Source organism: Cibotium barometz, chromosome 17 (assembly GCF_041138505.1).
Source record: "Cibotium barometz isolate CiBa-2024 chromosome 17, ASM4113850v1, whole genome shotgun sequence".
NCBI classification, from domain to species: domain Eukaryota; kingdom Viridiplantae; phylum Streptophyta; class Polypodiopsida; order Cyatheales; family Cibotiaceae; genus Cibotium; species Cibotium barometz.
Window position 1 is genome coordinate 20676789 of NC_141062.1, and position 72089 is coordinate 20748877.

At 40.9% G+C, this 72089-nt stretch overlaps 5 protein-coding genes across 5 annotated transcripts; all 5 read right to left on the minus strand.

The window, feature by feature from the left end:
- Positions 1-9304: 9304 nt before the first annotated feature.
- LOC147629764 (microbial Terpene synthase-like protein 13) lies at positions 9305-10096 on the minus strand. The gene has a single exon (XM_086810979.1). The coding sequence runs from the start codon at positions 10094-10096 to the stop codon at positions 9305-9307; it is 792 nt and encodes a 263-aa protein (XP_086667105.1).
- A 7855-nt stretch (positions 10097-17951) lies between these two features.
- LOC147629765 (microbial Terpene synthase-like protein 13) lies at positions 17952-19061 on the minus strand. The gene has a single exon (XM_086810980.1). The coding sequence runs from the start codon at positions 19059-19061 to the stop codon at positions 17952-17954; it is 1110 nt and encodes a 369-aa protein (XP_086667106.1).
- Positions 19062-26911: 7850 nt separating this feature from the next.
- Positions 26912-28021, minus strand: LOC147629766 (microbial Terpene synthase-like protein 13). The gene has a single exon (XM_086810981.1). It carries the CDS (start codon positions 28019-28021, stop codon positions 26912-26914), a length of 1110 nt encoding a protein of 369 aa, XP_086667107.1.
- A 7848-nt stretch (positions 28022-35869) lies between these two features.
- LOC147629767 (microbial Terpene synthase-like protein 13) lies at positions 35870-36979 on the minus strand. The gene has a single exon (XM_086810982.1). It carries the CDS (start codon positions 36977-36979, stop codon positions 35870-35872), a length of 1110 nt encoding a protein of 369 aa, XP_086667108.1.
- A 7849-nt stretch (positions 36980-44828) lies between these two features.
- LOC147629768 (microbial Terpene synthase-like protein 13) lies at positions 44829-45938 on the minus strand. The gene has a single exon (XM_086810984.1). The coding sequence runs from the start codon at positions 45936-45938 to the stop codon at positions 44829-44831; it is 1110 nt and encodes a 369-aa protein (XP_086667110.1).
- Between the last annotated feature and the right edge of the window lie 26151 nt (positions 45939-72089).

Genomic DNA, 72089 nt, shown 5'->3' on the forward strand with positions numbered 1-72089 from the left:
TCCAGGAATGAAGCGTCTATCCATTTTCATCAACTTCCATACTAGAATGACCTTTTAGTGAACCATCTTCTTGACCCAATGCACATTTTCAAGAATATAGCCGAGGTGCTTCGAAAAACCATCACAGGAGCAAAGGAGAGCAAGGCACAACGAGATGATTTAAAAGAGGTTCAATTCATGCACCACTTATGGGCCCAAAATAGAGCAGATGGAAAGGTGAAGCTACCAAAAGCACCTTGGGTCATGACAAAGGATAAGCAACGGTGTGTAAAGAAGTGCATTCGTGTGTTTTCGTACCCCTATAGGATGCATGTATTTCTTGAAGGGAGCATTTACAAAGGACAATGAGCTTAGTGGCTTGAAGAGTCATGATTGGCACATATTCTTGCAATTCATCTTCCTATAGCCATCAAGGATTGCCTCAACGATGACATTAGAGCAACAATTTACAAAATTGGTGCAGTGGTACGTTGGATATCAAGGAAAGAGATTAGTAGAGACACATTGGCTGAGAAATACTTTCCAACAAGTATTTTAACCATTCAATTGCACTTGCTAGTTCATGTGGTTGATGAAATTGTTGTGGCTGGGGTTGTCCATAGCCGATGGATGTTTTTGTTAGAGAGATTTATGAAGAAACTTAAAGGATTTGTTCGTCAAAGAGCTCGTCCCTGAAGGTACTATGGCAGTGGGATGTCTTGTTCAAGAATCATTTGTATATATAACTCAATTTCTTAGTACATCTGATCCCGATATGCCAAGATTATGGACACAAGAAGAAGATGATTGACTAGTTGGGGAAGAACCACAAGGGAAAGGCCTTGTGAGCAACCTATCTTCATTAATCCATCTCTCATTACATACATCCTCTCACGACGACGGCCAATGGTAGAACCAAAGAAAGAAATTCAGCAGATACCTAGCCATTTGATCAAGGTTTGTGAGCAAAACAACAAAGATCCAAAAAAGAGGAAATAGCATCCTTATATATCTTAATTTTAAGTGAGGAGAAGAAAACTTTAGGGTCAACAACAAAAATGCATTTTGGATAAAATCCTTGCTTTATTAGCTTTAGCGAGTGCAGCTTTAGTTAAAACATGCCTTGCATTAGCCCACCCATTGCTAAAATTGATAAGGGGACGTCTCATTATTAATCAGAGCAGCTTACTGCAAAGCCAAATAGATCTGAGAAGAATCATTCAGTTGAATAGGCAACTTCTTTTTCTTAAGATGGAGGAGAGGCCACCTGCTCTGCCAATGTTTGTTATAATTGGTTTGTATGGATGTGTGATTCTTGGGTTGCTTATGCCTGGCAAACATGTGTGTAGTGATGGTTAGAATACTTATGGAATATTTGTTTACCAATTTACTATTAGCTATTTTATAGGTGAAGATAATTTAGAAGATTGAGGAGGATACACATAATTTTATTTGTTGACACACATTTTTGTAAGCAAGCTTTGTATCTACATGTGCTAACTTGTGCACATTTTGATTTATGTTGAAAGTTTAAATTTATAACCTTAGACTTGAACTTTAATACTTTTCTAAAGTGTGATATGCTTTAACCCTAACCTTAATTTATGGACACTCTATTTTGAGCTTAAGAGAGTGCTGTGCAAGTAAAAGTATCTTTTTGTATTTTTGGAGGCTATGGGCTACTTTGGAATGAAAAAAAATATGTAAATACTCATGTGAGGGGAGAGACCACACACAAGAGGGGAAAATTGCACCTAATGTTGAGTTGTTTTCATGAGCTAAGTATTTTACATGTAACTTGTGGTTTTTGATGAGGTGATTAGGTTGAATAACATATTTTCTTACAAGTCTCTATTTTCCTAGAAGTCCTAGAAGTGTCCGTGTCAGTGGTATCAAAGCCATGGGTCTCGGAAGATGGAGGCAAGAATTAAAAATTTGAAAGCATAAATCAAAGGTTTCAAGAGTTGCAGGCTTTTATCTAAAGGGCAAAGACCATAAGGTAAAGGAAATGGTAAACCACTCTACATAACCATAAAACCATCCTTTTTCTTGAAAAGTGATTTTCAAATTTTCTAAATCTCTTGTTAATCTGTCTGCACAACTAAAATCAGCATACTGGCTCTACTTTCAGATTGCTAAACCACTACCTATGACAGAATTCCATAATGGATAGTGGATACTTGCCCATAAATCAATTTGGAGGAAAAAGCGATTAACTATAAATTTCTTGATTAAAAATTTAGTTAAGTGGAAAATTCAAGATTTTAAAGGATAATAAAGACTTTGAAATTTTTTTCCTTCTCCTTTCCATCCATGGGCGGCAAATCAAAAGCGCTAGTAGATTCTTTCTCCTTTCTCATAGTCGCATGCAGACCGCGGGTATTACACTCATGAAGAAACCTTTCAAAAACAAGTTTAAGCTTTAAGCTTTGAAAGCTTTAAAGCTTATCAAATTATAAGATTTTAAATGCTTATAACATTGAAAAGCTTAAGTGACTTATAAGCTAAAAAACTTCATTAGGGAAAATTTGGACTCAAATTGGGCTCTTTAAGAATTTGTACTCTCTCTCTACAAAACGGGTGCATGGTGAAATTTTTACAAATCAAGTCATAAGTGATCGGAATTTGGATATTTGAAATCTACTCTTCGAGCATGATGGGCAACATCATCACCAAATTTGGGGACTTATTGAATATGCTAAATTGCCCATCATGCATACATACAAAAGCCCTAAGAACCTAATGCATACATACAAAATCAAAAAGAGAGGAAAGAAAGAAAAGAATTTACCTCTTTTTGATGAAGTTGAAAGAGAGGATTAGAAGACCTACAAAAAAAAACAAAAAGTTGAGAAAAGAATTAGTAATACAAAACCCTAAAAGTGTGAATATCATGGATACACAAGGAGGTTTATCCTTTAACACACACACACCAAGTTAACAACCAAGAGGAGAGGGGAGGAGAGGGGAGGGTAGGGGAGGGAGGGGAGGGAGGGCAAAGAAGGAGGTGGAGAAGTGCTTGGGAGAGAGTAAGAACCTGCAAAACAAATGAGAAAGCAAAAAAACAAGAAAATTACCTATACTTACACACATAGACATTTTACATCACATGTACATGTGTTAAATTTGTAGCAATGTGATGAACTATGGTGGATCAAATTCTAGAATCAACATCACTAACAAAGAGATTAGATGATAATTAAGATGTGATGAGCAATTAATTGATAGCTTAATGTAGGCATGGATAATCAAAAACCGGCAAATTCTCATTATGCCAATGCCTCAATTTATAGAGTTTACATCCAAGCATCCAATCCCACTGATTTCTCCTTGATTCACTCCACCTCTTTTGCTTGATTCTCTCCAGCTCTCCCAGAATATCTCCACACCATCTAAATCTCCTCATGCTACCCTTTATTCTCTCCCATTAGTAGATACTTCTCACCTTTTCATAGCTTCTCTCACATTGACAGTTTCTCTTTTACAGCCTCTTAGCAAGGGCTTGTTCCCGCACACACCCTATTCACTTGTATATTTCAACACCTCCCCTCAAGTGAATACTATTAGCACACCTGGACCCTATACCAAGTTTCTCTCTTACTTGATAGTCTGCTGACAACCAGTGCCTCAAGTCCCTAAACTCATAGTCCTTGACACACACACTCTCTCTCTCTATGTGTCCAAGGCTACTACAAGTGCCCGTGACCTTGACTAAAGTGCTCACACATACATCTACCGCATGGCCTACATCATCGATGGCTTAGAGGTGGTTTTACTCTATTGGGGCAGGTTACATTTGGTTGTGGGGTTTCTCTCTCTCTCTTTCTCTCTCAGAAAAGATGATCTGACTCCACTTCCTTAGGAGCCTCCATGAAGTTTGCGAATGTTGTTCCTTCTCCACTGGGTTTGCTGTAGCAGTCTCTTGCCATGTGTCCTGGCTTGCGACAGTTGTTGCAACAAGTAAAGATCCTTCCTCCTACTCTGCCTCTTCCTCGTCCTCGAGAGAATCCTCCTTGGGTGAAGAATGCTGTTTCCTCTCCTGCTGTTGAGTCCAGCCATTTCTTCTCTTTGCCTCTGGTCTCTTGCTCTAGTAGAGCTCCTTCTATCTCGTTTAGCTTCAATTCAGGTACATTCTTTAGTGTTGCTACAATTTTTTCATATTCACCTTTGTCCACACTCTTCAGAGGCTAGTGCCTCATCATCTTCTACCTTTTTGCCAATAGCTGCCAGTTGTTGCTTAATGCTTTTATATCTTTTCAAGTGTGTGATTAAAGGTTCACTTTCCTTCATATCCAATTTGTAGAATTGCATTAACAGATTTATCTTTGAATTTTTAGCTTGTGTGCCAAATAATTTATTTTCATCCCATGCATCTTTCGCGCATTGTATCCCTGTGATGTGATGAATGATTTCATCATTTAAATTGAGTGCGATAAGTCCCAATGCTTTTTCATTCCTGCTCTTCCACTCATTTTTCCCTCTCACCTCTGGGCATTCATCTCTTCCCTCAACTAGCCCCCATAGATTTTTCCTCATGAGTAGATACATGGTTTTTGTCTGCCATGTGTAAAACTGCTCTCCATTAAATTTGGCTATCTCTTGTGCTGTACTCATGATGATGTGAAGGGGGTCTTACCTCTTGATGCAATTTCAAGATTCAAGGGCAGTGTTTACCCTTTTAAAACTCAATCTGGTGTTTAGGTGATGATTATAACACAGATTTATCACCAGAAATTACATTAAACCAAGGGTAACAAATCTGTACAGAATGGTTAGAGTATCAAACCATCTCTGAATTACAATATGAAGTTATAGGGATCTGTATCAGATACCTAATGGTTAATTTAAACCCTTAATTGCACCAAAATATAGTGATTAGTACTGATTAATCACTAATTAGCAAACTAATTCTCTATCTTGTGTGCAAAAAACAGAGTATGCAGGGAGTCCAGATCTGAGGCCTTAGAGTTCAAATGAGCTCAAATCCTTTCAAAGACATAATTAGCAATTAGTTTAGTACTTATTAATCACTAATTAGCAAACTAATCCTCTATTTTGTGTGCAAAAAATAGAGTATGCGGGGAGTCTAGATCTGAGGCCTTAGAGTTCAAATGAGCTCAAATCCTTTCAAGGACATAATTAGCAATTAGTCTAGTAGAGGATTAAGCCAAGAAACATAAGATTTGACCAAATATTGAATGCTTAATCTCTGTTTTACCGAAGTCACTTGCAGATTTGATGAAGAGCTTGGATCTCATTGTAGACAAATCAAAATTTGTCTTCACCAGCTTGTAGAGCACCCTTGAAAACCCCTAGGGCCAAGAGGAATTAGATCCATTTCATCTAGTACAGAATAAATCTCAGTTTTGCTTCAAAAAAGTGGCGCTTGCAAAATCGTGAATTTCTGTAGCTTCCGTAGGCAGTTCTGTGATTCGTCTTGATTGGCTTATGTGTGGGGAGTGTAGATATGTTTGGCTAAAAGGATTTGGGCTAATGTTATGTGTGAAGGGAGAGAGAGATCCTCCACCAGCTAAGGGTACAGAGGCTACTTGAAAAAGAGGTAAAAAATCTAATTATCTACTAATCCTAATTAGCCAAGTAATTAGCAAGATAATGGGCTCATAAACTTGATGGATTCTAGGCTAGGCTCTAATATCATGTTAAATTTGCAGCAATGTGATGAGCTATGGTGGCCTGATATTTCGATAATCTTTTTGACGCTTATTTCGACAATCGTTACTTTTCATTCAAATTCAAAATCTTTCCAGATCTTGCGTCCCCCGACATTTCAAATTGCCTATCACCGACTACCACACCCTCCACAATTACTTGAGGGAGGATTCCCCTCCAAAAATAAGCATTCGTTCCTATTTTGCAAATCAATATGGAAACCATGGATGACGCCACACCCTAAAATTTTATTGATTTAGAGGAGAAGACACTTTGCCCATGTACTCGCTGCAAATACCAAGTGGCTCGACGTCCACAAATTTGCAATGATCATACAAAAAAATGGAGAATATTTTTGGTGGAGCGATTGGAACATCTAATTAGTGGCAATGCACGCTTCAACAATGACGAACCAGTGGATATCCGGCCTGAACAATGGAGACCAACAAGAGTAGCGGCAAACGAGGTGATCCAACAACCCGAGGAACTTGAGGCGGATTCGGAGCAAATACTAGAACATGACATGGATGACGTGATAAATGCCTTACACGATGGAACAGAAGCTCAATGTTTGGAACACGAAGGGGCAGAAGAAAACACACGACGTGTGGAATACGCTTCCTAAGAAGAGAAACAGCTACACAGGCTTGCTCGTCTTCCACTATATCGTGGAGCACATGTGCCTATTTTACACGTTTGCCTATCCATATTGAACTTGCAATCGATTTTTGGATGGTCTGATACGAGCGTATCAAAATTTTTTGCGTAAGTGATGATATCATATGCAATTAGTGAGTTATGTACCTTTATATGCATTTTCTTAGCCTGACTATTTTGTGTAACAGCTTATTGAAACATCAAATATTTCCAGAAGATAATGAGATGCCAGTGGACCGTAGTCGAGCAAAAGCAATGTTGCATGCGATTTGCATGGACTACAACACACACCATGCTTGTCCAAATGATTGTATTCTTTATCGACAAGAATATAACAACGCATTACGATGTCCACATTATGGTACATCGAGATATAGACAAAATGTGCAAGGAGAAAGGGTACCAGCAAAAGTTTTACGACACTTTCCCATGATCCCTCGGATTAAAACAATGTTCAAGTGTAAATCATTGCAGGATTGATAACTTGGCACTGTAAACACTAGGTCCACGGATGGTGTTATGCATGTGCCAATAGATTCCCTACATGGAAGCACATTGAAGAGAAGTGGGTAGCCTTTCAGGAGGAGGCTCGCCATATTCGACTCGGACTAGCCATGGATGAAGTGAATCCATTTGGTCTATGAAGTTCATCATGGAGTACATGGCCTGTTTGTCTAGTTAACTATAATCTTCCACCATGGCTAGCGATAAAAAAGGACATCTTTTATTGTCTTTGATAGTTCCTGGAAAGTACAAGGTGAAGAACATGGATGTGTATTTAGTCCCTTTAGTTGAGGAGCTTCGTGTTCTATGGGAGGGCATTGAAGTTCATGATATTTCCAAGAGGTTTGGACAACGTGCACTAACATTGAGAGGAATACTTATGTGGACTATGCATGATTGGCCTGGCTATGGAGAGTGCTCAAGTAATACTGTAGCTTGTTAACATATTATGTTAAGTCACAATTATCATCCAAACTTACCTGCTATACAATCTTTTTTGATGTTCTATAGGGCTTTCAGTGTCAGGGTATAATGGATGTCTATTATGCGGGCCGCAACTTGAGGCTCGATACTCAAAATCTATGAAGAAGATAGTATACGAGGGCCACAAGAAGTATCTCCCAGTGGACCATCCTTTGCATGAGGGATTTATAGGGAGGTCTCCTTGCATATGGTAGAGCAGTGATTGGAGGACCTTATGAGAGCTGGATCCAACCTATACACCTCCAGGAATGAAGCGTCTATCCATTTTCATCAACTTCCATACTAGAATGACCTTTTAGTAAACCATCTTCTTGACCCAATGCACATTTTCAAGAATATAGTCGAGATGCTTCGAAAAACCATCACAGGAGCAAAGGAGAGCAAGGCATAACGAGATGATTTACAAGAGGTTCAATTCATGCACCACTTATGGGCCCAAAATAGAGCAGATGGAAAGGTGAAGCTACCAAAAGCACCTTGGGTCATGACAAAGGATGAGCAACGGTGTGTAAAGAAGTGCATTCGTGAGTTTCGTACCCCTATAGGATGCATGTATTTCTTGAAGGGAGCATTTACAAAGGACAATGAGCTTAGTGGCTTGAAGAGTCATGATTGGCACATATTCTTGCAATTCATCTTCCTATAGCCATCAAGGATTGCCTCAACGATGACATTAGAGCAACAATTTACAAAATTGGTGGAGTGGTACGTTGGATATCAAGGAAAGAGATTAGTAGAGACACATTGGCTGAGAAATACTTTCCAACAAGTATTTTAACCATTCAATTGCACTTGCTAGTTCATGTGGTTGATGAAATTGTTGTGGCTGGGGTTGTCCATAGCCGATGGATGTTTTTGTTAGAGAGATTTATGAAGAAACTTAAAGGATTTGTTTGTCAAAGAGCTCGTCCCTGAAGGTAGTATGGCAGTGGGATGTCTTGTTCAAGAATCATTTGTATATATAACTCAATTTCTTAGTACGTCTGATCCCGATATGCCAAGATTATGGACACAAGAAGAAGATGATTGACTAGTTGGGGAAGAACCACAAGGGAAGGGCCTTGTGAGCAACCTATCTTCATTAATTCATGTGCTATGTTACATGTACTTTGAATTACCCCCTAGGCACCACACCGCCCTTTAAAAATTTGAATAGCTAACCCTCTAGAAGTGAAAAAGAAAACTCAAAAGAAAGCCCATCCTAGCAAGGGGACTTTTCCCTACCCATGGATGCTCTTCAGAGCAACAGAACACTTCTCCTTAGTAGAAGCTCTCTCTACCCAACTAACCTCCTCCTGGCTAACTATACAAGGAACAAATCCAAGCAACCTATCTTCATTAATCCATCTCTCATTACATACATCCTCTCACGACGACGGCCAATGGTAGAACCAAAGAAAGAAATTCAGCAGATACCTAGCCATTTGATCAAGGTTTGTGAGCAAAACAACAAAGATCCAAAAAAGAGGAAATAGCATCCTTATATATCTTAATTTTAAGTGAGGAGAAGAAAACTTTAGGGTCAACAACAAAAATGCATTTTGGATAAAATCCTTGCTTTATTAGCTTTAGCGAGTGCAGCTTTAGTTAAAACATGCCTTGCATTAGCCCACCCATTGCTAAAATTGATAAGGGGACGTCTCATTATTAATCAGAGCAGCTTACTGCAAAGCCAAATGGATCTGAGAAGAATCATTCAGTTGAATAGGCAACTTCTTTTTCTTAAGATGGAGGAGAGGCCACCTGCTCTGCAGCAGCGGAAGCACGACGCCTTGTGGGGAGCAGGTGTGCGAGTAGCGGGCTGTCTGGTAAGACCATTCCACGTTGCCTGCCATTAATAGTCCCAGCCCCCGCAGGTAGGCTTCCACTCCAGGCTTCTCTACGAGGCTTGACTTCTGGGCCTCGGCCATCAGCTGCGCACTCAGCTTGTCCACCTCCTCCACCATGCGCACAGCCTCCCACACCGCGTCCGCAAAAGTGAACCCTGGCGCGGCCTCGCGTGCCCGGAAGATCACAGATGGCAGGTTGAAGTAGTCCCATGGCTCACCTCAGCTTCAAAAGAGAACAGATCATTGTACAGCGCGACATGATCCACCACTGCGTCGTGCAGCTGCAGCAGCAGCTCGCTTTCTAGCGTCTCCTCGTCCAGCTCGATGTGGAGGCCGTATTCCAGCAGGATGAGGCATGACAGAACTAACGAAGCGGGCCGGCGTATCACTTTGACGTACTCGTCGACACCTGGAACGCGCCCAGTGCTCCGGAATCGAGCTTGGATCATGTTGGCATCAACGTAGCGTCTGGTGGCCTGCAGGAAGCGAGACTGCATTTTGAGAGGCATGTCTCTGGAGATGTCCTTCCAGATGTCATGCAGGGCAGCAAGCCCTTTTTGGATATTGCGGGTTTCCGAGACTGCTTCTACGGTGCTGTCCGCAGCAGCTGAGAGGTGAAGATCGAGGGTTTGGCCAGCAAAGCATGCGAGGATGAGGTTGCGGCGTGGTTGCCAGACATGATCAGTGGCACAGCCACGAATAGAGAGATTGTCATCATCGGTGTCAGTGAGGAAGAACCAGCTCACCAACTTGGTGATCGGAACTAACCGCTGCGCTGCGCATTGGGCATAGCTGACGCTGCAGAAGAAAGGAAGCAAGCAGTCACGAAGGAACTGGGCAGCTTCAGGGGAAGCGGGCGCCGCAGTGGCCAGGATCCAGGGGTCGCACTCCGCTTTGATGATCTCGTACTCGGGATGCAGCATGGGCTGGAAAGAGCAGGCAGGGACCCAGTCGTATGTTTCGCTAGGCTCCATAGAGAATGAATGCTATGAAGTGGAACTTGAACTGGTGATATTTTGAGAGGCTACAGAAGATGATGATGATGTGTAGAGAGGCGAGTAAATTATGTGTGTGAGAAGGCTACCGATGATGCCCTTCTTTTTAATAAGCGGTCGGGTCGATCACCATCAATAATTAGGTCGGCTCACGACTCCTTTTTCACATCATCGTGTCTCTTCTCTCTCGAAAGTCTGTCTTTTTTTAAGGAATTTTCGAAGAAAATTCACTGACTCCCATTCTAATTAGGTGGGCTCACGACGACTCCTTTTCCACATCATCGTGTCTCTTCTCTCGAAAGTCTATGTTTTTTAGAATTTTCGAAGAAAATTCACTGACTCAACGTTTTTTTTCTTTTCTTTTTTCCAAGGAAACTTCTAAACACAGAGTGCTGAGAAGCCTGAGATTCTTACTTGCATCATATGGCCACCCCGTGCGAATTACAATGTGCTGAATTGTTGTTAACACTCTGGTTTCCAAGGAATGGGTTGTCTTCTTGGACAACATGATTTGGATTTCTCTTTTGTGCCATGTAAGCTCAATGGAGGTATAAAATATTTACTTGGCTTATCAAGTCTTATATTTGAGCCACAAAATAATCGACTCAAGGCCCATTTATGATTTTTTTTAAAAAAAATACTTAAAATTTCCTTGAAACTACTTGAGAGCGCTTGTGGAGGAAGCATTTGCCTATCGTAAAAGTTTTGGAAAAAAAAACATTTTTAAACTTACTAAAATAGTATAAAAATATATTAATAACCTTATCTTCAAGGAGACTTGTATAAAACGCGCGTCTTTTATTGATAAAAGGTACATGGCTTATATTCATATAGTTAGTTTTTTTAATTGCATTTGTAGAGCTCAAAATACTATTTAAGGTATTTTGAACGTAAACTTTTAAAATTATAACTTTCTTACAAATAATCACGACGATGAAGAACTATGTTTTTAAAATTTTTTACACTTGATACATATTTTTTCCACTAATATCTTATGTTGAGAGTATTTCCTCGCTAGGAATTTCTTTGAGACAATATCATAGAAAAGAAATGAATTTTTTCTAAAACTCTTAAAAAGCTACAAAAGTAATCTTACAAGACTAATATAAATTTGAGTTTGAGTATCTTTTATGTATACATTAATCCTTAGTAGTACTCATTTCTTGCCCAAATCATGGACTAAATATTTTTGCTACTATGAAATGCCCTTGTTTGGTATTAGGGTCCCTAGGACTAGACGACTCTTAGGAAATGAGCTAGTTTAATTAATTAGGACTTTTTGGGTAATTAGAGCCTAGTTATGAAAAAAGGGTTAGGACAAGATGTTCACGTTCTTTTTTTCCACTGGTGGATAAGCTTAGGTGATTATCCTTTTTTTATTGCATTTTAGAGAGAAAGAAAGAGAGGGTGCTTCAAATTTGCTTCTTTGTGTAGAGTTTCTAGAGAGAAATAATAGTTTGAAGATTGCGTTGCTTCTAAATTAACCAGAAGAAGAAGAAGAACTGACAAAATTCTCATCACATCAAGCACCACATAAGATAGAGAAGCTTGATAACTGCATAGTGAGAATGCGAGAAGAGGAGGAAACAAGTGAGAGAAAGACAAAGGAAACAAGTGAGAGAAAGAGAAAGGAAAGTGGTAATTTAATAGTGTCTCCTCCATAACAAATACACCAGTTGTTCCAGCCAACTATAGTACCCTCACTACAACATTTCACGACTCCTTCTCCACATCATCATCGTGTCTCTTCTCTCGAAAGTCAATGTGTTTTAGAATTTTCAAAGAAAATTCATTGACTCAACGTTTTTTTTTTTGGGAATTTTCAAGGAAACTTAGAAGCCTCTAAACACATAGTACAGTTTGCTATGCTGAGAAGCCTGAGACTCTTGCTTGCGAATTACAATCAACGCTGAATTATTTTTAACACTTTGGTTTCCAAGGAATTGGGTGTCTTCTTGGACACTTGCTCAAGTCTCTCTCTCTTCTTAATTCTAAAGAGAGGAGTGCAAACAATAATCCATCTACAAGCAATTGAAATTCATTGTCATTTTAACGTGAAAAATTCCCCTTGTGGCCTCCCCTCTCTCTCCTCTCACACTCAGCTTTGTAATGTCAATTGTTACGTTCAAACAATTTCCTCGGTAAGAAATCCAAAATAGCCAGCCCACACTAAAAGGATAGATTCAATAAAGGCGACACTTTTGAAAGATTTTTTTAAAGTAGGCTATATACTTAGTCGAGTGTATGCATTAGTCACCGTTGTAATGCCATTTCGGGACACAATATGTCCTAATATCTTGGCCGGGCTTACCATGAATTGCATTTCTCAAAGTTTAGACATATGCAATAAAGGTGGCACTTTTGAAAGATTTATTTTCAAGTGAGCTATATGCTTAACGCACTTAGTTCAGTGTATGCACAAGGCATCCATGAAGATTTCAAGAAAAACCCTAAGGTATTCCTTGAAAGCATGACACATCAATCTTTGAAAAGTTACATGAGCATTAGTCAAGCCAAAAGGCATAACCTTGTAAGCAAATGCTTCCCACTCAATGGTGAATGATGTCTTGTGCCAATCTACAGGGTGTATTGAGACATGGCTATCGCAGGAAAAAGCATCTAAAAAGCTATATTCTGCCTTACCTACTACTCATTTGAGCACATGATCTATGAGAGGGAGAGGGTAGATGCATTGACCTTTCTCAAGTTCTCGCAAAGAAAAAGTTTGCCATTCTTTTTGGGTACAACTACAATGGGAGACACCGATTCAGTATGCTCAATTTCAATAATCAAATTTGTATCTATGAGCTTATTAAGCTCCCCTTTGATCTTTTCTATGAAGGTTTGGCTATACACATAAGGCCCTTTGTTTGGACACTCCCTTCACATCCTTGTGTTACGTAGCTCATAGCAGCTATAGGAGGCTCGAGCCCATCCACAGGAGCGTGGACGGCAAGCGAGCTAGGGTTCAGGAGTGAGGGCGCATGGGATAGAGATCCATGGGCAGCTGGGCATGTGTGGGCAGGAAGACCCTTATACATTCTCGACAATGGGGATGCTATCCCCATTCTCTCTCAAGCTGGATGGTGATCCATAGCCTCATCTCCTCCTCCACAAGTGTCGTTTCCACACCAGTTACGTGAGTATAACATTGGTATCAGAGCGAGGTACCAACCCGCGTGAACAGGGGTTGGACCCACCTTAATCATTTGGGGTCCAATCATTGGAAGGACCTTATCTTTTTTTGTTTGTGGAGCAGCACGACAAGGGGGAGAGGAATGATGGAAGCTTGAGTGGAGGAGGAGGAGGAAGGAGGGAGCACGCTCATGCACCTCAACCGCTGCCACCATCTTATCTCTCTCTTACCTGCTCTTAACTGCAACCATACTCAGGGGATAAAAAGGGCACCATACTCTGTCTCTCTCGTTTGCTCTCTACAGCACAATCTACGCGGGAGAGGTGCAGACCTCTTAGGTAGCACCAAGGCTGGCCGGCATACTAAAGAGGGCTGCGTGCGACAACAGCGGGCAAGGCAAGGCGGGCAAGGACAAAAGCAGCTATGCCAAACTCAATAAATGGCAACAACGTCGACGTCAACAAAAATGACGCATACCCCCAGCCAGCGCGAGGATAGTAAACTCATTCATTTGCTTGCTATGGAGGGGCTGCACAGTCGTCAGCCACGAGTCGACGGCCACCCGCAGCTATAATAGCCAGATTCTCTCCATCTTGCACCGCGTTGGTGTTGCACCTCCCCACAATAGTGCGTCGTGCGGGGGTGCTCCTTTTCCTCGATATCGACATCGATCGCGTGACCGCACCATAGTGCGCAGGTCGTCCCTTTGAGTACTCTCGCTACAGAACCTAGGAGCTTGCCCCAACGACACCGCAAAGCTTCACCATGGATTTTGCCAAGTTCAATAGCCTGCACACTCTACGGGATTGGGTGACTACTTTCCATCAACTTGCACTATTTTTATTTATTATTTATCATTCTTTTCTGCATTTATTTCACTATCTACACAAAATATAAATAAAAAGAACAAGACCTAGTAAAATCTAGATTCCAATCATGAGCGAGGGTAGGTCACCAACTGTGTGGTGGTTTAGAGGGTTTCTTTGGGATGCTTTCCTTCGTTTCAGGCCTACCAGGGCCGAACTTGACTGCATGAGTCAAGCTATCTCTTCCCGCTGGATTGAGATAGGATTATTGCCTTTGAGCTTGCGAGAGCCCAAATAGACTCCTGTGTTGACATAGCTCACGACATTGCCTTGTCCGAAGATGACCCCGTAGGTCCATCCTAGCGATGGACGACACTTAATTTGGGGGCCATCAGCCCTCAAAGGCCAATGATGATGAGTATGACCACTCCACCAACAATCTCTTTGACGAGGAGAAATACGGAGTGTATCCTCTGAAACTGATGACATTGATGAGGAAAAGATTGACATCTCTAGGGGGTCCCTTGCTAGGTTATTTGCCTATGCACTAGCCAAAGGACAATTTTACTAGCCTAGTTTGTTCAAGGACATCCAAGGTCAATAAGCATGAGCGCCTCAAGGTTGGAGGTTTACTACAACCATTGGATATTCCTAGAGGGAAATGGGAGAGTATTTCCATGGATTTCATCACTCGTCCAACGCGAATGAATCAAGGAAATGATTCGGTTTGGGTAGTGGTTGACAGATTGACCAAGATGGTCAAGTTTATAGCTATTAAGAAGACGGTCAAAACACCTGAGTTAGCTAGTTTGTTTATCGAGCATCTCTACAAACTAGATGGCCTGCCCATAGATATAGTCTCTGATTAAGATAGGAAATTCAATATCCACTTTCGGAGTGAATTCTTCAAAAGTTTAGAAACTACTCTGAGTATGAGTACGACACACCATCCGTAGTTGTCAGACAGAAAAGAGTAACCAAGTGTTCGAAGATATGCTTCGAGCATATGTTAGCAAAAGCCAATCCAATTATGAGGAGTATCTGTCGCATTTAGAGTTTGCTTATAACAGTTCAAAACATTCGGCGTCTAGATTTAGTCCATTCATGTTGATGCATGGTTTCCAGCTGCTGATGCAGTCTCCTATAGCCGTAGGGCTATAGAAGGAGAAGCTACAATCTATCAAGGAGTTCCTTGAAGATATACAAGATATGTTGCACAGATATATATATAATATCTCGTAATAGTCTCTCTCTCTCTCTCTCTCTCTCTCTCTCTCTCTCTCACACACACACACACACACACTCAGTCATTCTCTCTTTAACTCTCTCAAACTCTCCTATGCTCTCTAACTCTCTCTATTTCTCTTAAACTAGCCAAAACTCTCTCTCTCTCTCTCTCTCTAGGGTTAGCTATTCAAATTTTTAAAGGGCGGTGTGGTGCCTAGGGGGTAATTCAAAGTACATGTAACATAGCACATGAATTAATGAAGATAGGTTGCTCACAAGGCCCTTCCCTTGTGGTTCTTCCCCAACTAGTCAATCATCTTCTTCTTGTGTCCATAATCTTGGCATATCGGGATCAGACGTACTAAGAAATTGAGTTATATATACAAATGATTCTTGAACAAGACATCCCACTGCCATACTACCTTCAGGGACGAGCTCTTTGATGAACAAATCCTTTAAGTTTCTTCATAAATCTCTCTAACAAAAACATCCATCGGCTATGGACAACCCCAGCCACAACAATTTCATCAACCACATGAACTAGCAAGTGCAATTGAATGGTTAAAATACTTGTTGGAAAGTATTTCTCAGCCAATGTGTCTCTACTAATCTCTTTCCTTGATATCCAACGTACCACTGCACCAATTTTGTAAATTGTTGCTCTAATGTCATCGTTGAGGCAATCCTTGATGGCTATAGGAAGATGAATTGCAAGAATATGTGCCAATCATGACTCTTCAAGCCACTAAGCTCATTGTCCTTTGTAAATGCTCCCTTCAAGAAATACATGCATCCTATAGGGGTACGAAACTCACGAATGCACTTCTTTACACACCGTTGCTCATCCTTTGTCATGACCCAAGGTGCTTTTGGTAGCTTCACCTTTCCATCTGCTCTATTTTGGGCCCATAAGTGGTGCATGAATTGAACCTCTTGTAAATCATCTCGTTGTGCCTTGCTCTCCTTTGCTCCTGTGATGGTTTTTCGAAGCACCTCGGCTATATTCTTGAAAATGTGCATTGGGTCAAGAAGATGGTTCACTAAAAGGTAATTCTAGTATGGAAGTTGATGAAAATGGATAGACGCTTCATTCCTGGAGGTGTATAGGTTGGATCCAGCTCTCATAAGGTCCTCCAATCACTGCTCTACCATATGCAAGGAGACCTCCCTATAAATCCCTCATGCAAAGGATGGTCCACTGGGAGATACTTCTTGTGGCCCTCGCATACTATCTTCTTCATAGATTTTGAGTATCGAGCCTCAAGTTGCGGCCCGCATAATGGACATCCATTATACCCTGACACTGAAATTCCTATAGAACATCAAAAAAGATTGTATAGCAGGTAAGTTTGGATGATAATTGTGACTTAATATGTTAACAAGCTACAGTATTACTTGAGCACTCTCCATAGCCAGGCCAATCATGCATAGTCCACATAAGTATTCCTCTCAATGTTAGTGCACGTTGTCCAAACCTCTTGGAAATATCATGAACTTCAATGCCCTCCCATAGAACACGAAGCTCCTCAACTAAAGGGACTAAATACACATCCATGTTCTTCACCTTGTACTTTCCAGGAACTATCAAAGACAATAAAAGATGTCCTTTTTTTATCGCTAGCCATGGTGGAAGATTATAGTTAACTAGACAAACAGGCCATGTACTCCATGATGAACTTCATAGACCAAATGGATTCACTTCATCCATGGCTAGTCCGAGTCGAATATGGCGAGCCTCCTCCTGAAAGGCTACCCACTTCTCTTCAATGTGCTTCCATGCAGGGGAATCTATTGGCACATGCATAACACCATCCGTGGACCTAGTGTTTACAGTGCCAAGTTATCAATCCTGCAATGGATTTACACTTGAACATTGTTTTAATCCGAGGGATCATGGGAAAGTGTCGTAAAACTTTTGCTGGTACCCTTTCTCCTTGCACATTTTGTCTATATCTCGATGTACCATAATGTGGACATTGTAATGCGTTGTTATATTCTTGTCGATAAAGAATACAATCATTTGGACAAGCATGGTGTGTGTTGTAGTCCATGCAAATCGCGTGCAACATTGCTTTTGCTCGACTACGGTCCACTGGCATCTCATTATCTTCTGGAAATATTTGATGTTTCAATAAGAAGTGAAAAAGAAAACTCAAAAGAAAGCCCATCCTAGCAAGGGGACTTTTCCCTACCCATGGATGCTCTTCAGAGCAACAGAACACTTCTCCTTAGTAGAAGATCTCTCTACCCAACTAACCTCCTCCTGGCTAACTATACAAGGAACAAATCCAAGCAACCTATCTTCATTAATCCATCTCTCATTACATACATCCTCTCACGACGACGGCCAATGGTAGAACCAAAGAAAGAAATTCAGCAGATACCTAGCCATTTGATCAAGGTTTGTGAGCAAAACAACAAAGATCCAAAAAAGAGGAAATAGCATCCTTATATATCTTAATTTTAATTGAGGAGAAGAAAACTTTAGAGTCAACAACAGAAATGCATTTTTGGATAAAATCCTTGCTTTATTAGCTTTAGCGAGTGCAGCTTTAGTTAAAACATGCCTTGCATTAGCCCACCCATTGCTAAAATTGATAAGGGGACGTCTCATTATTAATGAGAGCAGCTTACTACAAAGCCAAATAGATCTAAGAAGAATCATTCAGTTGAATAGGCAACTTCTTTTTCTTAAGATGGAGGAGAGGCCACCTGCTCTGCAGCACAGCGGAAGCACGACGCCTTGTGGGGAGCAGGTGTGCGAGTAGCGGGCTGTCTGGTAAGACCATTTCACGTTGCCTGCCATTAATAGTCCCAGCCCCCGCAGGTAGGCTTCCACTCCAGGCTTCTCTACGAGGCTTGACTTCTGGGCCTCGGCCATCAGCTGCGCACTCAGCTTGTCCACCTCCTCCACCATGCGCACAGCCTCCCACACCGCGTCCGCAAAAGTGAACCCTGGCGCAGCCTCGCGTGCCCGGAAGATCACAGATGGCAGGTTGAAGTAGTCCCCATGGCTCACCTCAGCTTCAAAAGAGAACAGATCATTGTACAGCGCTACATGATCCACCACTGCGTCGTGCAGCTGCAGCAGCAGCTCGCTTTCTAGCGTCTCCTCGTCCAGCTCGATGTGGAGGCCGTATTCCAGCAGGATGAGGCATGACGGAACTAACGAAGCGGGCCGGCGTATCACTTTGACGTACTCGTCGACACCTGGAACGCGCCCAGTGCTCCGGAATCGAGCTTGGATCATGTTGGCATCAACGTAGCGTCTGGTGGCCTGAAGGAAGCGAGACTGCATTTTGAGAGGCATGTCTCTGGAGATGTCCTTCCAGATGTCATGCAGGGCAGCAAGCCCTTTTTGGATATTGCGGGTTTCCGAGACTGCTTCTACGGTGCTGTCCGCAGCAGCTGAGAGGTGAAGATCGAGGGTTTGGCCAGCAAAGCATGCGAGGATGAGGTTGCGGCGTGGTTGCCAGACATGATCAGTGGCACAGCCACGAATAGAGAGATTGTCATCATCGGTGTCAGTGAGGAAGAACCAGCTCACCAACTTGGTGATCGGAACTAACCGCTGCGCTGCGCATTGGGCATAGCTGACGCTGCAGAAGAAAGGAAGCAAGCAGTCACGAAGGAACTGGGCAGCTTCAGGGGAAGCGGGCGCCGCAGTGGCCAGGATCCAGGGGTCGCACTCCGCTTTGATGATCTCGTACTCGGGATGCAGCATGGGCTGGAAAGAGCAGGCAGGGACCCAGTCGTATGTTTCGCTAGGCTCCATAGAGAATGAATGCTATGAAGTGGAACTTGAACTGGTGATATTTTGAGAGGCTACAGAAGATGATGATGATGTGTAGAGAGGCGAGTAAATTATGTGTGTGAGAAGGCTACCGATGATGCCCTTCTTTTTAATAAGCGGTCGGGTCGATCACCATCAATAATTAGGTCGGCTCACGACTCCTTTTTCACATCATCGTGTCTCTTCTCTCTCGAAAGTCTGTCTTTTTTTAAGGAATTTTCGAAGAAAATTCACTGACTCCCATTCTAATTAGGTGGGCTCACGACGACTCCTTTTCCACATCATCGTGTCTCTTCTCTCGAAAGTCTATGTTTTTTAGAATTTTCGAAGAAAATTCACTGACTCAACGTTTTTTTTCTTTTCTTTTTTCCAAGGAAACTTCTAAACACAGAGTGCTGAGAAGCCTGAGATTCTTACTTGCATCATATGGCCACCCCGTGCGAATTACAATGTGCTGAATTGTTGTTAACACTCTGGTTTCCAAGGAATGGGTTGTCTTCTTGGACAACATGATTTGGATTTCTCTTTTGTGCCATGTAAGCTCAATGGAGGTATAAAATATTTACTTGGCTTATCAAGTCTTATATTTGAGCCACAAAATAATCGACTCAAGGCCCATTTATGATTTTTTTTTAAAAAAATACTTAAAATTTCCTTGAAACTACTTGAGAGCGCTTGTGGAGGAAGCATTTGCCTATCGTAAAAGTTTTGGAAAAAAAAACATTTTTAAACTTACTAAAATAGTATAAAAATATATTAATAACCTTATCTTCAAGGAGACTTGTATAAAACGCGCGTCTTTTATTGATAAAAGGTACATGGCTTATATTCATATAGTTAGTTTTTTTAATTGCATTTGTAGAGCTCAAAATACTATTTAAGGTATTTTGAACGTAAACTTTTAAAATTATAACTTTCTTACAAATAATCACGACGATGAAGAACTATGTTTTTAAAATTTTTTACACTTGATACATATTTTTTCCACTAATATCTTATGTTGAGAGTATTTCCTCGCTAGGAATTTCTTTGAGACAATATCATAGAAAAGAAATGAATTTTTTCTAAAACTCTTAAAAAGCTACAAAAGTAATCTTACAAGACTAATATAAATTTGAGTTTGAGTATCTTTTATGTATACATTAATCCTTAGTAGTACTCATTTCTTGCCCAAATCATGGACTAAATATTTTTGCTACTATGAAATGCCCTTGTTTGGTATTAGGGTCCCTAGGACTAGACGACTCTTAGGAAATGAGCTAGTTTAATTAATTAGGACTTTTTGGGTAATTAGAGCCTAGTTATGAAAAAAGGGTTAGGACAAGATGTTCACGTTCTTTTTTTCCACTGGTGGATAAGCTTAGGTGATTATCCTTTTTTTATTGCATTTTAGAGAGAAAGAAAGAGAGGGTGCTTCAAATTTGCTTCTTTGTGTAGAGTTTCTAGAGAGAAATAATAGTTTGAAGATTGCGTTGCTTCTAAATTAACCAGAAGAAGAAGAAGAACTGACAAAATTCTCATCACATCAAGCACCACATAAGATAGAGAAGCTTGATAACTGCATAGTGAGAATGCGAGAAGAGGAGGAAACAAGTGAGAGAAAGACAAAGGAAACAAGTGAGAGAAAGAGAAAGGAAAGTGGTAATTTAATAGTGTCTCCTCCATAACAAATACACCAGTTGTTCCAGCCAACTATAGTACCCTCACTACAACATTTCACGACTCCTTCTCCACATCATCATCGTGTCTCTTCTCTCGAAAGTCAATGTGTTTTAGAATTTTCAAAGAAAATTCATTGACTCAACGTTTTTTTTTTTGGGAATTTTCAAGGAAACTTAGAAGCCTCTAAACACATAGTACAGTTTGCTATGCTGAGAAGCCTGAGACTCTTGCTTGCGAATTACAATCAACGCTGAATTATTTTTAACACTTTGGTTTCCAAGGAATTGGGTGTCTTCTTGGACACTTGCTCAAGTCTCTCTCTCTTCTTAATTCTAAAGAGAGGAGTGCAAACAATAATCCATCTACAAGCAATTGAAATTCATTGTCATTTTAACGTGAAAAATTCCCCTTGTGGCCTCCCCTCTCTCTCCTCTCACACTCAGCTTTGTAATGTCAATTGTTACGTTCAAACAATTTCCTCGGTAAGAAATCCAAAATAGCCAGCCCACACTAAAAGGATAGATTCAATAAAGGCGACACTTTTGAAAGATTTTTTTAAAGTAGGCTATATACTTAGTCGAGTGTATGCATTAGTCACCGTTGTAATGCCATTTCGGGACACAATATGTCCTAATATCTTGGCCGGGCTTACCATGAATTTGCATTTCTCAAAGTTTAGACATATGCAATAAAGGTGGCACTTTTGAAAGATTTATTTTCAAGTGAGCTATATGCTTAACGCACTTAGTTCAGTGTATGCACAAGGCATCCATGAAGATTTCAAGAAAAACCCTAAGGTATTCCTTGAAAGCATGACACATCAATCTTTGAAAAGTTACATGAGCATTAGTCAAGCCAAAAGGCATAACCTTGTAAGCAAATGCTTCCCACTCAATGGTGAATGATGTCTTGTGCCAATCTACAGGGTGTATTGAGACATGGCTATCGCAGGAAAAAGCATCTAAAAAGCTATATTCTGCCTTACCTACTACTCATTTGAGCACATGATCTATGAGAGGGAGAGGGTAGATGCATTGACCTTTCTCAAGTTCTCGCAAAGAAAAAGTTTGCCATTCTTTTTGGGTACAACTACAATGGGAGACACCGATTCAGTATGCTCAATTTCAATAATCAAATTTGTATCTATGAGCTTATTAAGCTCCCCTTTGATCTTTTCTATGAAGGTTTGGCTATACACATAAGGCCCTTTGTTTGGACACTCCCTTCACATCCTTGTGTTACGTAGCTCATAGCAGCTATAGGAGGCTCGAGCCCATCCACAGGAGCGTGGACGGCAAGCGAGCTAGGGTTCAGGAGTGAGGGCGCATGGGATAGAGATCCATGGGCAGCTGGGCATGTGTGGGCAGGAAGACCCTTATACATTCTCGACAATGGGGATGCTATCCCCATTCTCTCTCAAGCTGGATGGTGATCCATAGCCTCATCTCCTCCTCCACAAGTGTCGTTTCCACACCAGTTACGTGAGTATAACATTGGTATCAGAGCGAGGTACCAACCCGCGTGAACAGGGGTTGGACCCACCTTAATCATTTGGGGTCCAATCATTGGAAGGACCTTATCTTTTTTTGTTTGTGGAGCAGCACGACAAGGGGGAGAGGAATGATGGAAGCTTGAGTGGAGGAGGAGGAGGAAGGAGGGAGCACGCTCATGCACCTCAACCGCTGCCACCATCTTATCTCTCTCTTACCTGCTCTTAACTGCAACCATACTCAGGGGATAAAAAGGGCACCATACTCTGTCTCTCTCGTTTGCTCTCTACAGCACAATCTACGCGGGAGAGGTGCAGACCTCTTAGGTAGCACCAAGGCTGGCCGGCATACTAAAGAGGGCTGCGTGCGACAACAGCGGGCAAGGCAAGGCGGGCAAGGACAAAAGCAGCTATGCCAAACTCAATAAATGGCAACAACGTCGACGTCAACAAAAATGACGCATACCCCCAGCCAGCGCGAGGATAGTAAACTCATTCATTTGCTTGCTATGGAGGGGCTGCACAGTCGTCAGCCACGAGTCGACGGCCACCCGCAGCTATAATAGCCAGATTCTCTCCATCTTGCACCGCGTTGGTGTTGCACCTCCCCACAATAGTGCGTCGTGCCGGGGTGCTCCTTTTCCTCGATATCGACATCGATCGCGTGACCGCACCATAGTGCGCAGGTCGTCCCTTTGAGTACTCTCGCTACAGAACCTAGGAGCTTGCCCCAACGACACCGCAAAGCTTCACCATGGATTTTGCCAAGTTCAATAGCCTGCACACTCTACGGGATTGGGTGACTACTTTCCATCAACTTGCACTATTTTTATTTATTATTTATCATTCTTTTCTGCATTTATTTCACTATCTACACAAAATATAAATAAAAAGAACAAGACCTAGTAAAATCTAGATTCCAATCATGAGCGAGGGTAGGTCACCAACTGTGTGGTGGTTTAGAGGGTTTCTTTGGGATGCTTTCCTTCGTTTCAGGCCTACCAGGGCCGAACTTGACTGCATGAGTCAAGCTATCTCTTCCCGCTGGATTGAGATAGGATTATTGCCTTTGAGCTTGCGAGAGCCCAAATAGACTCCTGTGTTGACATAGCTCACGACATTGCCTTGTCCGAAGATGACCCCGTAGGTCCATCCTAGCGATGGACGACACTTAATTTGGGGGCCATCAGCCCTCAAAGGCCAATGATGATGAGTATGACCACTCCACCAACAATCTCTTTGACGAGGAGAAATACGGAGTGTATCCTCTGAAACTGATGACATTGATGAGGAAAAGATTGACATCTCTAGGGGGTCCCTTGCTAGGTTATTTGCCTATGCACTAGCCAAAGGACAATTTTACTAGCCTAGTTTGTTCAAGGACATCCAAGGTCAATAAGCATGAGCGCCTCAAGGTTGGAGGTTTACTACAACCATTGGATATTCCTAGAGGGAAATGGGAGAGTATTTCCATGGATTTCATCACTCGTCCAACGCGAATGAATCAAGGAAATGATTCGGTTTGGGTAGTGGTTGACAGATTGACCAAGATGGTCAAGTTTATAGCTATTAAGAAGACGGTCAAAACACCTGAGTTAGCTAGTTTGTTTATCGAGCATCTCTACAAACTAGATGGCCTGCCCATAGATATAGTCTCTGATTAAGATAGGAAATTCAATATCCACTTTCGGAGTGAATTCTTCAAAAGTTTAGAAACTACTCTGAGTATGAGTACGACACACCATCCGTAGTTGTCAGACAGAAAAGAGTAACCAAGTGTTCGAAGATATGCTTCGAGCATATGTTAGCAAAAGCCAATCCAATTATGAGGAGTATCTGTCGCATTTAGAGTTTGCTTATAACAGTTCAAAACATTCGGCGTCTAGATTTAGTCCATTCATGTTGATGCATGGTTTCCAGCTGCTGATGTAGTCTCCTATAGCCGTAGGGCTATAGAAGGAGAAGCTACAATCTATCAAGGAGTTCCTTGAAGATATACAAGATATGTTGCACAGATATATATATAATATCTCGTAATAGTCTCTCTCTCTCTCTCTCTCTCTCTCTCTCTCTCTCACACACACACACACACTCAGTCATTCTCTCTTTAACTCTCTCAAACTCTCCTATGCTCTCTAACTCTCTCTATTTCTCTTAAACTAGCCAAAACTCTCTCTCTCTCTCTCTCTCTAGGGTTAGCTATTCAAATTTTTAAAGGGCGGTGTGGTGCCTAGGGGGTAATTCAAAGTACATGTAACATAGCACATGAATTAATGAAGATAGGTTGCTCACAAGGCCCTTCCCTTGTGGTTCTTCCCCAACTAGTCAATCATCTTCTTCTTGTGTCCATAATCTTGGCATATCGGGATCAGACGTACTAAGAAATTGAGTTATATATACAAATGATTCTTGAACAAGACATCCCACTGCCATACTACCTTCAGGGACGAGCTCTTTGATGAACAAATCCTTTAAGTTTCTTCATAAATCTCTCTAACAAAAACATCCATCGGCTATGGACAACCCCAGCCACAACAATTTCATCAACCACATGAACTAGCAAGTGCAATTGAATGGTTAAAATACTTGTTGGAAAGTATTTCTCAGCCAATGTGTCTCTACTAATCTCTTTCCTTGATATCCAACGTACCACTGCACCAATTTTGTAAATTGTTGCTCTAATGTCATCGTTGAGGCAATCCTTGATGGCTATAGGAAGATGAATTGCAAGAATATGTGCCAATCATGACTCTTCAAGCCACTAAGCTCATTGTCCTTTGTAAATGCTCCCTTCAAGAAATACATGCATCCTATAGGGGTACGAAACTCACGAATGCACTTCTTTACACACCGTTGCTCATCCTTTGTCATGACCCAAGGTGCTTTTGGTAGCTTCACCTTTCCATCTGCTCTATTTTGGGCCCATAAGTGGTGCATGAATTGAACCTCTTGTAAATCATCTCGTTGTGCCTTGCTCTCCTTTGCTCCTGTGATGGTTTTTCGAAGCACCTCGGCTATATTCTTGAAAATGTGCATTGGGTCAAGAAGATGGTTCACTAAAAGGTAATTCTAGTATGGAAGTTGATGAAAATGGATAGACGCTTCATTCCTGGAGGTGTATAGGTTGGATCCAGCTCTCATAAGGTCCTCCAATCACTGCTCTACCATATGCAAGGAGACCTCCCTATAAATCCCTCATGCAAAGGATGGTCCACTGGGAGATACTTCTTGTGGCCCTCGCATACTATCTTCTTCATAGATTTTGAGTATCGAGCCTCAAGTTGCGGCCCGCATAATGGACATCCATTATACCCTGACACTGAAAGCCCTATAGAACATCAAAAAAGATTGTATAGCAGGTAAGTTTGGATGATAATTGTGACTTAATATGTTAACAAGCTACAGTATTACTTGAGCACTCTCCATAGCCAGGCCAATCATGCATAGTCCACATAAGTATTCCTCTCAATGTTAGTGCACGTTGTCCAAACCTCTTGGAAATATCATGAACTTCAATGCCCTCCCATAGAACACGAAGCTCCTCAACTAAAGGGACTAAATACACATCCATGTTCTTCACCTTGTACTTTCCAGGAACTATCAAAGACGATAAAAGATGTCCTTTTTTTATCGCTAGCCATGGTGGAAGATTATAGTTAACTAGACAAACAGGCCATGTACTCCATGATGAACTTCATAGACCAAATGGATTCACTTCATCCATGGCTAGTCCGAGTCGAATATGGCGAGCCTCCTCCTGAAAGGCTACCCACTTCTCTTCAATGTGCTTCCATGCAGGGGAATCTATTGGCACATGCATAACACCATCCGTGGACCTAGTGTTTACAGTGCCAAGTTATCAATCCTGCAATGGATTTACACTTGAACATTGTTTTAATCCGAGGGATCATGGGAAAGTGTCGTAGAACTTTTGCTGGTACCCTTTCTCCTTGCACATTTTGTCTATATCTCGATGTACCATAATGAGGACATTGTAATGCGTTGTTATATTCTTGTCGATAAAGAATACAATCATTTGGACAAGCATGGTGTGTGTTGTAGTCCATGCAAATCGCGTGCAACATTGCTTTTGCTCGACTACGGTCCACTGGCATCTCATTATCTTCTGGAAATATTTGATGTTTCAATAAGAAGTGAAAAAGAAAACTCAAAAGAAAGCCCATCCTAGCAAGGGGACTTTTCCCTACCCATGGATGCTCTTCAGAGCAACAGAACACTTCTCCTTAGTAGAAGATCTCTCTACCCAACTAACCTCCTCCTGGCTAACTATACAAGGAACAAATCCAAGCAACCTATCTTCATTAATCCATCTCTCATTACATACATCCTCTCACGACGACGGCCAATGGTAGAACCAAAGAAAGAAATTCAGCAGATACCTAGCCATTTGATCAAGGTTTGTGAGCAAAACAACAAAGATCCAAAAAAGAGGAAATAGCATCCTTATATATCTTAATTTTAAGTGAGGAGAAGAAAACTTTAGAGTCAACAACAGAAATGCATTTTTGGATAAAATCCTTGCTTTATTAGCTTTAGCGAGTGCAGCTTTAGTTAAAACATGCCTTGCATTAGCCCACCCATTGCTAAAATTGATAAGGGGACGTCTCATTATTAATCAGAGCAGCTTACTGCAAAGCCAAATAGATCTGAGAAGAATCATTCAGTTGAATAGGCAACTTCTTTTTCTTAAGATGGAGGAGAGGCCACCTGCTCTGCAGCACAGCGGAAGCACGACGCCTTGTGGGGAGCAGGTGTGCGAGTAGCGGGCTGTCTGGTAAGACCATTTCACGTTGCCTGCCATTAATAGTCCCAGCCCCCGCAGGTAGGCTTCCACTCCAGGCTTCTCTACGAGGCTTGACTTCTGGGCCTCGGCCATCAGCTGCGCACTCAGCTTGTCCACCTCCTCCACCATGCGCACAGCCTCCCACACCGCGTCCGCAAAAGTGAACCCTGGCGCGGCCTCGCGTGCCCGGAAGATCACAGATGGCAGGTTGAAGTAGTCCCCATGGCTCACCTCAGCTTCAAAAGAGAACAGATCATTGTACAGCGCTACATGATCCACCACTGCGTCGTGCAGCTGCAGCAGCAGCTCGCTTTCTAGCGTCTCCTCGTCCAGCTCGATGTGGAGGCCGTATTCCAACAGGATGAGGCATGACGGAACTAACGAAGCGGGCCGGCGTATCACTTTGACGTACTCGTCGACACCTGGAACGCGCCCAGTGCTCCGGAATCGAGCTTGGATCATGTTGGCATCAACGTAGCGTCTGGTGGCCTGCAGGAAGCGAGACTGCATTTTGAGAGGCATGTCTCTGGAGATGTCCTTCCAGATGTCATGCAGGGCAGCAAGCCCTTTTTGGATATTGCGGGTTTCCGAGACTGCTTCTACGGTGCTGTCCGCAGCAGCTGAGAGGTGAAGATCGAGGGTTTGGCCAGCAAAGCATGCGAGGATGAGGTTGCGGCGTGGTTGCCAGACATGATCAGTGGCACAGCCACGAATAGAGAGATTGTCATCATCGGTGTCAGTGAGGAAGAACCAGCTCACCAACTTGGTGATCGGAACTAACCGCTGCGCTGCGCATTGGGCATAGCTGACGCTGCAGAAGAAAGGAAGCAAGCAGTCACGAAGGAACTGGGCAGCTTCAGGGGAAGCGGGCGCCGCAGTGGCCAGGATCCAGGGGTCGCACTCCGCTTTGATGATCTCGTACTCGGGATGCAGCATGGGCTGGAAAGAGCAGGCAGGGACCCAGTCGTATGTTTCGCTAGGCTCCATAGAGAATGAATGCTATGAAGTGGAACTTGAACTGGTGATATTTTGAGAGGCTACAGAAGATGATGATGATGTGTAGAGAGGCGAGTAAATTATGTGTGTGAGAAGGCTACCGATGATGCCCTTCTTTTTAATAAGCGGTCGGGTCGATCACCATCAATAATTAGGTCGGCTCACGACTCCTTTTTCACATCATCGTGTCTCTTCTCTCTCGAAAGTCTGTCTTTTTTTAAGGAATTTTCGAAGAAAATTCACTGACTCCCATTCTAATTAGGTGGGCTCACGACTCCTCCTCCACATCATCGTGTCTCTTCTCTCGAAAGTCTATGTTTTTTAGAATTTTCGAAGAAAATTCACTGACTCAACGTTTTTTTTCTTTTCTTTTTTCCAAGGAAACTTCTAAACACAGAGTGCTGAGAAGCCTGAGATTCTTACTTGCATCATATGGCCACCCCGTGCGAATTACAATGTGCTGAATTGTTGTTAACACTCTGGTTTCCAAGGAATGGGTTGTCTTCTTGGACAACATGATTTGGATTTCTCTTTTGTGCCATGTAAGCTCAATGGAGGTATAAAATATTTACTTGGCTTATCAAGTCTTATATTTGAGCCACAAAATAATCGACTCAAGGCCCATTTATGATTTTTTTTTAAAAAAATACTTAAAATTTCCTTGAAACTACTTGAGAGCGCTTGTGGAGGAAGCATTTGCCTATCGTAAAAGTTTTGGAAAAAAAAACATTTTTAAACTTACTAAAATAGTATAAAAATATATTAATAACCTTATCTTCAAGGAGACTTGTATAAAACGCGCGTCTTTTATTGATAAAAGGTACATGGCTTATATTCATATAGTTAGTTTTTTTAATTGCATTTGTAGAGCTCAAAATACTATTTAAGGTATTTTGAACGTAAACTTTTAAAATTATAACTTTCGTACAAATAATCACGACGATGAAGAACTATGTTTTTAAAATTTTTTACACTTGATACATATTTTTTCCACTAATATCTTATGTTGAGAGTATTTCCTCGCTAGGAATTTCTTTGAGACAATATCATAGAAAAGAAATGAATTTTTTCTAAAACTCTTAAAAAGCTACAAAAGTAATCTTACAAGACTAATATAAATTTGAGTTTGAGTATCTTTTATGTATACATTAATCCTTAGTAGTACTCATTTCTTGCCCAAATCATGGACTAAATATTTTTGCTACTATGAAATGCCCTTGTTTGGTATTAGGGTCCCTAGGACTAGACGACTCTTAGGAAATGAGCTAGTTTAATTAATTAGGACTTTTTGGGTAATTAGAGCCTAGTTATGAAAAAAGGGTTAGGACAAGATGTTCACGTTCTTTTTTTCCACTGGTGGATAAGCTTAGGTGATTATCCTTTTTTTATTGCATTTTAGAGAGAAAGAAAGAGAGGGTGCTTCAAATTTGCTTCTTTGTGTAGAGTTTCTAGAGAGAAATAATAGTTTGAAGATTGCGTTGCTTCTAAATTAACCAGAAGAAGAAGAAGAACTGACAAAATTCTCATCACATCAAGCACCACATAAGATAGAGAAGCTTGATAACTGCATAGTGAGAATGCGAGACGAGGAGGAAACAAGTGAGAGAAAGACAAAGGAAACAAGTGAGAGAAAGAGAAAGGAAAGTGGTAATTTAATAGTGTCTCCTCCATAACAAATACACCAGTTGTTCCAGCCAACTATAGTACCCTCACTACAACATTTCACGACTCCTTCTCCACATCATCATCGTGTCTCTTCTCTCGAAAGTCAATGTGTTTTAGAATTTTCAAAGAAAATTCATTGACTCAACGTTTTTTTTTTTGGGAATTTTCAAGGAAACTTAGAAGCCTCTAAACACATAGTACAGTTTGCTATGCTGAGAAGCCTGAGACTCTTGCTTGCGAATTACAATCAACGCTGAATTATTTTTAACACTTTGGTTTCCAAGGAATTGGGTGTCTTCTTGGACACTTGCTCAAGTCTCTCTCTCTTCTTAATTCTAAAGAGAGGAGTGCAAACAATAATCCATCTACAAGCAATTGAAATTCATTGTCATTTTAACGTGAAAAATTCCCCTTGTGGCCTCCCCTCTCTCTCCTCTCACACTCAGCTTTGTAATGTCAATTGTTACGTTCAAACAATTTCCTCGGTAAGAAATCCAAAATAGCCAGCCCACACTAAAAGGATAGATTCAATAAAGGCGACACTTTTGAAAGATTTTTTTAAAGTAGGCTATATACTTAGTCGAGTGTATGCATTAGTCACCGTTGTAATGCCATTTCGGGACACAATATGTCCTAATATCTTGGCCGGACTTACCATGAATTTGCATTTCTCAAAGTTTAGACATATGCAATAAAGGTGGCACTTTTGAAAGATTTTTTTTCAAGTGACTATATGCTTAACGCACTTAGTTCAGTGTATGCACAAGGCATCCATGAAGATTTCAAGAAAAACCCTAAGGTATTCCTTGAAAGCATGACACATCAATCTTTGAAAAGTTACATGAGCATTAGTCAAGCCAAAAGGCATAACCTTGTAAGCAAATGCTTCCCACTCAATGGTGAATGATGTCTTGTGCCAATCTACAGGGTGTATTGAGACATGGCTATCGCAGGAAAAAGCATCTAAAAAGCTATATTCTGCCTTACCTACTACTCATTTGAGCACATGATCTATGAGAGGGAGAGGGTAGATGCATTGACCTTTCTCAAGTTCTCGCAAAGAAAAAGTTTGCCATTCTTTTTGGGTACAACTACAATGGGAGACACCGATTCAGTATGCTCAATTTCAATAATCAAATTTGTATCTATGAGCTTATTAAGCTCCCCTTTGATCTTTTCTATGAAGGTTTGGCTATACACATAAGGCCCTTTGTTTGGACACTCCCTTCACATCCTTGTGTTACGTAGCTCATAGCAGCTATAGGAGGCTCGAGCCCATCCACAGGAGCGTGGACGGCAAGCGAGCTAGGGTTCAGGAGTGAGGGCGCATGGGATAGAGATCCATGGGCAGCTGGGCATGTGTGGGCAGGAAGACCCTTATACATTCTCGACAATGGGGATGCTATCCCCATTCTCTCTCAAGCTGGATGGTGATCCATAGCCTCATCTCCTCCTCCACAAGTGTCGTTTCCACACCAGTTACGTGAGTATAACATTGGTATCAGAGCGAGGTACCAACCCGCGTGAACAGGGGTTGGACCCACCTTAATCATTTGGGGTCCAATCATTGGAAGGACCTTATCTTTTTTTGTTTGTGGAGCAGCACGACAAGGGGGAGAGGAATGATGGAAGCTTGAGTGGAGGAGGAGGAGGAAGGAGGGAGCATGCTCATGCACCTCAACCGCTGCCACCATCTTATCTCTCTCTTACCTGCTCTTAACTGCAACCATACTCAGGGGATAAAAAGGGCACCATACTCTGTCTCTCTCGTTTGCTCTCTACAGCACAATCTACGCGGGAGAGGTGCAGACCTCTTAGGTAGCACCAAGGCTGGCCGGCATACTAAAGAGGGCTGCGTGCGACAACAGCGGGCAAGGCAAGGCGGGCAAGGACAAAAGCAGCTATGCCAAACTCAATAAATGGCAACAACGTCGACGTCAACAAAAATGACGCATACCCCCAGCCAGCGCGAGGATAGTAAACTCATTCATTTGCTTGCTATGGAGGGGCTGCACAGTCGTCATCCACGAGTCGACGGCCACCCGCAGCTATAATAGCCAGATTCTCTCCATCTTGCACCGCGTTGGTGTTGCACCTCCCCACAATAGTGCATCGTGCCGGGGTGCTCCTTTTCCTCGATATCGACATCGATCGCGTGACCGCACCATAGTGCGCAGGTCGTCCCTTTGAGTACTCTCGCTACAGAACCTAGGAGCTTGCCCCAACGACACCGCAAAGCTTCACCATGGATTTTGCCAAGTTCAATAGCCTGCACACTCTACGGGATTGGGTGACTACTTTCCATCAACTTGCACTATTTTTATTTATTATTTATCATTCTTTTCTGCATTTATTTCACTATCTACACAAAATATAAATAAAAAGAACAAGACCTAGTAAAATCTAGATTCCAATCATGAGCGAGGGTAGGTCACCAACTGTGTGGTGGTTTAGAGGGTTTCTTTGGGATGCTTTCCTTCGTTTCAGGCCTACCAGGGCCGAACTTGACTGCATGAGTCAAGCTATCTCTTCCCGCTGGATTGAGATAGGATTATTGCCTTTGAGCTTGCGAGAGCCCAAATAGACTCCTGTGTTGACATAGCTCACGACATTGCCTTGTCCGAAGATGACCCCGTAGGTCCATCCTAGCGATGGACGACACTTAATTTGGGGGCCATCAGCCCTCAAAGGCCAATGATGATGAGTATGACCACTCCACCAACAATCTCTTTGACGAGGAGAAATACGGAGTGTATCCTCTGAAACTGATGACATTGATGAGGAAAAGATTGACATCTCTAGGGGGTCCCTTGCTAGGTTATTTGCCTATGCACTAGCCAAAGGACAATTTTACTAGCCTAGTTTGTTCAAGGACATCCAAGGTCAATAAGCATGAGCGCCTCAAGGTTGGAGGTTTACTACAACCATTGGATATTCCTAGAGGGAAATGGGAGAGTATTTCCATGGATTTCATCACTCGTCCAACGCGAATGAATCAAGGAAATGATTCGGTTTGGGTAGTGGTTGACAGATTGACCAAGATGGTCAAGTTTATAGCTATTAAGAAGACGGTCAAAACACCTGAGTTAGCTAGTTTGTTTATCGAGCATCTCTACAAACTATATGGCCTGCCCATAGATATAGTCTCTGATTAAGATAGGAAATTCAATATCCACTTTCGGAGTGAATTCTTCAAAAGTTTAGAAACTACTCTGAGTATGAGTACGACACACCATCCGTAGTTGTCAGACAGAAAAGAGTAACCAAGTGTTCGAAGATATGCTTCGAGCATATGTTAGCAAAAGCCAATCCAATTATGAGGAGTATCTGTCGCATTTAGAGTTTGCTTATAACAGTTCAAAACATTCGGCGTCTAGATTTAGTCCATTCATGTTGATGCATGGTTTCCAGCTGCTGATGTAGTCTCCTATAGCCGTAGGGCTATAGAAGGAGAAGCTACAATCTATCAAGGAGTTCCTTGAAGATATACAAGATATGTTGCACAGATATATATATAATATCTCGTAATAGTCTCTCTCTCTCTCTCTCTCTCTCTCTCTCTCTCACACACACACACACACACACTCAGTCATTCTCTCTTTAACTCTCTCAAACTCTCCTATGCTCTCTAACTCTCTCTATTTCTCTTAAACTAGCCAAAACTCTCTCTCTCTCTCTCTCTCTAGGGTTAGCTATTCAAATTTTTAAAGGGCGGTGTGGTGCCTAGGGGGTAATTCAAAGTACATGTAACATAGCACATGAATTAATGAAGATAGGTTGCTCACAAGGCCCTTCCCTTGTGGTTCTTCCCCAACTAGTCAATCATCTTCTTCTTGTGTCCATAATCTTGGCATATCGGGATCAGACGTACTAAGAAATTGAGTTATATATACAAATGATTCTTGAACAAGACATCCCACTGCCATACTACCTTCAGGGACGAGCTCTTTGATGAACAAATCCTTTAAGTTTCTTCATAAATCTCTCTAACAAAAACATCCATCGGCTATGGACAACCCCAGCCACAACAATTTCATCAACCACATGAACTAGCAAGTGCAATTAAATGGTTAAAATACTTGTTGGAAAGTATTTCTCAGCCAATGTGTCTCTACTAATCTCTTTCCTTGATATCCAACGTACCACTGCACCAATTTTGTAAATTGTTGCTCTAATGTCATCGTTGAGGCAATCCTTGATGGCTATAGGAAGATGAATTGCAAGAATATGTGCCAATCATGACTCTTCAAGCCACTAAGCTCATTGTCCTTTGTAAATGCTCCCTTCAAGAAATACATGCATCCTATAGGGGTACGAAACTCACGAATGCACTTCTTTACACACCGTTGCTCATCCTTTGTCATGACCCAAGGTGCTTTTGGTAGCTTCACCTTTCCATCTGCTCTATTTTGGGCCCATAAGTGGTGCATGAATTGAACCTCTTGTAAATCATCTCGTTGTGCCTTGCTCTCCTTTGCTCCTGTGATGGTTTTTCGAAGCACCTCGGCTATATTCTTGAAAATGTGCATTGGGTCAAGAAGATGGTTCACTAAAAGGTAATTCTAGTATGGAAGTTGATGAAAATGGATAGACGCTTCATTCCTGGAGGTGTATAGGTTGGATCCAGCTCTCATAAGGTCCTCCAATCACTGCTCTACCATATGCAAGGAGACCTCTCTATAAATCCCTCATGCAAAGGATGGTCCACTGGGAGATACTTCTTGTGGCCCTCGCATACTATCTTCTTCATAGATTTTGAGTATCGAGCCTCAAGTTGCGGCCCGCATAATGGACATCCATTATACCCTGACACTGAAAGCCCTATAGAACATCAAAAAAGATTGTATAGCAGGTAAGTTTGGATGATAATTGTGACTTAATATGTTAACAAGCTACAGTATTACTTGAGCACTCTCCATAGCCAGGCCAATCATGCATAGTCCACATAAGTATTCCTCTCAATGTTAGTGCACGTTGTCCAAACCTCTTGGAAATATCATGAACTTCAATGCCCTCCCATAGAACACGAAGCTCCTCAACTAAAGGGACTAAATACACATCCATGTTCTTCACCTTGTACTTTCCAGGAACTATCAAAGACAATAAAAGATGTCCTTTTTTTATCGCTAGCCATGGTGGAAGATTATAGTTAACTAGACAAACAGGCCATGTACTCCATGATGAACTTCATAGACCAAATGGATTCACTTCATCCATGGCTAGTCCGAGTCGAATATGGCGAGCCTCCTCCTGAAAGGCTACCCACTTCTCTTTAATGTGCTTCCATGCAGGGGAATCTATTGGCACATGCATAACACCATCCGTGGACCTAGTGTTTACAGTGCCAAGTTATCAATCCTGCAATGGATTTACACTTGAACATTGTTTTCATCCGAGGGATCATGGGAAAGTGTCGTAAAACTTTTGCTGGTACCCTTTCTCCTTGCACATTTTGTCTATATCTCGATGTACCATAATGAGGACATTGTAATGCGTTGTTATATTCTTGTCGATAAAGAATACAATCATTTGGACAAGCATGGTGTGTGTTGTAGTCCATGCAAATCGCGTGCAACATTGCTTTTGCTCGACTACGGTCCACTGGCATCTCATTATCTTCTGGAAATATTTGATGTTTCAATAAGAAGTGAAAAAGAAAACTCAAAAGAAAGCCCATCCTAGCAAGGGGACTTTTCCCTACCCATGGATGCTCTTCAGAGCAACAGAACACTTCTCCTTAGTAGAAGCTCTCTCTACCCAACTAACCTCCTCCTGGCTAACTATACAAGGAACAAATCCAAGCAACCTATCTTCATTAATCCATCTCTCATTACATACATCCTCTCACGACGACGGCCAATGGTAGAACCAAAGAAAGAAATTCAGCAGATACCTAGCCATTTGATCAAGGTTTGTGAGCAAAACAACAAAGATCCAAAAAAGAGGAAATAGCATCCTTATATATCTTAATTTTAAGTGAGGAGAAGAAAACTTTAGAGTCAACAACAGAAATGCATTTTTGGATAAAATCCTTGCTTTATTAGCTTTAGCGAGTGCAGCTTTAGTTAAAACATGCCTTGCATTAGCCCACCCATTGCTAAAATTGATAAGGGGACGTCTCATTATTAATCAGAGCAGCTTACTGCAAAGCCAAATAGATCTGAGAAGAATCATTCAGTTGAATAGGCAACTTCTTTTTCTTAAGATGGAGGAGAGGCCACCTGCTCTGCAGCACAGCGGAAGCACGACGCCTTGTGGGGAGCAGGTGTGCGAGTAGCGGGCTGTCTGGTAAGACCATTCCACGTTGCCTGCCATTAATAGTCCCAGCCCCCGCAGGTAGGCTTCCACTCCAGGCTTCTCTACGAGGCTTGACTTCTGGGCCTCGGCCATCAGCTGCGCACTCAGCTTGTCCACCTCCTCCACCATGCGCACAGCCTCCCACACCGCGTCCGCAAAAGTGAACCCTGGCGCGGCCTCGCGTGCCCGGAAGATCACAGATGGCAGGTTGAAGTAGTCCCCATGGCTCACCTCAGCTTCAAAAGAGAACAGATCATTGTACAGCGCGACATGATCCACCACTGCGTCGTGCAGCTGCAGCAGCAGCTCGCTTTCTAGCGTCTCCTCGTCCAGCTCGATGTGGAGGCCGTATTCCAGCAGGATGAGGCATGACGGAACTAACGAAGCGGGCCGGCGTATCACTTTGACGTACTCGTCGACACCTGGAACGCGCCCAGTGCTCCGGAATCGAGCTTGGATCATGTTGGCATCAACGTAGCGTCTGGTGGCCTGCAGGAAGCGAGACTGCATTTTGAGAGGCATGTCTCTGGAGATGTCCTTCCAGATGTCATGCAGGGCAGCAAGCCCTTTTTGGATATTGCGGGTTTCCGAGACTGCTTCTACGGTGCTGTCCGCAGCAGCTGAGAGGTGAAGATCGAGGGTTTGGCCAGCAAAGCATGCGAGGATGAGGTTGCGGCGTGGTTGCCAGACATGATCAGTGGCACAGCCACGAATAGAGAGATTGTCATCATCGGTGTCAGTGAGGAAGAACCAGCTCACCAACTTGGTGATCGGAACTAACCGCTGCGCTGCGCATTGGGCATAGCTGACGCTGCAGAAGAAAGGAAGCAAGCAGTCACGAAGGAACTGGGCAGCTTCAGGGGAAGCGGGCGCCGCAGTGGCCAGGATCCAGGGGTCGCACTCCGCTTTGATGATCTCGTACTCGGGATGCAGCATGGGCTGGAAAGAGCAGGCAGGGACCCAGTCGTATGTTTCGCTAGGCTCCATAGAGAATGAATGCTATGAAGTGGAACTTGAACTGGTGATATTTTGAGAGGCTACAGAAGATGATGATGATGTGTAGAGAGGCGAGTAAATTATGTGTGTGAGAAGGCTACCGATGATGCCCTTCTTTTTAATAAGCGGTCGGGTCGATCACCATCAATAATTAGGTCGGCTCACGACTCCTTTTTCACATCATCGTGTCTCTTCTCTCTCGAAAGTCTGTCTTTTTTTAAGGAATTTTCGAAGAAAATTCACTGACTCCCATTCTAATTAGGTGGGCTCACGACTCCTCCTCCACATCATCGTGTCTCTTCTCTCGAAAGTCTATGTTTTTTAGAATTTTCGAAGAAAATTCACTGACTCAACGTTTTTTTTCTTTTCTTTTTTCCAAGGAAACTTCTAAACACAGAGTGCTGAGAAGCCTGAGATTCTTACTTGCATCATATGGCCACCCCGTGCGAATTACAATGTGCTGAATTGTTGTTAACACTCTGGTTTCCAAGGAATGGGTTGTCTTCTTGGACAACATGATTTGGATTTCTCTTTTGTGCCATGTAAGCTCAATGGAGGTATAAAATATTTACTTGGCTTATCAAGTCTTATATTTGAGCCACAAAATAATCGACTCAAGGCCCATTTATGATTTTTTTTAAAAAAAATACTTAAAATTTCCTTGAAACTACTTGAGAGCGCTTGTGGAGGAAGCATTTGCCTATCGTAAAAGTTTTGGACAAAAAAACATTTTTAAACTTACTAAAATAGTATAAAAATATATTAATAACCTTATCTTCAAGGAGACTTGTATAAAACGCGCGTCTTTTATTGATAAAAGGTACATGGCTTATATTCATATAGTTAGTTTTTTTAATTGCATTTGTAGAGCTCAAAATACTATTTAAGGTATTTTGAACGTAAACTTTTAAAATTATAACTTTCGTACAAATAATCACGACGATGAAGAACTATGTTTTTAAAATTTTTTACACTTGATACATATTTTTTCCACTAATATCTTATGTTGAGAGTATTTCCTCGCTAGGAATTTCTTTGAGACAATATCATAGAAAAGAAATGAATTTTTTCTAAAACTCTTAAAAAGCTACAAAAGTAATCTTACAAGACTAATATAAATTTGAGTTTGAGTATCTTTTATGTATACATTAATCCTTAGTAGTACTCATTTCTTGCCCAAATCATGGACTAAATATTTTTGCTACTATGAAATGCCCTTGTTTGGTATTAGGGTCCCTAGGACTAGACGACTCTTAGGAAATGAGCTAGTTTAATTAATTAGGACTTTTTGGGTAATTAGAGCCTAGTTATGAAAAAAGGGTTAGGACAAGATGTTCACGTTCTTTTTTTCCACTGGTGGATAAGCTTAGGTGATTATCCTTTTTTTATTGCATTTTAGAGAGAAAGAAAGAGAGGGTGCTTCAAATTTGCTTCTTTGTGTAGAGTTTCTAGAGAGAAATAATAGTTTGAAGATTGCGTTGCTTCTAAATTAACCAGAAGAAGAAGAAGAACTGACAAAATTCTCATCACATCAAGCACCACATAAGATAGAGAAGCTTGATAACTGCATAGTGAGAATGCGAGACGAGGAGGAAACAAGTGAGAGAAAGACAAAGGAAACAAGTGAGAGAAAGAGAAAGGAAAGTGGTAATTTAATAGTGTCTCCTCCATAACAAATACACCAGTTGTGCCAGCCAACTATAGTACCCTCACTACAACATTTCACGACTCCTTCTCCACATCATCATCGTGTCTCTTCTCTCGAAAGTCAATGTGTTTTAGAATTTTCAAAGAAAATTCATTGACTCAACGTTTTTTTTTTTGGGAATTTTCAAGGAAACTTAGAAGCCTCTAAACACATAGTACAGTTTGCTATGCTGAGAAGCCTGAGACTCTTGCTTGCGAATTACAATCAACGCTGAATTATTTTTAACACTTTGGTTTCCAAGGAATTGGGTGTCTTCTTGGACACTTGCTCAAGTCTCTCTCTCTTCTTAATTCTAAAGAGAGGAGTGCAAACAATAATCCATCTACAAGCAATTGAAATTCATTGTCATTTTAACGTGAAAAATTCCCCTTGTGGCCTCCCCTCTCTCTCCTCTCACACTCAGCTTTGTAATGTCAATTGTTACGTTCAAACAATTTCCTCGGTAAGAAATCCAAAATAGCCAGCCCACACTAAAAGGATAGATTCAATAAAGGCGACACTTTTGAAAGATTTTTTTAAAGTAGGCTATATACTTAGTCGAGTGTATGCATTAGTCACCGTTGTAATGCCATTTCGGGACACAATATGTCCTAATATCTTGGCCGGGCTTACCATGAATTTGCATTTCTCAAAGTTTAGACATATGCAATAAAGGTGGCACTTTTGAAAGATTTATTTTCAAGTGAGCTATATGCTTAACGCACTTAGTTCAGTGTATGCACAAGGCATCCATGAAGATTTCAAGAAAAACCCTAAGGTATTCCTTGAAAGCATGACACATCAATCTTTGAAAAGTTACATGAGCATTAGTCAAGCCAAAAGGCATAACCTTGTAAGCAAATGCTTCCCACTCAATGGTGAATGATGTCTTGTGCCAATCTACAGGGTGTATTGAGACATGGCTATCGCAGGAAAAAGCATCTAAAAAGCTATATTCTGCCTTACCTACTACTCATTTGAGCACATGATCTATGAGAGGGAGAGGGTAGATGCATTGACCTTTCTCAAGTTCTCGCAAAGAAAAAGTTTGCCATTCTTTTTGGGTACAACTACAATGGGAGACACCGATTCAGTATGCTCAATTTCAATAATCAAATTTGTATCTATGAGCTTATTAAGCTCCCCTTTGATCTTTTCTATGAAGGTTTGGCTATACACATAAGGCCCTTTGTTTGGACACTCCCTTCACATCCTTGTGTTACGTAGCTCATAGCAGCTATAGGAGGCTCGAGCCCATCCACAGGAGCGTGGACGGCAAGCGAGCTAGGGTTCAGGAGTGAGGGCGCATGGGATAGAGATCCATGGGCAGCTGGGCATGTGTGGGCAGGAAGACCCTTATACATTCTCGACAATGGGGATGCTATCCCCATTCTCTCTCAAGCTGGATGGTGATCCATAGCCTCATCTCCTCCTCCACAAGTGTCGTTTCCACACCAGTTACGTGAGTATAACATTGGTATCAGAGCGAGGTACCAACCCGCGTGAACAGGGGTTGGACCCACCTTAATCATTTGGGGTCCAATCATTGGAAGGACCTTATCTTTTTTTGTTTGTGGAGCAGCACGACAAGGGGGAGAGGAATGATGGAAGCTTGAGTGGAGGAGGAGGAGGAAGGAGGGAGCACGCTCATGCACCTCAACCGCTGCCACCATCTTATCTCTCTCTTACCTGCTCTTAACTGCAACCATACTCAGGGGATAAAAAGGGCACCATACTCTGTCTCTCTCGTTTGCTCTCTACAGCACAATCTACGCGGGAGAGGTGCAGACCTCTTAGGTAGCACCAAGGCTGGCCGGCATACTAAAGAGGGCTGCGTGCGACAACAGCGGGCAAGGCAAGGCGGGCAAGGACAAAAGCAGCTATGCCAAACTCAATAAATGGCAACAACGTCGACGTCAACAAAAATGACGCATACCCCCAGCCAGCGCGAGGATAGTAAACTCATTCATTTGCTTGCTATGGAGGGGCTGCACAGTCGTCAGCCACGAGTCGACGGCCACCCGCAGCTATAATAGCCAGATTCTCTCCATCTTGCACCGCGTTGGTGTTGCACCTCCCCACAATAGTGCGTCGTGCCGGGGTGCTCCTTTTCCTCGATATCGACATCGATCGCGTGACCGCACCATAGTGCGCAGGTCGTCCCTTTGAGTACTCTCGCTACAGAACCTAGGAGCTTGCCCCAACGACACCGCAAAGCTTCACCATGGATTTTGCCAAGTTCAATAGCCTGCACACTCTACGGGATTGGGTGACTACTTTCCATCAACTTGCACTATTTTTATTTATTATTTATCATTCTTTTCTGCATTTATTTCACTATCTACACAAAATATAAATAAAAAGAACAAGACCTAGTAAAATCTAGATTCCAATCATGAGCGAGGGTAGGTCACCAACTGTGTGGTGGTTTAGAGGGTTTCTTTGGGATGCTTTCCTTCGTTTCAGGCCTACCAGGGCCGAACTTGACTGCATGAGTCAAGCTATCTCTTCCCGCTGGATTGAGATAGGATTATTGCCTTTGAGCTTGCGAGAGCCCAAATAGACTCCTGTGTTGACATAGCTCACGACATTGCCTTGTCCGAAGATGACCCCGTAGGTCCATCCTAGCGATGGACGACACTTAATTTGGGGGCCATCAGCCCTCAAAGGCCAATGATGATGAGTATGACCACTCCACCAACAATCTCTTTGACGAGGAGAAATACGGAGTGTATCCTCTGAAACTGATGACATTGATGAGGAAAAGATTGACATCTCTAGGGGGTCCCTTGCTAGGTTATTTGCCTATGCACTAGCCAAAGGACAATTTTACTAGCCTAGTTTGTTCAAGGACATCCAAGGTCAATAAGCATGAGCGCCTCAAGGTTGGAGGTTTACTACAACCATTGGATATTCCTAGAGGGAAATGGGAGAGTATTTCCATGGATTTCATCACTCGTCCAACGCGAATGAATCAAGGAAATGATTCGGTTTGGGTAGTGGTTGACAGATTGACCAAGATGGTCAAGTTTATAGCTATTAAGAAGACGGTCAAAACACCTGAGTTAGCTAGTTTGTTTATCGAGCATCTCTACAAACTAGATGGCCTGCCCATAGATATAGTCTCTGATTAAGATAGGAAATTCAATATCCACTTTCGGAGTGAATTCTTCAAAAGTTTAGAAACTACTCTGAGTATGAGTACGACACACCATCCGTAGTTGTCAGACAGAAAAGAGTAACCAAGTGTTCGAAGATATGCTTCGAGCATATGTTAGCAAAAGCCAATCCAATTATGAGGAGTATCTGTCGCATTTAGAGTTTGCTTATAACAGTTCAAAACATTCGGCGTCTAGATTTAGTCCATTCATGTTGATGCATGGTTTCCAGCTGCTGATGTAGTCTCCTATAGCCGTAGGGCTATAGAAGGAGAAGCTACAATCTATCAAGGAGTTCCTTGAAGATATACAAGATATGTTGCACAGATATATATATAATATCTCGTAATAGTCTCTCTCTCTCTCTCTCTCTCTCTCTCTCTCTCTCACACACACACACACACACTCAGTCATTCTCTCTTTAACTCTCTCAAACTCTCCTATGCTCTCTAACTCTCTCTATTTCTCTTAAACTAGCCAAAACTCTCTCTCTCTCTCTCTCTCTAGGGTTAGCTATTCAAATTTTTAAAGGGCGGTGTGGTGCCTAGGGGGTAATTCAAAGTACATGTAACATAGCACATGAATTAATGAAGATAGGTTGCTCACAAGGCCCTTCCCTTGTGGTTCTTCCCCAACTAGTCAATCATCTTCTTCTTGTGTCCATAATCTTGGCATATCGGGATCAGACGTACTAAGAAATTGAGTTATATATACAAATGATTCTTGAACAAGACATCCCACTGCCATACTACCTTCAGGGACGAGCTCTTTGATGAACAAATCCTTTAAGTTTCTTCATAAATCTCTCTAACAAAAACATCCATCGGCTATGGACAACCCCAGCCACAACAATTTCATCAACCACATGAACTAGCAAGTGCAATTGAATGGTTAAAATACTTGTTGGAAAGTATTTCTCAGCCAATGTGTCTCTACTAATCTCTTTCCTTGATATCCAACGTACCACTGCACCAATTTTGTAAATTGTTGCTCTAATGTCATCGTTGAGGCAATCCTTGATGGCTATAGGAAGATGAATTGCAAGAATATGTGCCAATCATGACTCTTCAAGCCACTAAGCTCATTGTCCTTTGTAAATGCTCCCTTCAAGAAATACATGCATCCTATAGGGGTACGAAACTCACGAATGCACTTCTTTACACACCGTTGCTCATCCTTTGTCATGACCCAAGGTGCTTTTGGTAGCTTCACCTTTCCATCTGCTCTATTTTGGGCCCATAAGTGGTGCATGAATTGAACCTCTTGTAAATCATCTCGTTGTGCCTTGCTCTCCTTTGCTCCTGTGATGGTTTTTCGAAGCACCTCGGCTATATTCTTGAAAATGTGCATTGGGTCAAGAAGATGGTTCACTAAAAGGTAATTCTAGTATGGAAGTTGATGAAAATGGATAGACGCTTCATTCCTGGAGGTGTATAGGTTGGATCCAGCTCTCATAAGGTCCTCCAATCACTGCTCTACCATATGCAAGGAGACCTCCCTATAAATCCCTCATGCAAAGGATGGTCCACTGGGAGATACTTCTTGTGGCCCTCGCATACTATCTTCTTCATAGATTTTGAGTATCGAGCCTCAAGTTGCGGCCCGCATAATGGACATCCATTATACCCTGACACTGAAAGCCCTATAGAACATCAAAAAAGATTGTATAGCAGGTAAGTTTGGATGATAATTGTGACTTAATATGTTAACAAGCTACAGTATTACTTGAGCACTCTCCATAGCCAGGCCAATCATGCATAGTCCACATAAGTATTCCTCTCAATGTTAGTGCACGTTGTCCAAACCTCTTGGAAATATCATGAACTTCAATGCCCTCCCATAGAACACGAAGCTCCTCAACTAAAGGGACTAAATACACATCCATGTTCTTCACCTTGTACTTTCCAGGAACTATCAAAGACGATAAAAGATGTCCTTTTTTTATCGCTAGCCATGGTGGAAGATTATAGTTAACTAGACAAACAGGCCATGTACTCCATGATGAACTTCATAGACCAAATGGATTCACTTCATCCATGGCTAGTCCAATTCGAATATGGCGAGCCTCCTCCTGAAAGGCTACCCACTTCTCTTCAATGTGCTTCCATGCAGGGGAATCTATTGGCACATGCATAACACCATCCGTGGACCTAGTGTTTACAGTGCCAAGTTATCAATCCTGCAATGGATTTACACTTGAACATTGTTTTAATCCGAGGGATCATGGGAAAGTGTCGTAAAACTTTTGCTGGTACCCTTTCTCCTTGCACATTTTGTCTATATCTCGATGTACCATAATGTGGACATTGTAATGCGTTGTTATATTCTTGTCGATAAAGAATACAATCATTTGGACAAGCATGGTGTGTGTTGTAGTCCATGCAAATCGCGTGCAACATTGCTTTTGCTCGACTACGGTCCACTGGCATCTCATTATCTTCTGGAAATATTTGATGTTTCAATAAGAAGTGAAAAAGAAAACTCAAAAGAAAGCCCATCCTAGCAAGGGGACTTTTCCCTACCCATGGATGCTCTTCAGAGCAACAGAACACTTCTCCTTAGTAGAAGATCTCTCTACCCAACTAACCTCCTCCTGGCTAACTATACAAGGAACAAATCCAAGCAACCTATCTTCATTAATCCATCTCTCATTACATACATCCTCTCACGACGACGGCCAATGGTAGAACCAAAGAAAGAAATTCAGCAGATACCTAGCCATTTGATCAAGGTTTGTGAGCAAAACAACAAAGATCCAAAAAAGAGGAAATAGCATCCTTATATATCTTAATTTTAAGTGAGGAGAAGAAAACTTTAGAGTCAACAACAGAAATGCATTTTTGGATAAAATCCTTGCTTTATTAGCTTTAGCGAGTGCAGCTTTAGTTAAAACATGCCTTGCATTAGCCCACCCATTGCTAAAATTGATAAGGGGACGTCTCATTATTAATCAGAGCAGCTTACTGCAAAGCCAAATAGATCTGAGAAGAATCATTCAGTTGAATAGGCAACTTCTTTTTCTTAAGATGGAGGAGAGGCCACCTGCTCTGCAGCACAGCGGAAGCACGACGCCTTGTGGGGAGCAGGTGTGCGAGTAGCGGGCTGTCTGGTAAGACCATTTCACGTTGCCTGCCATTAATAGTCCCAGCCCCCGCAGGTAGGCTTCCACTCCAGGCTTCTCTACGAGGCTTGACTTCTGGGCCTCGGCCATCAGCTGCGCACTCAGCTTGTCCACCTCCTCCACCATGCGCACAGCCTCCCACACCGCGTCCGCAAAAGTGAACCCTGGCGCGGCCTCGCGTGCCCGGAAGATCACAGATGGCAGGTTGAAGTAGTCCCCATGGCTCACCTCAGCTTCAAAAGAGAACAGATCATTGTACAGCGCTACATGATCCACCACTGCGTCGTGCAGCTGCAGCAGCAGCTCGCTTTCTAGCGTCTCCTCGTCCAGCTCGATGTGGAGGCCGTATTCCAGCAGGATGAGGCATGACGGAACTAACGAAGCGGGCCGGCGTATCACTTTGACGTACTCGTCGACACCTGGAACGCGCCCAGTGCTCCGGAATCGAGCTTGGATCATGTTGGCATCAACGTAGCGTCTGGTGGCCTGCAGGAAGCGAGACTGCATTTTGAGAGGCATGTCTCTGGAGATGTCCTTCCAGATGTCATGCAGGGCAGCAAGCCCTTTTTGGATATTGCGGGTTTCCGAGACTGCTTCTACGGTGCTGTCCGCAGCAGCTGAGAGGTGAAGATCGAGGGTTTGGCCAGCAAAGCATGCGAGGATGAGGTTGCGGCGTGGTTGCCAGACATGATCAGTGGCACAGCCACGAATAGAGAGATTGTCATCATCGGTGTCAGTGAGGAAGAACCAGCTCACCAACTTGGTGATCGGAACTAACCGCTGCGCTGCGCATTGGGCATAGCTGACGCTGCAGAAGAAAGGAAGCAAGCAGTCACGAAGGAACTGGGCAGCTTCAGGGGAAGCGGGCGCCGCAGTGGCCAGGATCCAGGGGTCGCACTCCGCTTTGATGATCTCGTACTCGGGATGCAGCATGGGCTGGAAAGAGCAGGCAGGGACCCAGTCGTATGTTTCGCTAGGCTCCATAGAGAATGAATGCTATGAAGTGGAACTTGAACTGGTGATATTTTGAGAGGCTACAGAAGATGATGATGATGTGTAGAGAGGCGAGTAAATTATGTGTGTGAGAAGGCTACCGATGATGCCCTTCTTTTTAATAAGCGGTCGGGTCGATCACCATCAATAATTAGGTCGGCTCACGACTCCTTTTTCACATCATCGTGTCTCTTCTCTCTCGAAAGTCTGTCTTTTTTTAAGGAATTTTCGAAGAAAATTCACTGACTCCCATTCTAATTAGGTGGGCTCACGACTCCTCCTCCACATCATCGTGTCTCTTCTCTCGAAAGTCTATGTTTTTTAGAATTTTCGAAGAAAATTCACTGACTCAACGTTTTTTTTCTTTTCTTTTTTCCAAGGAAACTTCTAAACACAGAGTGCTGAGAAGCCTGAGATTCTTACTTGCATCATATGGCCACCCCGTGCGAATTACAATGTGCTGAATTGTTGTTAACACTCTGGTTTCCAAGGAATGGGTTGTCTTCTTGGACAACATGATTTGGATTTCTCTTTTGTGCCATGTAAGCTCAATGGAGGTATAAAATATTTACTTGGCTTATCAAGTCTTATATTTGAGCCACAAAATAATCGACTCAAGGCCCATTTATGATTTTTTTAAAAAAAAATACTTAAAATTTCCTTGAAACTACTTGAGAGCGCTTGTGGAGGAAGCATTTGCCTATCGTAAAAGTTTTGGAAAAAAAAACATTTTTAAACTTACTAAAATAGTATAAAAATATATTAATAACCTTATCTTCAAGGAGACTTGTATAAAACGCGCGTCTTTTATTGATAAAAGGTACATGGCTTATATTCATATAGTTAGTTTTTTTAATTGCATTTGTAGAGCTCAAAATACTATTTAAGGTATTTTGAACGTAAACTTTTAAAATTATAACTTTCTTACAAATAATCACGACGATGAAGAACTATGTTTTTAAAATTTTTTACACTTGATACATATTTTTTCCACTAATATCTTATGTTGAGAGTATTTCCTCGCTAGGAGTTTCTTTGAGACAATATCATAGAAAAGAAATGAATTTTTTCTAAAACTCTTAAAAAGCTACAAAAGTAATCTTACAAGACTAATATAAATTTGAGTTTGAGTATCTTTTATGTATACATTAATCCTTAGTAGTACTCATTTCTTGCCCAAATCATGGACTAAATATTTTTGCTACTATGAAATGCCCTTGTTTGGTATTAGGGTCCCTAGGACTAGACGACTCTTAGGAAATGAGCTAGTTTAATTAATTAGGACTTTTTGGGTAATTAGAGCCTAGTTATGAAAAAAGGGTTAGGACAAGATGTTCACATTCTTTTTTTCCGCTGGTGGATAAGCTTAGGTGATTATCCTTTTTTTATTGCATTTTAGAGAGAAAGAAAGAGAGGGTGCTTCACATTTGCTTCTTTGTGTAGAGTTTCTAGATAGAAATAATAGTTTGAAGATTGTGTGGCTTCTAAATTAACCAGAAGAAGAAGAAGAACTGACAAAATTCTCATCACATCAAGCACCACATAAGACAGAGAAGCTTGAAAACTGCATAGTGAGAATGCGAGAAGAGGAGGAAACAAGTCAGAGAAAGAGAAAGGAAACAAGTGAGAGAAAGAGAAAGGAAAGTGGTAATTTAATAGTGTCTCCTCCATAACAAATACACCAGTTGTTCCAGCCAACTATAGTACCCTCACTACAACATTTCACGACTCCTTCTCCACATCATCATCGTGTCTCTTCTCTCGAAGGTCAATGTGTTTTAGAATTTTCAAAGAAAATTCATTCACTTAACATTTTTTTGTGGAATTTTCAAGCAAACTTAGAAGCCTCTAAACACAGTACAGTTTGCTATGCTGAGAAGCCTGAGACTCTTGCTTGCGAATTACAATCAACGCTGAATTATTTTTAACACTTTTGTTTCCAAGGAATTGGGTGTCTTCTTGGACACTTGCTCAAGTCTCTCTCTCTCTTCTCAATTCTAAAGAGAGGAGTGCAAACAATAATCCATCTACAAGCAATTGAAATTCATTGTCGTTTTAACGTGAAAAATTTCCCTTGTGGCCTCCCCTCTCTCTCCTCTCACACTCAGCTTTGTAATGTCAATTGTTACGTTCAAACAATTTCCTCGGTAAGAAATCCAAAATAGCCAGCCCACACTAAAAGGATAGATTCAATAAAGGCGACACTTTTGAAAGATTTTTTTAAAGTAGGCTATATACTTAGTCGAGTGTATGCATTAGTCACCGTTGTAATGCAATTTCGGGACACAATATGTCCTAATATCTTGGCCGGGCTTACCATGAATTTGCATTTCTCAAAGTTTAGACATATGCAATAAAGGTGGCACTTTTGAAAGATTTATTTTCAAGTGAGCTATATGCTTAACGCACTTAGTGCAGTGTATGCACAAGGCATCCATGAAGATTTCAAGAAAAACCCTTAGGTATTCCTTGAAAGCATGACACATCAATCTTTGAAAGTTACATGAGCATTAGTCAAGCCAAAAGGCATAACCTTGTAAGCAAACACTTCCCACTCAATGGTGAATGATGTCTTGTGCCAATCTACAGGGTGTATTGAGACATGGCTATCGCATGAAAAAGCATCTAAAAATCTATATTCTGCCTTACCTACTACTCATTCGATCACATGATCTATGAGAGGGAGAGGGTAGATGCATTGACCTTTCTCAAGTTCTCGCAAAGAAAAAGTTTGCCATTCTTTTTGGGTACAACTACAATGGGAGACACCGATTCAGTATGCTCAATTTCAATAGTCAAATTTGTATCTATGAGCTTATTAAGCTCCCCTTTGATCTTTTCTATGAAGGTTTGGCTATACACATAAGGCCCTTTATTTGGACACTCCCTTCAAATCCTTGTGTTACGTAGCTCGTAGCAGCTATAGGAGGCTCGAGCCCATCCATAGGAGCGTGGACGGCAAGCGAGCTAGGGTTCAGGAGTGAGGGCGCATGGGACAGAGATCCATGGGCAGCTGGGCATGTGTGGGCAGGAAGACCCTTATACGTTCTTGGCAATGGGGATGCTATCCCCATTCTCTCTTAAGCTGGATGGTGATCCATAGCCTCATCTCCTCCTCCACAAGTGTCGTTGCCACACCAGTTACGTGAGTATAACATTGGTATCAGAGCAAGGTACCAACCCGCGTGAACAGGGGTTGGACCCACCTTAATCATTTGGGGTCCAATCATTGGGAGGACCTTATATTTTTTTGTGTGTGGAGCAGCACGACAAGGGGGAGAGGAATGATGGAAGCTTGTGTGGAGGAGGAGGAGGAAGGAGGGAGCACGCTCATGCACCTCAACCGTTGCCGCCATCTTATCTCTCTCTTACCTGCTCTTAACTGCAACCATACCCGGGGGAGAAAAAAGGCACCATACTCTCTCTCTCGTTTGCTCTCTACAGCACAATCTACGCGGGAGAGGTGCAGACCTCTTAGGTAGCACCAAGGCTGGCCGGCATACTAAAGAGGGCTGCGTGGGACAACAGCGGGCAAGGCAAGGCAAGCAAGGACAAAAGCAGCTATGCCAAACTCAATAAATGGCAACAACGCCGACGTCAACAAAAATGATGCATACCCCCAGCCAGCGCGAGGATAGTAAACTCATTCATTTGCTTGCTGTGGAGGGGCTGCACAATCCTCAACCACCAGTCGACGGCCACCCACAGCTATAATAGCCAGATTCTTTTTGCCAGATTCTCTCCATCTTGCACCGCAGTTGGTGTTGCACCTCCCCACAATAGTGCGTCGCGCCGGGGTGCTCCTTTTCCTCGATATCGACATCGATCGCATGACTGCACCATACTGCGCAGGTCGTCCCTTTGAGTAGTCTCGCTATAGAGCCTAGGAGCTTGCCCCAACGACACCGCAAAGCTTCACCACGGATTTCGCCAAGTTCAATAGCCTGCACACTCTACGGGATTGGGTGACTACTTTCCATCAACTTGCCCTATTTTTATTTATTATTTATCATTCTTTTCTGCATTTATTTCACTATCTACAAAAAATATAAATAAAAAGAACAAGACCTAGTAAAATCTAGATTCCAATCATGAGCGGGGGTAGGTCACCAACTGTGTGGTGGTTTAGAGGGTTTCTTTGGGATGCTTTTCTTCGTTTCAGGCCTACCAGGGCCGAACTTGACTGCATGAGTCAAGTTGTCTCTTCCCGCTGGATTGAGATAGGATTATTGCCTTTGAGCTTGCGAGAGCCCAAACAGACTCCTGTGTTGACATAGCTCACGACATTGCCTTGTCCGAAGATGACCCCGTAGGTCCATCCTAGCGATGGACGACACTTGATTTGGGGGCGATCAGCCCTCAAAGGCTGATGATGATGAGTATGACCACTCCACCAACAATCTCCTTGACGAGGAGAAATACGGAGTGTATCCTCTGAAACTGATGACATTGATGAGGAAAAGATTGACATCTCTAGGGGGTCCCTTGCTAGGTTATTTGCCTATGCACTAGTCAAATGACAATTTTACTAGCCTAGTTTGTTCAAGGACGTCCAAGGTCAATAAGCATGAGCGCCTCAAGGTTGGAGGTTTACTACAACCATTGGATATTCCTAGAGGGAAATAGGAGAGTATTTCCATGGATTTCATCACTCGTCCAACGCGAATGAATCAAGGAAATGATTCGGTTTGGGTAGTGGTTGACAGATTGACCAAGATGGTCAAGTTTATAGCTATTAAGAAGACGGTCAAAACACCTGAGTTAGCTAGTTTGTTTATCGAGAATCTCTACAAACTATATGGCTTGCCCATAGATATAGTCTCTGATTAAGATAGGAAATTCAATATCCACTTTCGGAGTGAATTCTTCAAAAGGTTAGAAACTACTCTGAGTATGAGTACGACACACCATCCGTAGTTGTCAGACAGAAAAGAGTAACCAAGTGTTCGAAGATATGCTTCGAGCATATGTTAGCAAAAGCCAATCCAATTATGAGGAGTATCTGTCGCATTTAGAGTTTGCTTATAACAGTTCAAAACATTCGGCATCTAGATTTAGTCCATTCATGTTGATGCATGGTTTCCAGCTGCTGCTGATGCAGTCTCCTATAGCCGTAGGGCTATAGAAGGAGAAGCTACAATCTATCAAGGAGTTCCTTGAAGATATACAAGATATGTTGCACAGATATATATATAATATCTCGTAATAGTCTCTCTCTCTCTCTCTCTCTCTCTCTCTCTCTCTCTCACACACACACACACACTCAGTCATTCTCTCTTTAACTCTCTCAAACTCTCCTATGCTCTCTAACTCTCTCTATTTCTCTTGAACTAGCCAACTCTCTCTCTCTCTCTCTCTAACACTCACACACTCTCTACATTTCTCTCTTTAACACTCGTTCCTAATTCCATCAATTTTGCAACCAATGGAGTGGATTAGTATCCCTTAACCTCTAGCTTATTTAACTCCACTAGCAATGGAACCACTCACCTCCCAGCCTGGACACCAATGGAGAGTCGTGGTCTGCATAGGGAGTGAAGCTCGCATAGTTCTTGTTGTATTGAGCATCGAGGAGCTAGCGGTGATGAGTCTGGCTAGGGCACGAAAGCATCCCTAAAGGAGAGTATGAAAGGTCAAGTGGTCCAAAGGGAGGTGGCCTTCCAATATCCACCCAATTCCTAACACTCAAGAGAGCTATGGAAAGATCAAGATATGGAGAAGCTTACCCTTCTTTTAGCCTATCGTGCTAATTCTTGTTAGTTCTAGGTCAAGTCCTGCAAGTAAGTACTCTAATGTTATGAGAATATATTTTAAGCTCTCTTAGAAATATTATTCTACCCTCTTAGATAACGTGAAAATGCTTGGATTATCCTTGCATCATGCCAAATAATGTTAATAGCATGGATGATGCCATTATAAAAATTAATATTTTTTTGTACATTTACGTATGATTGGGCCCTCCAATGTTTGTTATAATTGGTTTGTATGGATGTGTGATTCTTGGGTTGCTTATGCCTGGCAAACATGTGTGTAGTGATGGTTAGAATACTTATGGAATATTTGTTTACCAATTTACTATTAGCTATTTTATAGGTGAAGATAATTCAGAAGATTGAGGAGGATACACATAATTTTATTTGTTGACACACATTTTTGTAAGCAAGCTTTGTATCTACATGTGCTAACTTGTGCACATTTTGATTTATGTTGAAAGTTTAAATTTATAACCTTAGACTTGAACTTTAATACTTTTCTAAAGTGTGATATGCTTTAACCCTAACCTTAATTTATGGACACTCTATTTTGAGCTTAAGAGAGTGCTGTGCAAGTAAAAGTATCTTTTTGTATTTTTGGAGGCTATGGGCTACTTTGGAATGAAAAAAAATATGTAAATACTCATGTGAGGGGAGAGACCACACACAAGAGGGGAAAATTGCACCCAATGTTGAGTTGTTTTCATGAGCTAAGTATTTTACATGTAACTTGTGGTTTTTGATGAGTTGATTAGGTTGAATAACATATTTTCTTACAAGTCTCTATTTTCCTAGAAGTCCTATAAGTGTCCGTGTCAGTGGTATCAAAGCCATGGGTCTCGGAAGATGGAGGCAAGAATTAAAAATTTGAAAGCATAAATCAAAGGTTTCAAGAGTTGCAGGCTTTTATCTAAAGGGCAAAGACCATAAGGTAAAGGAAATGGTAAACCACTCTACATAACCATAAAACCATCCTTTTTCTTGAAAAGTGATTTTCAAAATTTCTAAACCTCTTGTTAATCTGTCTGCACAACTAAAATCAGCATACTGGCTCCACTTTCAGATTGCTAAACCACTACCTATGATAGAATTCCATAATGGATAGTGGATACTTGCCCATAAATCAATTTGGAGGAAAAAGCGATTGGCTGTAAATTTCTTGATTAAAAATTTAATTAAGTGGAAAATTCAAGATTTTAAAGGATAATAAAGACTTTGAAATTTTTTTCCTTCTCCTTTCCATCCATGGGCGGCAAATCAGAAGCGCTAGTAGATTCTTTCTCCTTTCTCATAGTCGCATGCAAACTGTGGGTATTACACTCATGAAGAAACCTTTCAAAAACAAGTTTAAGCTTTAAGCTTTGAAAGCTTTAAAGCTTATCAAATTATAAGCTTTTAAATGCTTATAACATTGAAAAGCTTAAGTGACTTATAAGCTAAAAAACTTCATTAGGGAAAATTTGGACTCAAATTGGGCTCTTTAAGAATTTGTACACATTCTCTCTCTACAAAACGGGTGCATGGTGAAATTTTTACAAATCAAGTCATAAGTGATCGGAATTTGGATATTTGAAATCTACTCTTCGAGCATGATGGGCAACATCATCATCAAATTTGGGAACTTATTGAATATGCTAAATTGCCCATCATGCTACATATCATTAGAAAGGTCTCAAAGAGTAGATTCCAAATGTCCAAACTTCGCTCGCTTCTGAGTTGATTTGCAAAAATTTCACAATGAGCCCATTTTTGTAAAGAGAGAATGTGTACAAATTCTTAAAGAGCCCAATTTGAGTCCAAATGTATATTTCTTTAAGCTCTAAAACTCTTCTTAGTCTATATAATAGGGACATTCTGGCTTACTGAATATTTGTAGGAAGAATTATAGAAAAAGTTTATATTTTCCCTTTGAAAAATTAGAAGACTTCTTACAAGTAAAACATTTGGGCATTACCAAATTAGGAAATTTTAAAAAAATAAAAATGGAGATGCTTTTTCAATGCCAGTTTCCTCATCACATCAAGCCTTGGGTAGGATTTTTGAATACTCAAAACAGATTCGAAGTGACTTTAAAAATCTTGCCAAAGTCGACCAAAACTCAAGACTCTTAGTTATGCACGGAATTCATTTGGAATTGGAGTAAAGGATGGTGCTAAGATCAACCTTTGGACAAATGTTTAACCCAAATTCAACATGGTTTAAAAGCAAAGTTTTTTGTTTTTATTAATTTATCCACATCATAAATTGTATTTTCTTTCTTTCTTTATTTGCGATGCCCGATTTACCTGCACAACCCACTATGCAAGTAATTTTATGCACTTCAAGAGCAAATTGCAAGTGAGTGTGAAGTCTGATGCAAGTTAGAGCGACATATGAACCAATTTAAACACAATCTTGACTCTTTCGTCTGTGATGACAAGGAGGAAAGTGATCATGTTAGGCGCACTATGAAAGCCAATTTGCATGCCCAAAGTTCCTGGAAAGACTCATGGATTAGCTCAAAGGCATTCACTTTCTAGAACTATGATGGCAAGAAAGACACACGAGTACACATTTCATGGCTTAGTCAACTGGATTACTATTTTTCAAAATTTCTTAAAAAATGGGCAAGACTAAATGTGCTTATAACCATTTGATTGGAAGTGTTGCTTTGTGATGAAATGTGATCAAGCACGGTAAACATCGACCTATGGCTTGGAAGAAGTTCCAGAAACTTTTTAAAAAACATTTTCTTCCTTCTCAATACAAGACTCAAGCTCATCAATGATGGGATACTTTACGCTAAGTTGAGAAAGAGAATGTCTAAGCTTACATCAACAAATTCTAGAACATTCTATTGCGGGTTCAAATGATCAAATTTATATGGATTGGTTGGGAAGTTGAATGGAAGAAGGGACCTCTGATGGTTTTACTATACATGGGAAGTTATTTTTTAATCAATTTGGAAAATGAAACTTCATCCAAAAGTTAGGGTTTTAAGTGGGTCATTATTTATCAAGGGCAAGTAAAGGCAAGATTTTAGAACCAAGATGGTCTACCATGTGTAGTGTGTAAGTGCAAAGATGAGACAATTAGAGACCTTTTTTAGTATTTCAAGGGAATTCAAAGCATTAGGCTCAAAACATATAGATTCTGTGTAGGAGAATAAAAATTTTAACGTTCAATGCTTGATTTCCTTATTTGGACTAGTGAGGATAGTGAGAAAGCCATGAATAGTTGGTTGTTAATGAAAAGGGTTCCAAAGATGACATAATTGAACACTTTTTAGAATTGCAATGGAATTCAAGGTATTAAGCTCAAAACATAAAGAGTGTGAATGAACCATTCAGAAGTTTAGAAATAGTATTATGTTTGATAGAGAGGAGAAAACTCTAGAAACTCTTGCAAAAGAAGAGCCAAGAAAGGTTAACTTAACTATTAGCAATGATTTTTTAAAGGAAAATTACGAGGAAGAAAATGGCCAACTTTAACCATTAATAACTTGGAGGCCTTTGCCATCTTCACCAATTATGGCACTTGCCTTCAATACACTACCTAGGATTTTTTGGAAGAGAAAATACAAGATGCTTTAACTTTGAAGATTTAGATATGGCAATTGCAGTAAAAGAGTTATAAGCAAAAGAATGAAGAAATTTGGCAAGCAATGGAAAACAGTGTGAAGGTGGTGGAGGACTTTCGCAATAAATTCAATGTGTCAGGATCCTGTGTTATCATGAGGTATGTTCTTTAAAAATAGATCATGTGTTATCATGAGGTATGTTCTTGAAAAATAAAGCTTGTTTGAATTTGAAAGTACACTACTCACACACACTAGATGCAAGGCCAAAAAAAACAAAAACAAAACCATGTGTGATATGATTGCTTGGATTTAATTCCCATGACCAGTGACCATCTTGGAGCAAGAGGAATGATAGGAAATACCAAAAGTTTGGAAGATGCATTAGTAACAATCCATTTTTTTCAAGACAAAAAGATTCCCCTAGTCCTTTCCAAGGTGCCATGGAGCTAAAACCAAATGTTGATGAAAATTGAGCTTTTTCTACCCACACAAGAGGCCCTTTACGGTTCTTATAATTACATTGCTACTTTTTTTTACCATAGGGAGCACCTCATTGCTAACTAAGTTTCAATAAATTAATTTGTCTTCAAATCATATATATATAAATATATAATGTAAAGAATTAACGTAAATGTTCAAATAAATCTCTGAGTGTTAATATTAAATACACGTCCTTTTTTTAACAATTAGAATTTCAAATTCAAAAAATCTTGGTAAGTGTGATTATATTGGGAGGATATGGAGGGCAAGAGAGAATTTTTTGTTTCTATTTTTTGTGTGTGTCAAATAAAACAAAATACCTAAGTGGCCATTGACATAAAATATCAACCATCAAACATAGAAACGTTAACAAGAAAGGGCCTATTCTAGGATTTCTCTTCCTTGGTTCAGGCTAAATGGTCTTAAAAACCATCATTTTCATCCATGCTTCACCCCCACTATAGTAAGGATAAGGAGCGGACAACTCTGTGTGTGCCTTTAGTTGGCATTTGATGAAGATTTCCATTCTATCCCAAAGTCTATAATGCCAACTAAAAGTTCACAAGGCAACAACAGAGTGCTTTCCCTTGAAGTCTCCTCTCCACCATAAGGACTCTCATAGTAGCTAGATGATATGTAATGCTATGTTTTCGTTGGAAACCAGTTGAAGAGAATCCACAGCTCTTCCATTAGCTAATTACACCTAGTGTCATATCCCCAAGCATAATCATACACAAGTATAGGGTATCCCTCATGCATCATAGGAGGAGCATCACTATGTGTTTACCATATACAAGTACATATCCCTCTGTGAAAGTCCCCATGATATCATGTATATGCCCTTCTAATTGTTTCCACATCTTCTTAAGTTACCCTATTGTTCATCTTGTCTCATTGACCTGCTGTCCAGGCGAAGCAGCCTGTGCTCGTAATGTACAAGGGTCTATCCAAAATCCAAAGATCGAAAGTAGCCCCCTCTCTCTCACTAACTAGTGCATAGTCCACCATGCTTTTCCCTCTTGCTATTGTTTTGCATGTGAAATGTCATGTGTTGGGGCATAGTTGCAAATATGACTGTACGGTTTCTACACATCACTCGGGCGAGTGTTCTCCCACAAGCTGTTGTCTCCATAGCAGAGAGGCCTTGAGCCCAAGACCCAATTGAGTAAATTCCATTCTAGCATTTATGTCTCATGCGCTCTTTCCTAAAGGTATCAGTGTTCGTGCTGCTAAGGGATCCGTACAGTCTACTTGCATAGGTCTACTAAGGGATCCGTACAGTCTACTGGTGGAAAAATGTCATAGTAGTTACACTCAGCATGAGAGATGTAGCATCCCAAACCTACATAGTATGTTGTCCCCTGATTGGATTTGTATCCAAGTGCATCTCTTAGGTCTTATGCATATGATACTTGCAGAGTATTGCACCCCGAAACAAGAAGAACTTCGCAAGGCCTATGAGGCATGCTTAGAAGGCTTTGGCTGATTGAGGGAGGACCCTGCCAACCCCCTTTCGCCATGGTGCAAAGGCACCGCGCTCTAGCATCTAGAGTTGGGGAAGAAGAGTAGTCATGACTACAGATTGTCTTTTGCCGAGGATTTCCATGGTGCAAAGGTGCCACTCTAGCATATACAGTCGCGGAAGCAGACATCATCTTTCAAGCAGAGAGTTGCGAGCATGATGCATAGTGAATCCCTTAAGCACAGGGTTATGTTATACACTCTATTCTTTGTACATAAGGCATTCCTCTGCTCTATCCATTTCTCGTCTTTTCATGAACCCCTGCATGGCATCTTCAAGTTGATCAACTTCATTGCATGTAGGATCGTTGCATGTCCTAAGTATTGGTTTTTTATGGCTAGCATACAAAGCTCTTTGTTCTGTGTGAGGGAAAGCCCCCTGCAATGAAATATATAACTACACTGGAAGCAGTCGAAATAAAAGGGACATCTTGCCCACAAAGAGGAGCTACTAAACTTACCGACCTGTTTCTTCTCGTAGTTTGAGTAGTCTTGGGGATCCTTGTTGTAGGTCCTTTCTCCTGAGAGAGAGTGCTAGAGGTGGAAGCGAGCATCACATGGTAGGCTTGTGCTAGTCTTTTAGGATCCAACATTAGTTTTCTCTGTAAAGAGTTTGGTGTTGGCTTTCAGCAAAGTGTTTATTGTGCCTGTCTTTCTGAAACTTGTGTAGCCTGCCTTTTTGTGAGCACAGTCTAGGCCGATGCCCAACTCCCCTTGCCTTGGGCTAGAGAGAGACTTTAACCTCACTAGCAATAATGAAACTAGATGCCCTTAATCACCAATTCTTTACACCATTGGTTTCCTACATTCGTATCATGGTGCAAACACAAACTTTACAAACTTAGATATGCTTCAACCTCAGAAGTTCACATTCATGCACAAAAAAGAGATGCACCCATAAGAAACAATCGTTGATGATGCATGTAGAGCTCTTGTGCCTATGTGCTAGGGTTTTAAAAGTAGAGAAAGAAGATAACAACGAATTGAACACACACAGCACACACAATAGCCCTAGAACTACTTATTTCTAATACATACAAGAACAAGGTGTTACAACTATAATTTTTGTTAAAAGATGACTGCGGTGACTGTAGACCACAGTTCGCAGCCCAATGCTTTGCTGAAGTTTCCCCTTGATTAGCCCTTGCACCAGAGAGTCACACAAGGTGTTACAATTGTATTTGAAGTACACGAGATGACTGTGATTGTAGACCACAGTTTGCAGCCCAATGCTCTGCTGAAGTTTCCCCTTGATCAGCCCTTGCACTAGGTGCCATCCTATATTAATGATGTCAGCCTGTTCTGAGGACAGCTCAGGACATGCTCCTACTAGCCAACTGCACCATCAAATGACTAGCTCCCACATGGCACATGTGCTTGCCATTATGCTGGCCATTGGCTCTTGTCGACTCCTACATGCCAGCTACCTGAGGTGTCACATTTTCCCCCACCTGGATTGCAGTTGTCCTCAATTGCACACTACCCACATAAAATGCCCTCTCATACAAGGAAAGGAAACGATCCAAGCAAACCTCATCCATAACACCCAAGATCCTGAACACTCTGAAACCACTTTATGTATGTAGTTCACTGAGTCGGGTGTGAACACTAATTGGGAACCATCTCGTAATTAACACTGAGAGCATTTACAAAACGAAAACAACACAAGGTCTCCAAATGTCCAAACTCCACTCACTTCTGAGTTGATTTGTAAAAATTTCACCATGAGCCCATTTATGTAGAGAGAGAATGTGTACAAATTCTTAAATGTCCAAACTCCACTCACTTCTAAGTTGATTTGTAAAATTTTCACCAATGAGCCCATTTTTGTAGAGAGAGAATGTGTACAAATTCTTAAAGAGACTAATTTGAGTCCAAATCTCCCCCAATGTATATTTCTTTAAGCTCTAAAACTCTTCTTAGTCTACAAAAAAGAAGAAGAAGAGAGGGAGCTCTACAAAAGGGACATTCCAGCTTGTTGAATAGAAAAATTATAGAAATAGTTTATATTTTCCCATCGCAAAATTGGAAGACTTCTTACATGTAAAAATTTTGGGCATTACCAAAGGAGATCAAAAATAAAATTTTTTTGGAGATGCTTCTTCAATGCAACTTTCCTCATCACATCAAGCCTTGGATAGGATTTTTGGATACTCGATGGATTCGAAGTAACTTTAAAAATCTTGCCAAAGTCCACCAAATCTCAAGACTCTTAGTTATGCATAGAATTCATTCGGAATTGGAGTAAAGGATGGTGCTAAGATCAACCTTTTGACAAATTTTGAACTCAAATTCAACACGGTTCAAGAGAAAAGCTTTTCGTTTTTATTTATTTATCCACATCATAAATTGTGTTTTCTTTATTTATTTATTTTCAATGGCCAATTTACCTGCACAACCCACTATGGAAGAGTAATTTTTTGCACTTTTAAGAGCAAATTGCAAGTGAGCGTGAAGTACGATGCAAGTTAAAGCGACATGAAGCGTTCTAAGCACAAGGCTGACTCTTTCGATTCTAACAAGGAGGAAAGTGGTCATGTTAGGCGCACTATCAAAGCTACTTTGCATGCCCAAAGTTCTTGGAAAGACTCATGGATTAGCCTCAAAGGCATTCACTTTCTAGAACTATGATGGCAAGAAAGACACACAAGTACTCATTGCATGGCTCAATCAATTGGATGGCTATTTTTCAGGCAAAAAAAATCTCAAAAAAGGACAAGATTAAATGTGCTTATAACCATTTGATTGAAAGTGATGCTTTGTGATGGAATGTGATCAAGCATGGTAAACATCAACCTATGGCTTGGAAGGAATTCCATAGTTTAGGCCGATGCCCAACTCCCCTTGCCTTGGGCTAGAGAGATACTTTAACCTCACTAGAAATAATGAATCTAGATGCCCTTAATCACCAATTCTTTACACCTATGGTTTCCTACATTCGTATCATGGTGCAAACACATAATCTTTACAAACTTAGATATGCTTCAACCTCAGAAGTTCACATTCATGCACAAAAAAGAGATGCACCATAAGAAATAATGGTTGATGATGCACGTAGAGCTCTTGTGCCTATATCTTAGGGTTTTAAAAGTAAAGAAAGAAGATAACAATGAATTGAACACACAGCACACACAATAGCCCTAGAACTACTTATCTCTAATACATACAAGAACAAGGTGTTACAACTATATTTTAAGTAAACAAGATGACGGTGATTGTAGACCATAGTTCGTAGCCCAATGCTCTACTGAAGTTTCCCCTTGATTAGGCCTTGCACCAGAGAGTCACAATGTGCTACAATTGTATTTTAAGTACACGAGATGACTGTGACTATAGACCACAGTTCGCAGCCCAACGCTCTACTGAAGTTACCCCTTAATCAGCCCTTGCACCAAGTGCCATCCTATATTAATGATGTCAGTCTGTTCTGAGGACAGCTCAGGACCTGCTCCTACTAGCCAACTACACTGTCAAATGACTGACTACCACATGGCACATGTACTTGCCATTATGCTCCCCACCGGCTCTTGCCGACTCCTACAGGCCAACTACCTGAGGTGTCACATTCTCTCCCACCTACATTGCAGTTATCCTCAAGTGCATACTACCCACATAAAATGCCCTCTCATACAAGGAAACGATCCAAGCAAAGTTCATCCATAATACCCAAGATCCTGAACACTGTGAAACCACTTTGTGTATGTAATTCACTCGGTCAGGTGTGAGCACTAATTGGGAACCATCTCGTATAATTAACACTTAAAGCATTTACGAAACGGAAACAACACAAGGTCTACAAATGTCCAAACTCCACTCACTTTTGAGTTGATTTGTAAAAATTTCACCATGAGCCCATTTTTGTAGAAAGAGAATGTGTACAAATTCTTAAATGTCCAAACTCCACTCACTTCTGAGTTGATTTTTAAAATTTTCACCATGAGCCCATTTCTGTAGAGAGAGAATGTGTACAAATTTTTAAAGAGACCAATTTGACTCCAAATGTCCCCCAATGTATATTTCTTTAAGCTCCAAAACTCTTCTTAGTCTACAAAAAAGAAGAAGAAGAGAGGGAGCTCTACAAAAGGACATTCCAGCTTGCTCAATATTTGTAGGAAAAATTATAGAAACAGTTTATATTTTCCCATCGCAAAATTGGAATTCTTCCATGTAAAAATTTTGGGCATCACCAAAGGAGATCAACTATAGTAAGGTTTACATCAACATACTCAGCAAAGGGTATAGGGATCTTGTTCTGACATAGGAATCTTGTTCTGACATGTTTGAGAAGCATTCTGGGGCTCAAAATACTCAGTAAAGGGTATAGGGATCTTGTTCTGACATAGGGATCTTGTTCTGACATGTTTGAGTTCAAGAGAAGCATTCTGGGGCTCAACTCCATGTCTTTGGTCTATCTATGCATAGTTGTCAGCTGTCAGAAGGCTTGGTTGTCTTATAGGGTTTCTAGGGCACTAGTCTGGCTCTAGTGGTTAGGTGAGAGTTGTGGGTTCTGGTTTTGTTTAAGTGTTTGAGGCTCCTCTAGTGTTAGCTAACGCAAAGGAGAGAGGATATGTGTCAACCAAGTCAATTTGGTTAGTTGGGTGAAAACAATCCATTTAGAGGTAGCTATGGGCTTGCAGTGCAAAGAGCATGTAAGGTGATATGTTGTTAAGTTGAGAGACATCTGAGGGTTTGTGGCTGTCAGAGGACATTTGGTAAAGTTTCAAAATTACTGTAGACTTCTGAGGCAAAACATTCTGTGGTAGAACTCTACACGAGAAGGGTGAAAGAAAGGTCAAAAGAGGGTCGGAAGGACAATCAAGAAAGTTGAGCTCGGGGGGGTCACTATATGTAGAATACCCCTATCGCGTGCGTTCAAGGCCTATATTTTAAATCCTTTATCTGTGAATTTTTTTATCCATATAATATCCCCTTTTCTTTATGAATCTGTAAATTTTTTTGAAAATTTTTTAAATCATACCCTTATGTTAATATATTTCTGTAAGTTTCATAAATTAAAAATATGCTTCTGTTGAATGCACGTGATATTTACATTTTTTGTGAGTGACCCCCCCCCCCCCCCCCCCCCCCCCGAGAGGTTGAGGGAGTGTAGCCACAAGGTTCGTGGACGCTGGAGGAAGGTAGAGGGCATTGGAGGATCAATTCTAGACTAGGGTAACCCATCAGAATTTGGAAGTAGGTAACAGTGAGTATCTGACTTGTCTATGGTAGTCAAAAGAGGTTATTATCAGATAGTGGTCCGATGAGGGCAGCTGCTTAGTTTTGAGAGGTTTCACCCCAAGGTTGTGAGACTAGCTGACGGTAGAGGACACTTTGGGACTTTGGAAAGCAAATTTCTGATAGGAAACAAAGAGAGGACTTTGGAGGACGGTTTCCACGAGTTCTGTGATAGTTGGAAGTTGTTCTGATCATCTGGGAGTTAGGTGAAGACAAGAGAAGCTCTTAGTTGAAAGATCCGAGCTATTGAAAGGGGAAGCTAACCTTAGAGGACATTCTAATAGGTAGCTAGATAGACTAGGGAGGTTGGGAGGGCAATTGGGGTAGCTGAGGACAGGGGAGGTTAGCATGCTAGTGCCTTCCAGTGTTGTTTCTGTTGGGCTGTGGTGCTTGTAATACTCTCCTCTCACAATGGTGTGCTTTGGATGGAGCTATAGAGGCAACAGCTCTTGAACCCAGTTCTGTGATAGTTGGAAGCTGTTCTAGTCAGCTTGGAGTTAGCTGAAGATAGGAGAGGATCATAGTTGAAATATTCAAGATATTAGAAGGGGGAGCTAACCTCAGAGGACATTCTAATAGGCAGCTGGATAGAGTAGGGAGGTTGGGATTGTATTGACGTATCGTAATTGGATATATTATGAGAGTAGTCATTGTAATAGCATTAGGCCTCTTATGAGCCTAAAGTGCCCGGCTAGCCATAGTTTAAGTGAGTGTGAACACTCATAGCCATGTATATAAGTGAATTTATCTCATAATACAATATACTCTCCCATTGTGCTATTGAGTCTTGCTCTTGCTAACCCTCTTGCTAACCTTTCTCCCTAATGCATGCTAGTGTGTGTGTGTGTGTGTGTGTGTGTGTGTGCGCGTGCGTGAGTGAAGTGAGGTGAGAGGAGGGACGAGGACTCATAGTGCAACGCGGTGGTGGACAATGCTCGTGGGAGATGCGGTGGAATTGCTTCTCTCACGAAATTGTAGAGCTTGGAGTCCTCGAGGGTTATGAGTTCAGCCATTGGAAAGATCCTCACAAAACAAGTAAGTTCTTTTTGGATGTGTTTCAAGGAGGGTTAGGGTGAGTCTTAACAGAGCGACATATGAACCGTTCTAAGCACAAGCCTGACTCTTTCGACTGTGATGACAAGGAGGAAAGTGTTCATGTTAGGTGCACTATCAAAGCAACTTTGCATGCCCAAAGTTCCTGGAAAGACTCATAGATTCGCTCAAAGGCATTCACTTTCTAGAACTATGATGGAAAGAAAGACACAGGAGTACGGATTCCATGGCTTAGTCATTTGGATGGCTATTTTCCAGGCAAAAAAATTCTCAAAAAAGGGCAAGATTAAATGTGCTTATAACCATTTGATTGAAAATGGTGCTTTGTGATGGAATGTGATCAAGCACGGTAAACATCGACCTATGGCTTGGAAGAAGTTCCATAAACTTTTTAAAAAACATTTTCTTCCTTCTCAATACAAGGCTAAAGTCATCAATGACGAGATACTTTATGCCAAGTTGAGAGAGAGAATGTCTAAGCTTACATTAACAAATTCTGGAATTCTATTGCAAATTCAAGTGATCAAATTTATATGGATCCGTTGGGAAGTTGAATGGAAGAAGGGACCTTTGATGGTTTTACTATACATGGGAAGTTATTTTTTAATCAATTTGGAAAATGAAATTTTGTCCAAAAGTTAGGGTTTTAAGTGGCTCATCATTTATCAAGGGCAAGTAAAGGCAAGATTTTAGAACCAAGATGGTCTACCATGTGTTATTTGTAAGTGCAAAGATGAGACAATTAGAGACCTTTTTTAGAATTGCAAGGGAATTCAAAGCATTAGGCTCAAAACATATAGATTATGTGAAGGAGAATAAAAATTTAAATGTTCAATGCTTGATTTCCTTATTTGGACTAGTGAGGATAGTGAGAAAGCCATGGATAGTTGGTTGTTATTGAAAAGGGTTCCAACGATGACACAATTTGACACTTTTTTAGAATTTCAATGGAATTCAAGGCATTAAGCTCAAAACATAAAGAGTGTGAATGAACCATTTGGAAGTATAGAAATAGTATTGTGTTTGATAGAGAGGAGAAAACTCTAGAAACTCTTGCAAAGAAGAGCCAAGAAAGGTTAGCTTAACTATTAGCAAAAATGAAGTTTTTAAGGAAAATTGCCAGAAAGAAAATGGCCAACTTTAACCATTAATAACTTGGAGGCCTTTGCCATCTTCACCAATTCAATACACTACCTGGGATTTTTTGGAAGAGAAAATACAAGATGCTTTAGCTTTAAACATTTAGATATGGCAACTGCAGTAAAAGAGTTATGAGCAAAAGAATGAAGAAATTTGGCAAAGCAATGGAAAAGAGTGTGAAGGTGGTGGATGACTTTGGCAATAAATTCAATGTGTCACGATCCTGTGTTATCATGAGGTATGTTCTTGAAAAATAAAGCTTGTTTGAATTTGAAAGTACAGTACTAACACACAGTAGATGCCAAGCCAAAAAAAAAACAAAAACAAAACCATGTGTGATACGATTGCTTGGATTAATTTCCATGACCAGTGACCATCTTGGAGCAAGAGGAATGATAGGAAATACCAAAAGTTTGGAAGATGCATTAGCAACAACCCATTTTTTTTCAAGACAAAAAGATTCCCCTAGTCCTTCCCGAGGTGCCATGGAGCTAAAACCAAATGTTGATGAAAATTGAGCTTTTTCTAGCCACACAAGAGGCCCTTTACGGTTCTTATAATTACATTGCTACTTTTTTTTTGCCATAGGGAGCACCTCATTGCTAACTAAGTTTCAATAAATTAATTTGTCTTCAAATCATAGATATATAAATATATACTGTAAAGAATTAACATAAATGTTCAAATAAATTTCTGAGTGTTATTAAATACACGTCCTTTTTTTAACAATCAGAATTTCAAATTCAAAGAATCTTGGTAAGTGTGATTATATTTTATAAAACAAATCAGAACAAACTCAATGAAAAGTGTGCTTTATGTTGTTTTGAATATATATATATATATATATATATATATATATATATATATATATGGGAGGAATTGGAGGGCAAGAGAGAATTTTTTGTTTCTATTTTTTGAGTCTGTCAAACAAAACAAAATACCTAAGTGGCCATTGACATAAAATATCAACCATCAAACATAGAGACGTTAACAAGAAAGGGCCTATTCTAGACTAGGGTAACCCATCAAAATTTGAAATTAGTTAATAGTGAGTATCTGACTTGTCTATGGTAGTCAAAAGAGGTTATTGTCAGATAGTGGTCGAATGAGGGCAGCTGCTTACTTTTGAGAGGTTTTAAGACAAGGTTGTGAGACTAGCTGACGGTGGAGGACACTTTGGAACTATGGAAAGCAAATTTCTGATATGAAACAAAGAGAGGAATTTGGAGGAAGGTTTCCACAAGTTCTGTGATAGTTGGAAGAAGTTGTTCTCATCATCTTGGAGTTAGGTGAAGACAAGAGAGGCTCTTAGCTGAAAGATCTGAGGTATTGAAAGGGGGAGCTAACCTTACAGGACATTGTAATAGTTAGGCAGCTGGATAGACTAGGGAGGTTGGGAAGGTATTGAAGTATCCAATTAGGGTAGTTGAGGACCGGGGATGTTAGCATGCTAGTATCTTCCAGTGTTGTTTCTATTGGGCTGTGGTGCTTGTAATACTCTCCTCTCACAATGGTGTGCTTTGGATGGAGCTATAGAGGCAGCATCTCTTGAAGCCAGTTGTGTGACAGATGGAAGCTGTTCTGGTCAGCCGAGAGTTAGCTGAAGATAGGAGAGGCTCTTAGTTGAAATATCCGTGGTATTAGAAGGGGGAGCTAACCTCAAAGGACATTCTAATAGGCAGTTGGATAGAGTAGGGAGGTTGGGATTGTATTGACGTATCCTAATCGGGTGGCTGAGGACCAGGGGCTATTAGCTGAGTGTGTTGGTGCCTTCCAGTGTTGTTTCTACTGGGCTATGGTGCTTGTAATACTCTCCTTGCATAGTGGTGTGCTTTGGATGGAGCTATAGAGGCAGTATCTCTCAAAGCCATCAGCGTCATTCTTTACGAGTTTTGACCTCTCTTTAGCACTTCCTCATTATCTTTTTAATGTCAATGGTTAGACTCTTTTCTATGCAACTTTTCACTTTCTTAAAGACCTCTTTTTTGTCTAAGTTGGATCATCCAAGGTACAACTCGCACAAAAATGTCTTGTAAAGTGAGCTTTCTTGGGATATACATTGTTAATTGGCTCTTGCTCATCTTCTCGGTCGCTTGAAGATATGCCATGCACCAAGTATAGAGACCAAACTTTTAGTAAGGGTCCTCCTTGGCTTCACGTACCTTTGACAACCATGTTGGTACTTTCACCTTGTTCTTATTTATATTATTTACTCCTCTCTCACAATTCCAATCATAAACAAGAATCTCCATTTATTCCTTGGTTTGGGATACATAGCAAACCATTTCGCCTTTTTATGCCATCTTGGACTAGTTTCTTGTAAAAGTGTATCAAGCTCAGCTTTGCCAATGGGCCCCAAGACAAGACACATAATAAGTAGATAGACAACTTATGTATTTAGATAGGTATGAAGAGAGAGAGAGAGAGAGAGAGAGAGAGAGAGAGAGAGAGAGAGAGAAAGAGAGAGTCTAGAGCACCTTCACAACACAAAACTTGGAAGAAAGAACAAGAGAATAAGTATGCCAGGTAGCACTCATTTTTTCAAGAAATTTGTGTAGCCCAATTCCCCCCAAAGGATTTTTTTTCTTTGATCACTAACTAGAGCTTTGACACTTACAATAAGATATCTCATAGAATGAGCATCAAATTACAAGACTTGAAGTGTCCATAGCCACATATGACTTTCTTTAGATAGACACTTAGTGAAAAGCTACAACTTCAAAAGAAATTGTTTTATAGTGGGAAAGGAAATTACATTAAGAAGAAGTAATATATGTACAAGCACATTACAAGTGAGCCCTTGTATATATACAGAATAGGGGGTCATGCCAAAACACGTCCTAAATGACCACCTATCAACCCCAAAAATAGGAGCATACTGCCAAGCAGAGAGAAACATAGAGAATCAATGTCCCAAACATCCACAACAGTATAACTACTACCTTAAGAGGATGATAGAGGACCAAAGATAGCATCCAGTCGTCTCGTAGATGGGGAAGGAAGCTTAGAGTCTAGCCAGGGAATGAAAACCTCGTCCTTAGAATGCACCAAGAATACCTCCACCAACTAAGAAGTAAAAAACTCAAAACTTCTCTCCAAATCAAGATCTTCCTTTGGCCAATACTACACATTCCCATCAACATCCCAACAACAGAACTCGAGAAAGGCCCACATCCTAAAACATAAACAGAGGAACTCGAAAATCATGTTGCACTACATATTGCATAATGAATCAATCCAACTATTCTAATATGCCTAAGATGCCCTGAAAACAACAATGCACAAGGAGAGCTTCTTAGCACTTGGTTAGTGACTGCACCCTCCTAGACATAGCTCTCCAAGTAAATGAATTTAAGTTTCTTGATTCTACTAAATTAGACAAATCATATGGTGTATTCCAAATTTCTTAAGTGTAATATGAGTCAAATACATTAGCATTTCAAATTAGACAGATCATATGGTGCATTCCAAATTCCTTAAGTGTAGGCACATACAAGTAATATGAGTCACATACATTAGCATTTCTAGTCAACCAAATATATTTTAGCAAATGTTATCTCTATAAATACAAAAATAGCTTTTAATGTTTAGTTAACCCTAAATACACACTTAGAACCAAATTAAATTTATTAATTCGGCACCTAAATAACATTTTTGATCAACCTGGTGCAAAAGGCAAGAAATAAATGTTGATTAGATTCCAAGCTTGCTTTGCACCGAAAAAAATACCAAAAGATAGCCCCTTTTTTTCTAGCTTAGCTCCCAAAGGGAGAGCACCCACCAGTACTTTCCAAATGAAAAAATTATATGCCACAAGTCATTTTAGCAACCCAGCCCCATCAGATAACATAGAGGTCCAAAAAGCAGGAGACCAAGCTTTATTCCAAAGACCATTAAACCTAGTCACCCACCTCTGCTGGTCTAGTAACTTCATGTAGTCTTTCTTGAAGAGGGATCCTAGAAGGAAGAACTCAAGGACCACCTTCAATTTGAAAACAAATATTTTTCATTCTCATTTGTGGTCAAAGGGACCATCCACTCAGCAGCACATCTAGCCAACACCTCGGATCGTAGTGGAAGGCTACTAAGCCTTAAGTTTATAGCTACCTTTAACACTAGTCTTGCAGAGAAAAGCCATTTTTGTGGCTTTTACAAACTTTTCCAAATAATTTTTCCCTTCATAGTTGGAACATTATAAATAAGACCCTTTTAAGGAGATATGCCAAAGACCAGATACGAGTTGAAAAAAATAATGGGCTCCAAAAGGGTGAGATTATTTATGCTTATATTGCCATCTTTTAGGGTCATTTGGCTCAAATGCTCAAAATGTTTATATATAAAATACCTCAAATAATTTTTAAGAAGGCTAAAATCCAACCATTTGTATACAGTATTTATAGAGGTGTTATAATGCTTACGTAAAAATTGTTAGCATTTTCAAACCCCTCAAGTTGCATTACTTGATGCTGTTTTTGGTGATTTTGCCATTTTTTGAAAAGTGTATTTTTGGATTTTTAAAGCAAAATTAATACCCCATTTTGTCTATTTATCTAAAAAGAACACCTAAGAAATTTTGTAATCATATAATAAAGTTATGTAAGAATTACATAAGATTGTCCTAAGCCAATTTTGTGAGCCACTTTTGTGACTCAATTACAAGACTATTGTTAAGCTTTTGTAGAGAGAACCAATCAGATTTGGTAGCACCCTATAAATCTCCAAACATAACAAGCCTTTATTATTCAAAAAGTTGGCCATCTTAATATTTCAACAAGAAGGCAACTAAGCAAGAAAAGCAGACCACCAAATTGATAACATAAGTAAAGCATTCCCATTGTACCTTGAAGCACCCTCCTAGGATAAAGTCACAGTAGTTTGCTTGCAATTATTAACAAAGGCCATTGAGAACTGTGCCCCAAATAACTTTAACTAAGCATCAGATACCAATTTATGATGCCATTTTGAGTGCTTCTTCTAATTGACCCCCAGTATGAACAAATCCAAACTCAAAATCCAAGACCAACACTATTCTTGCTTGGTTAGAGCCAAAAAAATTTAGCATGCATAGAAATGGAATGCTTAGGAGCATTAAAAATTTCCCAAAATCCCATCTTTTTAGGGGAAAAAACCATAACAAAGCCACCCAGTTAATCTTATCCAATACCCAATGGAATGCTTAGGAGCATTAAAAATTTCCCAAAATCCCATCTTTTTAGGGGCAAAAACCACAACAAAGCCACCCAGTTAATCTTATCCAATACCCAATCGACCTTTAGAAATGTGTACCCCCAAAGGAGCTCCCAGATGCGTGACAATATGGCCTTGAGGAATCACTTCCCCTACCCAAGATGATAGGCAAAAACTATTATCTTCCTAAATAAGCAATAATTTTGACTTTAAATATATAGACCTTCCACCATCGCAACTAAAATGTCATCATATATAGACCTTACTTTAAAAAAACCATGTTGATGAGGAGTGACATACTTTTGTAGAAGAGCTATAAGCCTGGAAGAACTAGCTTTAGCAACCACCTTATACAGTACATGCAACATAGTAATAGGTCTCCAATGTTTAGGAAGAAAGCAAGCAGGTTGTTTAGGATCAATGTGACAAGGCCCCTTGTAATGGTAGGATCAACCAAACCCCAAGTGGGTCACTCTATAAAACCTAAATAATCACGTTTGAGTCAACATCTATTTCAACTACCCTTATTTGTTAATTTTTACATTTTTTGAGATAATTTTTTATAAAACTCTTACATGTATACATGTTGTGATATTTTATTTTTAGCCTTCCTATGTAGGTCTTTGTATACATGTATTATTTGCATTAAACTACTATTTTGTTAATCCCCTCCTACATGCATATGCAATGTAAGTCCACCTAATAGAAAAATACCCTTCCTTGCCCTAATGTGCTATGTTACATGTACTTTTAATTACTCCTTAGGCACCACGCCGCCCTTTACAAGTTTGAATATGTAACCCTATAGAAGTGAAAAAAAATGTCAAAAGAAAGCCCGTCCTAGCAAGGGGACTTTTCCCTACCCATGCTCTTCAGATCAACAGAACACTTCTCCTTAGTAGAAGCTCTCTCTACCCAAGTAGCCTCCTCCTGGCTAACTATAAAAGGTATAAATCCAAGCAACCTATCTTGATCAATCCATCTCTCATTACATACATCCTCACGATGGCCAATGGTAGAACTAAAGAAAGAAATTCAGCAGATATCTAGCCATTTGATCAGGGTTTGTTAGCAAAACAACAAAGATCCAAAAAAGGGGGAAGTGACATCCTTAGATATCTTAATTTTAAGTGAGGATAATTTTTTTTTAAAAGGGTCAACAACAAAAATGCATTTTGGATAAAATCCTTGCTTTATTAGCTTGAAGGGAAGCGGGCGCCACAAACGCCAAGATCCATGCGTCGCACGCTACTTTGATGATCTCATACTCGGGATCCAGCATGGGCTCGAAAGAGAAGGTAGGAGAATGAATGCTATGAAGTGAACCGTGTGAGCTAGTGATGATGATGTGTGTGAGAAGGCTATAGATGATGATGTGTGTGAGAAGGGTATAGATGATGATGTGTTTGATGATAATAAGTGACTGGCGGGCTGCTGTTTTTAATAATTAGGTCGACTCCTTTTCCACATCATCATGCCTCTTCGCTCAAAAGTCTTATGTTTTTTAGAATTTTCAAAGAAAATTCATTGACTTCCCGCACAGCTCACGACTCCTTTTCCACATCATCATCATGTCTCTTCTCTCAAAATTCATTGACTCTACGTTTTTTTTTTAATTTTCAAGGAAGCTAATAAGCCTCTAAACACACAGTACATTTTGCTATGCTAATTACAAGCGTGAGATTCTGGCCACCCTGTGCGAATTTTAATCAGGGATGAATTATTTTTAACACTATGGTTTCCAAGGAATTGGGTGTGTTTTTGGACACTTGCTCAAGTCTCTCTCTCTTTTCTTAATTCTAAAGAGACGAATCCATCTACACGTAATTGAAACTCCTTCTCATCATTAACGTGAAAAGTTTCCCTTGTGATTTTCTTTTTTTTTTCCTTCTTTTTTTTTCTTGTAATAGTATCTCTCTCTCTCTCTCTCTCTCTCTCTCTCTCTCTCTCTCTCTCTCTCATTCTCTCTTTAAGTCTCTCAAAGTCTCCTATACTCTCTAACTGTCTCTATTTCTCTAAAACTAGCCAACTCTCCTATACTCTCTAACTGTCTCTATTTCTCTCAAAGTAGCGAACTCTCTCTCTCTCTCTCTCTAACTTTCACACACTCTCTCTAGATTTCTCTCTTTAACACTCTTTACTTATTCCATCGATTTTGCAACCAGTGGAGTGGATTAGTAACCCTTAACCTCTTTCTTATTTAACTCCACTAGC

Excerpts from the sequence above, each read along its gene's own strand:
- LOC147629768 (XM_086810984.1), bottom strand. The coding sequence starts at position 45,938 with ATGGAGCCTAGCGAAACATACGACTGGGTCCCTGCCTGCTCTTTCCAG.
- LOC147629764 (XM_086810979.1), bottom strand. The coding sequence starts at position 10,096 with ATGGAGCCTAGCGAAACATACGACTGGGTCCCTGCCTGCTCTTTCCAG.
- LOC147629767 (XM_086810982.1), bottom strand. The coding sequence starts at position 36,979 with ATGGAGCCTAGCGAAACATACGACTGGGTCCCTGCCTGCTCTTTCCAG.
- LOC147629766 (XM_086810981.1), bottom strand. The coding sequence starts at position 28,021 with ATGGAGCCTAGCGAAACATACGACTGGGTCCCTGCCTGCTCTTTCCAG.
- LOC147629765 (XM_086810980.1), bottom strand. The coding sequence starts at position 19,061 with ATGGAGCCTAGCGAAACATACGACTGGGTCCCTGCCTGCTCTTTCCAG.